General features: G+C 34.8%; 5 protein-coding genes across 10 annotated transcripts; 3 read left to right on the top strand and 2 right to left on the bottom strand.

The window, feature by feature from the left end:
• Positions 1-1,152: 1,152 nt before the first annotated feature.
• On the top strand, positions 1,153-2,557 carry LOC112291287 (uncharacterized). The gene has a single exon (XM_024538469.3). The coding sequence runs from the start codon at positions 1,348-1,350 to the stop codon at positions 2,080-2,082; it is 735 nt and encodes a 244-aa protein (XP_024394237.1). The 5' UTR covers positions 1,153-1,347; the 3' UTR covers positions 2,083-2,557.
• A 1,073-nt stretch (positions 2,558-3,630) lies between these two features.
• LOC112291286 (lectin-like protein At1g53060) lies at positions 3,631-5,620 on the bottom strand. Its single transcript, XM_024538468.3, has 2 exons — positions 4,550-5,620; positions 3,631-4,437 (listed from the first exon to the last, which is right to left on the bottom strand). The coding sequence occupies exons 1-2, from the start codon at positions 5,101-5,103 to the stop codon at positions 3,966-3,968; spliced, it is 1,026 nt and encodes a 341-aa protein (XP_024394236.1). The 5' UTR covers positions 5,104-5,620; the 3' UTR covers positions 3,631-3,965.
• Positions 5,621-6,951: 1,331 nt separating this feature from the next.
• Positions 6,952-12,385, bottom strand: LOC112291284 (uncharacterized). 4 transcript variants are annotated; one of them, XM_024538465.3, is made up of 10 exons: positions 11,588-12,291; positions 10,758-10,840; positions 10,133-10,283; positions 9,816-9,915; positions 9,425-9,583; positions 8,953-9,049; positions 8,494-8,585; positions 7,921-8,045; positions 7,501-7,696; positions 6,952-7,274 (listed from the first exon to the last, which is right to left on the bottom strand). In XM_024538465.3, exons 1-9 carry the CDS (start codon positions 11,768-11,770, stop codon positions 7,541-7,543), a joined length of 1,146 nt encoding a protein of 381 aa, XP_024394233.1. In that variant the 5' UTR covers positions 11,771-12,291; the 3' UTR covers positions 6,952-7,274; positions 7,501-7,540. The 4 variants fall into 4 exon arrangements, with proteins under 4 accessions (XP_024394233.1, XP_090111659.1, XP_024394232.1 ...); XM_090255533.1 differs by having other exon boundaries at positions 8,518-8,585; XM_024538464.3 differs by lacking the exon at positions 6,952-7,274 and having other exon boundaries at positions 7,415-7,696; positions 11,588-12,385.
• Positions 12,386-37,190: 24,805 nt separating this feature from the next.
• Positions 37,191-41,885, top strand: LOC112291716 (cationic amino acid transporter 9, chloroplastic). 2 transcript variants are annotated; one of them, XM_090255532.1, is made up of 10 exons: positions 37,383-37,683; positions 37,964-38,441; positions 38,830-39,062; positions 39,365-39,541; positions 39,656-39,832; positions 40,016-40,240; positions 40,402-40,578; positions 40,818-41,069; positions 41,186-41,275; positions 41,539-41,885. In XM_090255532.1, exons 2-10 carry the CDS (start codon positions 38,189-38,191, stop codon positions 41,692-41,694), a joined length of 1,740 nt encoding a protein of 579 aa, XP_090111658.1. In that variant the 5' UTR covers positions 37,383-37,683; positions 37,964-38,188; the 3' UTR covers positions 41,695-41,885. The 2 variants fall into 2 exon arrangements, with proteins under 2 accessions (XP_073394810.1, XP_090111658.1); XM_073538709.2 differs by having other exon boundaries at positions 37,191-38,441.
• A 2,896-nt stretch (positions 41,886-44,781) lies between these two features.
• Positions 44,782-60,163, top strand: LOC112291748 (uncharacterized). 2 transcript variants are annotated; one of them, XM_024539607.3, is made up of 28 exons: positions 44,782-45,288; positions 46,134-46,266; positions 46,407-46,468; positions 46,855-48,448; positions 48,802-49,085; positions 49,242-49,303; positions 49,826-51,423; positions 51,649-51,746; positions 52,069-52,254; positions 52,639-52,819; positions 53,037-53,210; positions 53,320-53,363; positions 53,748-53,804; positions 53,950-54,219; positions 54,424-54,637; positions 54,972-55,100; positions 55,211-55,300; positions 55,521-55,637; positions 55,923-56,003; positions 56,297-56,404; positions 56,757-56,926; positions 57,467-57,545; positions 57,859-57,933; positions 58,220-58,317; positions 58,624-58,731; positions 58,825-58,882; positions 59,134-59,340; positions 59,706-60,163. In XM_024539607.3, the coding sequence occupies exons 2-28, from the start codon at positions 46,162-46,164 to the stop codon at positions 59,916-59,918; spliced, it is 6,462 nt and encodes a 2,153-aa protein (XP_024395375.1). In that variant the 5' UTR covers positions 44,782-45,288; positions 46,134-46,161; the 3' UTR covers positions 59,919-60,163. The 2 variants fall into 2 exon arrangements, with proteins under 2 accessions (XP_024395375.1, XP_073394551.1); XM_073538450.2 differs by having other exon boundaries at positions 44,875-45,131.
• The last annotated feature ends 11,085 nt before the right edge of the window (positions 60,164-71,248 follow it).

Below are 71,248 nucleotides of genomic sequence, written 5' to 3'. Positions count from 1 at the left end.
CCGAATGCAGAATATTGCAAAACCGAAGTGCTTGCTGCAATCATACCGATGAATACGCAAGACAAGCTCGAAATATAAACGATTTTGGCATTGCCACAAGTTACCCCCAGCTGATCCTCTTCGCCAATGTCAATGTTTCTTGGTCTTGTAGCTTTTCTAACCTTGCTCCAATCTTCCTCGACACCGTGTTGCGCATACCAAACGCTGATACCTTCACATCTTCTATCAGCTAGGCTTTCTCGTTCGCCTGGTCGAGTGCCTCCTTCACTAGCTACTCCACTCGCAAGAGCGTGAAAACTTTGAACACCATTACAGGAGTCAGAAAACAACTGACGAGAAATTTTATGGAGTCATCATTAAATATCGCCACCGCTGAAACTGGCACATCAAGAATAAATAGTAATCTCAACTGATGTTGCTTCTCAATAAATCTAAGCAACTTAAGTTTCTAATTTATTCCTTCAATACATCTCGAATTACATTCTCGTTCGTCTACGACCCTATATGCACAAAAACAAAGTTTCATAGTACTCCAAAAACGCAGATGAATGAACATTAAAGTTGGCTTTTTGATAAACATTTCACAACCCAGCTTTGTTCTTCGAATCATATTCAGAAACACATTAGGCTGGATAGCGATCTATGAAGAAATGGCACCAACTGCAACCAGCAATTGATTGTTAAAACTTTTTGCAGTTCAAATTTACTACACAAACTACCACCCAGAAATTTATGATACGAACATCCAGATAATCGCAGAAGCAGAAGTAATCTATAATTGTAAGTTTAGTCAACAAGATATAATCTGATTAATTAATATAAGCATATCTTGTGTGTAAGAATGGTTATACACAATTCACACGATTTAACTAAAACATATATAATTTGAAATGTTTTCTTCAATTCTGCACATAATTTTTTTTGGGGGTTTAACAAATATATTCTTTAAATGGGGGTGGAGCTTTCTCACCCCTCGTCGTCTTGTGCATCCCCCTCCGTGGCTCTTGTGCCTCGTGTGTTGTGTTGTGTTGTTGCTTCGCTGCTGCTCTTCCTCTTTCTCTTCCTCCTCCTGCCCCGTTCCTTCTCGCTTCTCCTCTCCTCTCCCTCGCGTAACCCTAAACCTTTCCTTTCTCTCTGTTTCCCTTCCCTCGCAGCGTTCTATCACCGCCCTTCCTCTTCTCTTCTCTTCTCTTCTCTCTGTCTTCCCTCTGTTTCTCCCTCTCTCTCTCTCTCTTTTTGTTCATCCTGCGCTCTTCCTTCTTCTCTTGCCTCCTTAGGGCTTCTTCTCTTTCTTCTTCTTCCTCTGGTTCTTTTTATCCTCTCTTCTGCGCTTTCCTGGCAGCGGCTATGGTGACCGCGTCGGACGATGCTCTTCTGAAGGAGTTCTTTGCGGAAGTCAGTGATGTTGAACGCGACAATGAGGTACTGCGTGTCCTGGGTTGCTTTAAGCTGAACCCCTTTGAACATCTTAATCTGCCCTTTGACTCTGACATTGATGAAGTGAGAAGACAGTACCGCAAATTATCCTTGTTAATTCACCCTGATAAGTGCAAGCATCCTCGGGCTAATGAAGCCTTTGCCGCCCTCGCTAAAGCGCAACAATTACTGCTGGACCCCGCGGAACGAGATTACATTGTTTCTCAAATCAACTCAGCCAGAGATGAGTTGCGGTCTGAGAGGAGGAAGAAATTGAAACGTGACAATGCGTCTAAAATCAAGTCCATGGTAGATGAGGGGAAATTTGAGAATCAGTTTGAGCAGTCGGATGAGTTCCGGCAGGCTTGGAAGAAGCGTGTCAGAGAGATGTTGACAGAACAGGAGTGGAGACGGAGGAAGCTCACCATGCGCATTTCAGAAGAAGAGGGTAGGGTGAAGAAAGAGGAAGAGGAGACTCGGGAGATGTGGAAACACAAGCGGGAGCACGAGGAGAAGTGGGAAGAAACCAGAGAGAATAGGGTTTCTAGTTGGCGGAACTTTCAAAAAGGGGGTAAGAAAACCAAGAAGGGCGAGCTTCGTCCCCCAAAGCTGAAAACAGAGGATCCGAACAAGTCTTACGTACAACGGCCTGTGAAGAAAGGATGAGTACTATATCTCCAGGAAGTTTATACTTTAATTCTCACCCTTTCTTTCCAATTGGAAGCACAACTAAAACTTTGTGTCATCACACATTTCGAATTGAGGAACCTGTAGGCGAGAGAATGCTGAAGTAATGACGCACATGGGGAGGTGACTATGGTTCAAAAGATATGCAATCAGAAATTTGAGATTTGCGATTGTACCACTAGGAAATTAAGAGTCTTCGGGTAGTTACCCAGTCTAGGTCTGAAAATGGAGCCACCAGCCCTTTCTATGGAGATTATTGTAAAGATAGGTTATTGGGATGTTTCTATGCAGTGTATTGATAGAGAGGAAGAGGAGCCCTTAAGCATAATGATCAGCAGCTCGCAACAGGTTACTCGGAAATGTTCAATTCTGCTGGTAACATATGTAGTCCATTTCGGATGGATTTCGTGTTGGTTTATTCTTTACGCATTTGCTGCTGTTCACAAGTTTAAAAGTTGTAAAAAACTTACGCCGTGGTAGCCGGTCTCGAGGGATAATAACCTTAAAAACTTCTTTGTCTTTAATTACCAGAACTCATAGTTTTTGTGGCAGAATCGGTAAAAATGGCTGTCAAATTGTCTTGCAAATCCATGAGTCAGAGAGATCCCTGTAGGATGTGAAGTTGTGGCTCAACTCAGAACGTTGCAGTTAAGTAAGCAATGGGTTTGATTGCCTTTGTGAGTGTTGTGAATGTGCTCCGATAATGGATCCGCTTTTTCATCAGATCCAAGAGGTGCAAATAGTGTGTGAGCACCTGGGAAGAGACCAATTCATTACGAAGCGGGAGTTGTTTTGTGTTTTGCATGACTCCCCTTGTATCAGGTTCTGAATTCCAAAATTGGACTTGCCATCGTAAAAATCTCAACAATTTTGTTGAATAATAGGAATCCCTAGCGTAAGGCAAAGGCTCTATACTTAACCTTAAAATACTGGAACTTCGAAGTCACGGAACAATAATTATTCATTCACACTACCATTGTAAGATTATCACACGTTACATGTATTGCTAACCACATTTATTATCATGATGAAAGTGGTGGTGTCCTTCTGAACTCAATCGAATTATCGATTCCGAACAAAAAGATATGTACTGCATACCTCCTTACGAATACAATTAGTGATGTTTTACATTAGTAGATGTTTGCAATGAATTTTAACATGAGCCTAACTGGTACATATTAATCTAATATCTTAGTAGTATTGAAACGTACCAAAATGACTACATAACAGCCTAACAAATAAAAGTGAATAAAAGTACATTAAAAAATAAAATAAAATATAGAAATTGAAACAAGATGCATCAATCCTTTTGACAGTGTATCTAGAATTTAAACACGTAATCTTAAAATGATTATGGTTTTTTCTTTTTATTATATAAAACGATTGCGATAGGTACAATTTAGTCAGAAAGCCCTTCATCCTTGATAACTATAATTTTCATAGTTGACAAGCATCAAGGTCTAACAAACTTAAAATTAAATAGTGTGTGTACAAAGATTCAAAAGAAAACAAAATGGAACACTTAGATTTAGTTTCAAGGATGACACTACGGTTGTGAATTAGCTTTCAAATAGTCAATAGCATATTTTCATACACCCATTTGAGACATTTTCTTTTTTAAATGCACAAAAATGTATCAATGATGCTCCAAACTATATCATTAATAGAAAAAACCTCCACCTTACTGCAAAGCACATGCAACTTACTACGAAGTAATGAACCGTAGTGTGTGATTGTCCTGAGATCCTGCTGTAAAGTGACACAAAGTACTTCCTTCAAATCGCCGTTCTTCGGAGTTTCGTAATGGTTTGAAGGAGCCCTTCAACACTCTCATCACCACCACCTCGACAGCCTCCGCTGCGTCACCCGGCTGCCATGAGCAGCACATATAACATGGTAGCAGTCCAACTTGCAAATCCAAGCCCAGGTTGTCGGATCCTGGAGTTTGCAGATCCGTTTTCAGGCTGCGAAGAGTCTACGTGTGATGGCGTTGGGGCCAATCCTTCGTAGCCATTTAAGCCCCCGGCTTCACGAATGCTGCCGGCTGAGCTCTCGAACGTCCAGGACCACACTTTGTGTTGCGCGGTTCCACTCCTTGTGGCAGCCGAGAAACCAACATACATGTACTCATTCACAATTCCTGACAGGTCCAAGTCCACAGCTAACAAGGGAACATCAGGCTTCTGATATCCGCCGGTGGGGGAATAGGGCGCCAGAGTCACTTGCATCTTCCTCCCCTCCCCATCGTACTCAATCCATGTCTTGACATGCCCTTCGACCAAGCTCACTCCCTGGCTCCCCGATGCAGCTTCGCGCGCGACCACTGAATTCAATCTGAAAGTCGACACACTCACCGATTCTACTCAATTGACAAGCATGCCCAAGACAGTAGAAGACCCTACCCGATTTCTTATTCAGTGATGGTGCACATGGGTATCTCACTTACGTGTTGACATTCACACCAACGTGGTTGTTGCTGATATCCCAAAACTCAACATCTTGCTGCACGTCGAACTCGACAGCCACCATTTTGGCCTCTGTATTTGGAGCTGCAAAGCTGGTGCCAGCTGCTGGAGACAAAAGCCCCATCCATGCCCCTCCACTGCCCATGGTTACGTTGTCTGGGACGATCAAAAATGCTAAACCCTCACCTTCATTGTCCTTGTTAATCCCTGTTTCTATGGAAAAAATAAAAGTTGTCATGAAGGAGACCGAGGCTAGAGTGGAAGGCGTCTTGAATCGAATGGGATTCCTATACAATGCTCTACCACTGGCATTGATTGTGAGCTCTAATGCGAGGTCATTCTGTGCAACACTCGCATCTCCCAGGAGTGTGAGGTTACTTCGATCCTGAGAGAACTGGACAAACTGGAAGTTGAAGCTGCTACGTTGACCTAATGCACAGCAGCACAAAGTAAGAGTAGTGATGAGCTGCACCATGACTAGAGGTGCAGAGTTACAGTGGCTAACTAGCCATGGCTGACCAAGAGGAGGCTGCATAGTAGGAGTCAGAAAACAGTTTGAGGCTTAGTGGTTATGGCGGCAACGAACAGACCCAAGAATACGAAGGGACACGCAGCCAGAGAACTAAGAGAAGCTGGTATTGGTGCGATCTGAGAAGCTAAGAGTGTTTTTGCCTCACAAATAGGTCCCAAAGCTCTTGTAATGATCCGACAAACTAGAGAAGAAGAAGTAGAAGAAGAGTACGCGGACATGCCATAGTAAACGTCGTCCACTGATGCAGCTGGCTCTCGTTGTGTGCGACTCCCAACTACACTCCAAGCTCACTGCAAGTTCACTCCCCTAGTTTAGTATTCCCTCGTCTCTGCCACCACATCCGTCACGAGTAATGGTGCCCAAGGAGAACATTCGACACTAGGAAAGCTATGCAATTAATCGTTGCTGTAATGTGCGCAAGAATGAGCCTGTCGACCCTTGAGAAGCAAGGAGCCCTGGATGGCAGACCGAGGCAGGTTATATCTTGTCCCACCAGACGCAAGGCAAGAAATTTGTACTAGAATATGATCGATGGGAGTTTAAAAGTTGCTAATGTGGGATTTAGAGTAGACGATATGGTGTGACAATATATTTGAAGATGATTGTCAATGACAAGACCTTCGATAGAACACACACTTTTCACCAAAAGTGTTATGATGATGAACCTTATTCATAGGCTTGTTCACAGGATAATTTTCTTCAGTTTAACACCTTTGAAATATTTCACGGGCTTATCTTATGAACAATCTATTCCCTAGAACATCCTTCCCTCAGACCGATTTATTCATTTTATATGCCATTATGTTGTTTCTTCTTTCTCCGATGTCCCAGAACAAGCTGAAACCAATTTTAATTCCCACACGCGTCGGATTTAGACAAAGAGGTCACAAATACCCGTCAACATACCCTGTGATACATTGATGTCCGTATCTGCCCCCCTGAAAGCGATAATTCCAGAACATTACGTCATCACGCGGATGTAAGAGGCGGGTGTTAGCAAGATACCATGGGTCTTGCTCATAACATACCCGAAGGGGTGGACATAGTTACTCTACCAATTCGCTGTACAAATTCGAGACCGACTCATACTGTTTTGCTGGTGGCTCTACGACACCTCGTGTACAGCACCACCAGAACACTTCCCCAACTACACAAGTCTTTAACCTTTTGAAGACTACGTTTCCCTTCCCCGCGCTTCAAATTAATCGGCCCTTCCAGTTCATGGCCGATGGTATTCATCAAGGACCACTTTTCTAGCGACGGAATCACTTGGTGTAGTTCAGACACCCTCCTGTCACACACTATGTACATTAGGATACAGTACTGGTTCAATTTGACGGAGCCAAAGTGGTGGCAATGGTCTGACGATTAGTATGATCACTCCACAACCAGGCACGTTGTCGACACTGACAGTTGCAGTGTAATAATTGATGAACGATGAATCAATACCATCCAGTTAATAGCGTGTTACTGTCAACTCTTCACTTCATTTATGACATGGGACCATCTCTGAATGATAGTGATATTTTTAGCAGCAACGGGAAATTAAGGATTCGATACTGTCAGCATAATTTTACTTCGTAAAACCCAGGCGTCACATTCCAGCGCGACTTACTGGTGGTATCGTGATAGCCAAGCTCATTCCTACAACGAACCACTCGATCCCGAGGTGCTCTGCCTAAAACAAGGCGAGCATCTTGATCCCACATAGCGCCTACGCCTTTCTACAAGGCAAGCACGGTTGGACATGACAACCTTCAGGAGGAATCATCATGCGCTTGGTCAGTTGTCGAAACCTTGATTCATGAATCTCGAGAACATCTGGCGACGCATCCATTGCAAAAATACACGTGCGTAAGACGGGCGGGACAACAAATATATCCGTGAGATGAAACACATGGGGAACGAGGCCGTCAGCTACATTGACGATGCTAAATTGAGCTCCTCCAAGGTCATCAAACAAGGCATCTGCAAAATAACTTTCATTGATCGTCTAGAAGTACGACTTGGCATGAAGTTGCCCAGCTTTTCTCTTCTTCAAAGAGAAACTTCTACTCTATACGTGTCTAGGTATAGTGCGAGATCGATTTGATACGCATTTAAGTCAGAAATATTGGAAAATATTGGCAGATTGTACGCTTGACCTTGCCCATGGGTCCCTTCTCTCTCTTGTACTGAATATGACCAAAAAGGCACCAGGTTAGGTATTTGTACCTTTCTCAAAGTGAAACACGGATTCTTTATAGAAGTTATTACGAGACGCATTCATCATGAGATTATTCCAGTTCTACGCATAATCCCGAGAACATTGAAATGTACGAAGAGTAATGCTTATGCAAAGAATAATCTGTGAAGTTACAATACAACAGTATTATCACTGCAAGATGAGAACATGAGTACCATAGTAATGCTGTGATGCCTGGTTTTAGCTATTAGAAAGTCACGCAGGTTTAGAGCCCGTAGTCTTGGTACTCTTCCGACCCAATAAAGAGCGCAGTAAGCTCTTGCTCCGTGCTTGCGTACTCTTTGAATCATTTGCACCATTCTCAACTGCGTGCGTTGGAATCATAGTGGATGAGCGCGAAAAGCCAGCGCCCTAAGAAACAAAAACATGTCATTAGCATTCACACGTATTTGTTATGTTTTGAAGTCTAAAACCTAAACTCTAAGCTCCAAAATTTTGTTACGTCTTCGAGTCAATCGAATTTCAACTCAAACACACAACTCAAACCGACAACAACCTGATTTACAATACAAAAGGGCTAAGGCTTGATTACTCTTGCAATAACATAGACTTGCACGATAAGAAACAAGTCATACCCGCGTAGGAGCTGTTTTTGCAGGTGTGAAGGATCCGGATCTTTGGGTGCTGAGTTTAATCGACTCAGGATACTTAGAAGTGGATAAACCTGCTTCCGATGTCCTAGGCATTGAGTCACCGTTATCTACACACCCCACAAAAAAAAATGGAGTTCGGTAAGACATTAGAACCACCAATTACATACCACAATCTCAAAGACCACAAGATGGTAGTATCAATGAAAATCACAATATCCACCAGTTACCCCAATGCTCTTAAGTAGGTATCTCTAGTTACTTCAATCTCGAGGTATCAAACCCTATTCGTATCACCCTAAATGGATCAAATGGATTCGTCAACCCTAAATGGATCCATAAAGAAAATACTGCGCTGATTCTAGAACAAACGATAAGAGCTTGCTATGAAGCCTTAGAAACTTCTGCACTCCTTTTAAAAAAGCCAAAAGAAAATTTAACCAATAGCTAGACTTTGCTTGCTGCAGACGTTTAGATAATAAGCAACATCAAAGTGGACTTCATGCTCTTAGAAAAGAGCGATGAAGATGTGAGATGGTGAAAGTAAACAATACTTACACAGAGGGGGAGTGAGAAAAGAACCTTTCGACAAAGAAGCTTCCAACACCCTCCTACCAGAAGCTGTCGGTGGGGGAGTTCGCCGTCCAGTACTGTTAAAAAGCCAAATAACTCATGATATTGGTCTAGACCAGCATCCCACAATTAAAAAAACGTTTCAAATAAAAATGTTCCATAATGACAACACAAATGCAGATAAAACGGAATGATCAACTTAACTGACTAATCAAAACAAAAACTGTACCAAGAATTTCAAAAAACAATGATGCATAATGTCCATCCAAGTTCCGATGCCACTCATGTTGCCTCTACAGGAACTTTTTAAGGCATGATATCAAGTAGAATTTGCTAAGATCAAAAGGTGCATTGGATCTAAAAAAAACATGCCACCTACTCCGAGGCACATCAATGAGTATAGCAGAAGGGTACGATCTAGGTCGCGAGGACAACAATAATCACCTGATAGAACGCTTGCTACTGGTACTACCTTCACTTGTGGAAGTCGGTGCGGTTTCAGACGTAAAATGCCATGCCAAGGACTTAGATCCACTTGAACCTGCTCAAACAAGAACAGTTAGTTCACGAGTTCATGCATTTGCTATAATGCTCACAGAATTGCATACAAAGAGTTGCTGCAGCTTCTGCAATATGCTTTAATTTGGTTTTAAAACAGACGGATGAAGTTCACTATTTCATTGCATCAAGCAGGCTGCCCCATCATCTCATAGAACAATGAGCATACTGATTGACTCATATGCTCACCAACTGTCTCAACCCGGAAAAAGAGTACTACAATATTGTGAACCCGAGCTGCCCCTTATCTAAACAAACAACGGCAACAAGCAGAATCCGAACGATCATCATGCAGAAAGGATAAAAACTATTTAATTGATACAAACAAAAATAGGAGTTAATAAGGAGTTTCTGTTACTGGCAAAATCGGTCGGATAATCCTTCGCCAGCGGTTGTGGTTGCATTTGTGGAGTGGGAAGAGGATGTGATTCTGATTTCAATGGTGACATGTGGGAATGCACAGAATCAAAATTCTCCCGCACTAAAGAAAGGTTGAGCTCTCCTTCCGCACATGGATCTGTAAACATTCACATATATCAAGTAAGAACTTCATAATTTATACAATTTGATAGTTTGAAATTTGCTCCCCATACTGTCTTTCAAAAGGGGCAACCTATCGTCAGTTACGGAAGATGTACAGGCGGGTCAGTTCCTCGAGTATAATGTACATGTAGCTAAACCCCGTTTCCAGATCAGTTTCGCAGGTGTCTCACTTAAGGACAAAAAGAGAAGGGTGGAGGGAAATTTACCGGGTAAGACATAATGCTTGTGGTTAGCGTGCATTGTTTTTGCTAATGATTGCTGCTTCAGCCCTTCCCGATCTGAATGCTCTTGACATGAGCGCATTCGCTGCCATACGAAACAAATGAGAATAAGAGAAGAATTTCGATAGCAACCTGAGATCATATAACCTACTACCAATAGAGCAGCACACAAGACTCAGATTAGAAGACTTCGGCACCAAACATCCACGACATCCAAAAGGAGTAAATTGCTGCGAAGATGAAAGAAAATTAATGTAGACATTCGAGAGAAAAAACTGTGGCCCCAAAGTTGAAGATTGTACCTGAGCCACCGAAGCAGCTCGGAGTTCAGTTGCGGAAATTTCAGTTGTCTGCTGTCCAAGAAGGTCATTAAGCTTATACGCAACTGTTCCCAAATGGTCCACTGCATTGACCAATGCTTTCACCGAATAATCCTTCAGGTTGTCCAGCACCCTGGCACATGATATAAGACTTCGTGTGTGAGGGTACTAGACAGCTTCCGGCTCCAAGAAAAATGACTTTCACCCTTTCAAGTCTTTCCTCTCGTCCACGTATATGAAGCAGTAACAATAGCAGTGTAATGATTACACCAATGTAACAGAGACACCGAGAACCAAGGTAATCACAACAGCTCAAGAAGTCACAGCCAAACATTAAAAGAAAGATATCAATCAATACCAAATGTTATGGTATTACCGGACGGTTACTTGCATTAATCGTAATGCGGCTTCACATGCATTCCGTACATACCAATCTCGAAAGTTACAACGAAGAACTAAATGATGTACTACGTCAGAAATTCACCGAAGTCAAATGCTTGGAAATGTTGCAGCCGAAACATGATGGACTGTTGTCGGGAGGCAACACGAAATCAGCAATTCAGGGCAGTTGACAAAAGGGTGATTAAAGTCGTTTGGAGGAACTCACACTTGCTTCTGGTCACTGTAAAGATAAGAAGATTCACAATACTCAGCGGCTGAATAGAGTTGCGGACGAAGGTTCTTCAGCTCCTGCCCACAATGAAAAGAAACCCACTATCAATCCAAGTCTGCTTTCTAGATGTTCAAGATACAGGCACGAAGTGTAAAAGCAAACATAATTGGCGTACTGGAAGCGTTAGGAACACCCAACCTGACCTATTTATGAGGCTAACACAAGTACATGCCGTCAAGTGTCGCATTTAAAGATCGACATAACTGATAACACTCGCCACAAAGACCATATTCAATCAGGTTACAGCGAAGCAGTTTGTAAAATCGGAATATGCCAAAAACCAATAAGTAGTTTATACAGAGACTGTCGCATCCCTGTAATGTAAGATGGGATATATGAAAGAGAAAATGCGGTGAGGTTCAAGCAGCACGAAAGAAAAAGATGTCCTCACAAAGTAAATTCGTGTGTCAATTACTTAGTAGGTAATCCAATGGTTGAGAAAGGGCAAGAATATAAGCCTGATTCTTACTCTAAGCTGGCTGCTCAAAGTTCAAATCCTCAACCACAGATTTATCTCAGTTCAAACAGAGGTGAAATCTGCCCTTGTTGAGGCGGAGCACACATTCAAACTTCTTGACGAAATCTCTGTATGTAGAACAGCTAAATGTAACACCATAATACTGTGATCAAGGGGAGCTAAACAACAAGTAGGAAAACTTCCCCACGACAGCACTTCCGCGGCAGGGGGTTAATAAAAATTAAATTAAAAAATCCAGGAACAAGTCTTTAGCATGCTATGAGTGCAAGAATGGTCAGTAGCGTACTTTCAAAGCTTGGACAAAATGACGGCTGCGCTGCATTTCGAGCTCGTCAAAAGTCATGTGCACCGGATCCACATCTGCATCAGCCTCAAGTGATGGCGAGGTGCTGCGAGAGGGGGAAGCTCGGAGCGACGACTGAGGCGAGCGGCGGGGCGATACATTGGCCGCCACCGTGGCGGTACCCATAGTAGAGAACAGAAACCCTTTAGAGCTAAATCGAACAGGTTGAATCTTGGGGGGGGGGGGGGGTGCTCTCCAGGAAAACCCTGGAGAAAAGCCCTAGAAACCTTGGTCAGCGCAGGCTACCCATTCCATCGCAAATATAGTAGAACAGACGAGACCGGAGAGGAGGGGGGAGAAGAAGAAGAAGAAGAAGGACAAAACAAACAACAACAAGACCTTCTAATCTCTAGTAAGGGTAGGGGTTGTGATAGGGCTGCGAGGAGGGGGCTCGCGAAGGGGTGTAGCAGCAGGAAAGCATGAGGGCTCTCACTGAGCGCCTGTTGTTGTTGGTGTTGTCGTAGAAGTAGTAGAAGTAGTAGCAGTGCGTGGTGTCGGTGTGGAGCTTTCTGTGGCTGTGGCACGGTAGGGAGGCAAAAGAGAGGGGAAAGGGGGCAGGAGACGATAAGCGAAGCAATACAGACGATGCAATGGAATGCAAAGAGGAGACGAGACACGAGACACGAAATGAAGGGGGAAGCCACGCGAGAGAGGGGGACACTCTCGGTCGGGTCGGGGTGTTGTGGCCTATTCCATCGGAAACATCCCCACCTCCCTCCCTCCCGTTCCCTTCCTCCTCCTCCTCCTTTTTCCCGTTCCCCTCTTCCTCCCATGCGGTACGTTTTGATGAAGAGGAGCCCGACGGCAATAATGATGATGCAACAATGCCCATTTCTGTTATGTCTTTTCATCATGCTCTTCGCTGGCATAGATAAATATATAGATATATATAATGCAAGGCATTGTGGCAACCCTGTCCATCCTCTTGTCATGGATGTAAAAGAGAGAGAGACTGACTGACTGCTGTTTCCGCACATTGCCCATCGTCACATTCTCCTGCACCATCCAAAGCCTCTTGCTTCTTTTTCTTTATGCCACACCACCATGGTCACTGTTTTTACAATTCCTTCACTTCTACTCCTTCTCCTCCTCATTTCATAGCAGAAGCTAAGACTCAAGCAAGTTTTTACTGGAACAAAAGTATCCTTAGGATGGGTGTCCCCAATGAACAACATTCATCTCATTCACATATTTTGGCAAGTCCCCAACTCTCTAGTTGACTTATTTATTGTAATAGTCCATGCATAGCTGAGTTTAGGGTGCAACTCATTATCAAGAAAAATTGTGAATTCAATCTACAGAAGTATTTCTAAATCAAATTCTTGTTTGTATGTTTGTTGGAAAAGAAAAATACATGTATTTAATTAACATATAAACAAAGTTAAGACAACAACTAGTACATGTATTCAGATTCAATTCTAAAATCTTAAATATTCTAATAAATTAATTCAAAGTCTAAATATTCAATAAGTATCAAATAATTATTTTACATAGCATCTTATTGATGCAATCCAAATATAAAAAATTGACAACATATATCAATTAGAATCCTACTACCTTTCAAACATAATCCCAACATTTAGAAAATACAAAGCATAGGCACAACTTTAGTTTAGATGTTATCATATGTACATATTTATCAAATAGAATTCATTCATTAGATACTTAGTACAAGCTTACAAAGTACTTGTCAAGGACATGAACCTCAAAGAACCAAAAGGTTAATTCATTCTAATATTATTCAAAATGACTATAAAATCAGTAAAAGATGATATAGTATTAAACTAGAATAGCTATTGTTAAAGACAAGAAAACTAAAAAGTCTTGAAATAATACTAAGGAATAAAAAGTCTTTGACAAGAGTAAAGAAGGCTTTACTCTTGCTCCCATATATACTATCTAATTAAGAGCTAAGTAATGATGTTCTATAGGACCTGAACTTAGTTGTTGTATTGTTGTTCAGCTACCATTTGAAAATAATGCACATATATATTTAATATATAATTTATTATTTAATGTGGTGAAATCCATACTATTAAATTTTAGTTACTCATAAAATATGATTAGATTACTACTTTAAAGTAGTTAGTATAAAAAGACTAATATTGAGGTTGATTTTATATTGATAATAATTTTTATATATTTAGAACCATCTTTATTAGACATTGGTGATTCTTGAAATCTTATTTTTTTTTATTATTATTTGGTTTTTAGGACATATATTATATAAATTTTATAAAAAAAATGTTGGAGAGGGATTTTAGTAGCAAAAAAAGTAATTAGGGCATCCATATGATTGAATGGAGATAGATGATGAAAATTTCCATTGTTATTAGCCAAAAGGCATGTCCAATGGGCTTCAAGGAGGCTGCTTAAGGCCTTATTAGGAATTAGGGTTATTCTTTCAAGGCCATTTGAACTTAGGAGACTAAAATCATAAAGTTTAGGTTTTTGGCTATAGTTTTGGTGCAAATTTTGTGCAATTTTGAGCTTCTATGAAATAGATATAGGCGCTTAAAGTTAAAATATTGGTTTTGTATCTATTGTCACTCATTTAGGCATAAGACATGTGTACAAGAAGCAATAAAGGATATGAGACTAAGATTTAAAAGAGCACTTTTTTTGCTATACTTTTAACATATTACTAGATGAATTCTAAGCTAGAATAGAGGAGATATAGGAAGTTGAAGTCAACACTTGCAATCTAAAGACAATAAGTAATCCAATTTACTAGTCATTGTATTTTGAATTATATCTTGAGAAATTTGACTAGATTTTGGCTCAAAATTTCAAGAATGTATATTATCATACTACTTAACTTTCAACTCAAATTTTATAGTATTTAGGATTTGGATTTTTGAGATATAAAGAAAATATTACTCAGATGCTTATAAATTAGGGTTTAAAGCACTTGCTAGGATTTCTAAGATGCCAAATGATCTGTAGTAGATTTATGGTTTATTTTTTTTATAATAAAGTTTAAGCATAAAGTCTACATTATCTAAAAATTTGAAAAAAACTAAATAATTGGATCAAGAGATATGAATCTCTAAAGTTTAGGGAGGAAAAATCTTTTGTAAGAGAAAAATATTTTAAAAAAGTTTTGCTATAATTTGGATATTTAATACAAAGTAAAGGCATTTTCGAAAGGCAAGATTTTATTTATATATGAAAGATAGAGATATGGAACTATGAAAATAATATAATACAAAGATATATTTTTGAAAAGAAATTATAGATTCTTTTTGAATTTACTAGAAATCTAACTTATTGGCAAATAGTTAGTTATGATTTAGTATAAAAAAAGATATTAGAACATTTCTAAATGCTTTAGAAAGCCTTATGTAGAAAGCTTCTTAAATATAAAAAGGATCATTAGTATAATATCTTTTGATATTATTTTATATTATATTATATTATATTATTTTATAATAAGGATACATTAATTATTGAAACTTGGCTAATAAGTTAAAGCTAAACTGTCTATAGCCTAATACCTGATATATTTTTAGATAGAAAATCACACCATATGACAACATGTTGACTTTGTAAGACACATGTCAACTTGCAAGGCAAGTTTTTTATATATAATCCATATAGTTAGCTTGTTCCATAAGCTACTAATAAATATAGGATATAATTAATTTAATAAATAAGTTATTAACTTATCAATCAGCTACAAATACATGTAAAGTCAAAATCACATTTATGAAGTTTTTTTAGAAGATATTATGAAATTAAATTATATTTATTTTATTTATTTCTACTTAATCATATAAGTAATTATTGGAATAAATATGTATGTCCATGACATTATCTTTCCTTTTAGGAACAAATTCCACGAGAAGCAATCATCATCTTCATAGATCTTGTTATTCTTTATTTTAGTTTTAATACATGTTATTGATAAAAAGCTTCAACCTTCTTTGTTACATTTGAAAGATTTTTTGATGGCTTTCATGTGCATTCACTAATATCATATCCATGCCAATGAGTAAGATATTTCAATCTATTTTGGAATCACCTTGAATCTTAGATTGCTTCCACATTGAACTTTTAATTATTATCCATTTCTATAAGAAAAGGTGGCATTTGTCTTCTTCTTAAGATATTCATTATCTTATAAGGCTCAAGAAGAAAAGCATGGAATATAGAATAAATCTTCATAAACAACTTTGATAGATATAATCAATAAGTAACATGATTGACTTGTTCACAAAAAAGATAAGGTCCAAGCTTGTGTTAATCCAATTTGTCATAAAGACAAGTAGTCTTAATGTTGTAACAAAGTAACCATACCTTATAACTTATGAAGAATTATGGTTTTTTCTTACAATAGGCATTTGTATTGATCTTTTGTTATTCTTGAGCTTCCTTTAACTACATCTTTATTGTTGCATAAAATTTTAACAAATAATTTTTTAAAATATTTTTTCACATAATTATCAATTTTTAAAAAGTCAAAACTATCAAGTTAAGGCTTATAATCATAATTAAAAAACTATATTTATTATTTAAAAGAATATATTGATTTATTGTATACAAATTTTACTAATGGCAAAAGAGTTGCTCAATTATCTTGATGATAATTGATAATATACTTCAAATACTCCTCTGAAATTTCATTCACATGTTTCATTTGTCCATTAGTTTGACAATTGAAGGCTGAAAAAAAAATTATATGTACCTTTATTATCATAAAAAAGATTCTCAAAAATCTTGATATAAATTATATCCCTCTATCTGATATAATATCTTTGGCAATCTATGATAACAATAAATATTGTTAAAAAAAACTTAGTTGTTTCTTCACCTAAAATAAATTTTATATATGGAATAAAATGTGTCATTTTGGTGAAGCAATCTATAATCACAAATATAAAATCATATAAAATTGAATCAAAAAGATCTATAATAAAATCCATAGAAATAAAAGACCATGGTTGTTTTGGTATAGGCAATAATTGAAGAAGTCTATAGGATCAATGACAAAGAGTTTTTGATCTTAAACAAACATTATATGATTGTACAAAGTCTTTCACAACCTTTCATATTTGCAGCTACAAAAAATCTCTTGATATTAGCTCCAAAGTCTTATTGTATTCAAAATGTGCTCTCATTAGAAAATTATAATGTAGTTGAAGAACATGTAAACGCATTTCTTCTTCTGGAATATATGAACAACCTTTGAAATAGAATAGATTGTTCTTAAGTTTGAACTTAGAAGTATCATAAGACTTAAAAATAAAAATTCTTGATATCATGAACAAGAAGATTAGAAGATATACTTATTTGAATTTGCTTGATAAAGGTTGAATCAAAAATTAATGTTGATTTTATTACTTATAGATGAAAATGGTTTAGTTTCAAGAAAATCATTCTTTGTTGATGAAAAGATGAATTTTTTTTTATATATAAGATAAAAATATCTAAAATAAGTATTTTATAAACCTTGTTGTTTTTTGGATCAATAAGTGATCTTGAAATCAAATCTTAACAAAGACATGCTCCAACAAGCTTTGCTATAATTCAAAATACATGCTGTAACGAAATACTTAAGATTCTTATAATTTATATATTAGGTGATGAGACTAAAAGCGCCTTCTAGATAATGACGCTATTTTTGAAATGAATCCTTAATTTCAAAAAGTTCTTTATCATAAATCTCGTATTTAATATTGAGATCTAAAAATTTTATAGAATAAAAAGCTATTGGATAGAACTTGTCATTTGCTTCCATTTATGATAAAACAACACTTATAGCAAAGTTTGATGCATCTATTTTCATGTAGAATGCCTTGAAAAAATTGATGTAATATAAGATTGGTATAAAAATAAGTGATGTATTTAATGCTTCAAAAGATGTTTCAGCTTCTTTATTTTTTAAAAATTTGTCTTTATATATAAGGTATGTAAGAAGAGGCACAACTTGTGAAAAGCTCTTAACAAAGATTTGATAATAATTAGAAAATTATAAAAAAAATTAGACATTTCTTACTATTTTTGGCATCTTTTAATACATACTAGTCTGGACCTTCATTAGATTCATTATACAACATTTGTTTTAGATGATATATTTTATGAAGTCAACTTAAATAGTGTAAAATATACACTTGTTTATCTTAATATATAATCTTATATTTTTTAGTTTCGTAAAATATTAAAAATACAAAGTTTATGCTCTTTTTTATTCTTAGAATAGATTAAGATGTTGTTTGAATAACAAATAGAAAAATCATTAAGAAACTCACAAAAGACATTATTTATTAGATATTGAAAAGTAGTTGATTCATTTGTGGGTCTAAAGGCATGACATTATATTTGAAATATCTATATCTGTTTGAAATACAATCTTCCATTCATCTCCTTCATTAATATATACTAGAATGTGTACTCTTCATAGATCTATTTTTATATAGATTGATACTCAATTCAGTTGATAAAAAAGTCCTAAAATCAAAAGTAAAGAATTTTTATTTTTAATGGTGATCTTATTGAGTCCTTGATAGTCTATATACATCCACAAAGATCTATTTTTTTTCTTCACAAATAAGATAGGAGCTTTAGTTGGAGATTTAAAATGGCATATGAAGTTTTTAGGCAAATTCTCATTAATATATTCCTTGAGCGTAGCCAACTTGTTCTAGTATATGTTATAGATTGGTTTGAATGGTGGTTAAATTTATTCTTGAAGATCAATAGAAAAATTATAGGGATGATGCATAAGAAGAATATCTATATATTTATTTATTATTTTTTTAAATGTCTTAATAATCTTGGTATTGGCTTGAAATGCCACTTAAAATTTTTTTTGTAACAATAATAGATGTGGCATTTTCATGTTGTAACATGACTATGTGGTGAAAGATAATAATATGGATCTTATTATAGAAGAGCTAAGTTAAAAGATAAAGTAGAAAAATATTGATAAAAGATAGGAAGGTAATAAAAATTTTAGTAGTAATACTGTCATTTTTAAAAATTGACTTCTATTTAATTTTTAGGGCCATAAATAAAAGAAAAAAAGTAGATTGGAAAAATAAATGATATAGGCATCTATTAGAGGAAGTTTAGAATAAATTCTAGAAAAAATTACCTAAAAAAACTAGATATTGATATCCGGAGAGGGCCGGTTATGAATCTAAATTGAAATCAGATCCCAAGGCACCATACCAAGCTCCAATGATAATTCTTGGATTCTTTGGCAAATTAGAGAGTGGGATTAGAGAGCAAGCTTGGAAGGATTTCTATAGGCATTGATTTTGAGGGTTTTGAATAGATAATGACTTTGTACGAGCTTTCCAAAGTTGATGTTATTTTTAGTGATTGTGGATTTTAGAAAATAAAATAGGATTGATGTTTTAAGAAATTTCAAGAGTTTGGTAGTAGATCTACAAGTGATATTTTGAAAGTTTGTGAGTATATATGTGCTCAATATATGTTGTGAGTTTGAACTTGATTAAATTGTGGATTGAGGGTTATTAAGATTTAAGTGGATCAAGATCTCGAAAAGTAGAGTTTTAGGTCTAATGAGGGTTTTTAAGTTTTTTTGCAATCTATTAATTGGATTGGAGTGAAAGTTATGTGTATAGGTAGTAGACTTATTTTTCTACATATTTAAGAATATTTTAATCAACTAAATGATTTGATAAGAAGATATTGATACTAAAAATTTAACATTCAAATTTGAGAAGGAGGCCATCTAACATCTGAGCAAATTTTTGGATTGATCTTCTTTTTGATGAGTTCAATCTTCTTCAAAATATTTGTGCTTATTTTCAACTTAATTTTTAAGAGGTGTATAAAATTTAAATTAAAATCAATGATTCATTCATTAATTATTGAGATTTAAATCTGTTATAGAAATTACTTAGATGTATTTAGAATTAGGTTAAGGTTTGTTTAGAATTTGGTTAGAATTTTTTCAAAATTTGATGAGGATTTATTTAGAATTTGGTTACAATTTGTTTAGAATTTTATTAGGATTTTTTTAGGATTTGGTTGGAATTGTTTTAGGATTTGACTAGGATTTGACTAAGATTTGATTAAGTTTTGACTAAGATTTAAATAAGGTTTTTATTTTAATATTTTATTGATATTTCTATTTTAGAATATATTTTTTAATTTCTATATTATTTCTTTATGATTTCTTTAAAGGATCTCTAGGAATTCTTTGTGTTTCTTGTATAATTTATTTGAAATTTTAATTTTATTTTATTAATGTTTGATTATATTTACTAATCTTTAATTGTAATTTGTTTAAAAATCTATTAGAGTTTTTAGGACTTGTTATTGCAATTTTCTTTTTATCTTCCACAATCAGATGCTCGGTGCATTCTTAAGCCAAACTTCACATAATATGACAGCATATATAACAAAAGTTGACCTTTCTTTTGTAACATACATGAAAGCTTTTACATCTATTAATAATAGTTTGGATATATTAATCTTATGGATTTCTATTAATTAAACAAAATCTTCTGCTAAACTATGAAAAAAATCAAGATTACAAAAAATCCAATTTATTTGAAGGTTATACTTTGTTAGCCACAATAATTCTTAAATTATTTGATTAAAATAAGATCTAGTGATATTAAATTTTTATTAAACTATTATGACTACTAATTTCTACATCTTAAAGAATAATTTCTTATTTAACATTTTAAGAAGATAATAAATAACTATTTATTATTTTTACATGTACAAATTTGATTTTTTAACTAAGAATATTTCTTATTTTTTGATAAAATCTTTGTCTATAAAACAGATTGAGGTTTTTAAATCCAACAAGATTAATACTTTGTAATTTGTATAAACCAAAGAAGAATACTCCCAAAGAAAAGCACTTTGATGAATCCAACTTGAATAAATCTATTAAGGTATTGAAAAAGATGCAACCTTAAATAGAACTTTACTTGTTGTAAAAACCTTCAAAACTTTGATCTTATTCCATTAAATTTTTCAAGTATATTTATTCTTGTTTCCTTCATACTTGCAGTTGTTAGATTTGTCAAATTGAAATACAAACTTGATTTACTTGCTTTTCTAAATTAGACAACTTATTGGCCCAAATTTTGAATTTCATTGTTGACTTCTTCTATAAACAAAGAAATAGTACTTTCATAATTTACGTTAGAAATATGTAAGATTTCTACTCTTAGAATATTAATAAGCTTGTAAAGATCTATAATAGTTGCAAATCTATTTTTATTTCTACTAACATTAGCATCCATGATCTTTTCTTTCAAAGACAACTCAAACATGTTCAAAAAGTTAAATTAGATGAGGATAATCAGCAATCTTTAATATCAAATAAATTTTTTTGCAAAGAAGGATAATCTACTCTCTTTAAGATAAAAATTAGTGCTAAAAAATTAAATTTTTTGTTTAAAAATAAGTAGTCTGCAACCTTTAAAATACAACAATAAATGTGGAATAATTCACTCATTTTTAAAAAAGATAAGAACAATAAGTAAGCATTCTTATCAAAACTATAAAGATATGAATCTTAAAGAACTAAAAAATTAATTCACTCTTATATCACTCAAAAAGGCTAAAAATTATTTTAAAATAATATAATATTAAATTAAAATAGCTATTAGGAAAAAATAATAATTAAAAAGTCTTAAAATAATATTAAAGACTAGAAAGGCATTATCAAGTGTGAAGAAGACTTTACCCTTACCTCCATATACACTATCTAAATAGGAGCTACCTGACAATGTTCTAGAAGACCTATAACACTTGATGACTTTGTAAGACACATGTTAATTTGTCAGGCAAGTTTTTCATATATATGCCATATAGTTAGTTTGTTCCACAAGCTACTAATATGTGTGGTATGTGGTTAATTTTTTGACTAAGTGTTTAACCTATCAATCAACTACAAAAACATTGTTGTGTTGTAACACAACTATATAATAATAAAGTAATCAAAAATAAAAATTTAATTAATATCTAATCATCTTAATTTAATTATTATTTAAGATATTTAAATATGGCTTTTATAAAATTCTCTTAGTTTATTTTTATACCTTAATAGCTAGTAGATTATAGATTGGTTAATAATTTTATCTTTTAGATTATAAAAACTCTTTTGCTTCTTGAGAAAGACTATAAATTAATAAAAATAGGATAGAAGAGATAAAAATTAATATGGTTGATACTAGGTTTAAGTTGAGAATAGGGTCGAGCTAAAATACTCCTAAGGTAAGTTACATTGATATCCAAGATTTGACCATTTGTAGAAGAAGTCCAAAATCAGACCTCCAACCACTAAAATGGCTGCCTAGGAAAAAATATGGAAGCATTTGGAGATTAACAATTAGAATTGAAGAGCTAGCTTTGAGATTATTTTAAAAGCATAGGAATTATTTTTACAAGATTTAAAATGCTTTTATAATTATTATTCAAAATCAGGGTTTGTATTGGTGACTTTAGATTTATGCAATATAAGTAGGGCTAACATTCTCAACTAATTTGTATAACTGGTAATACATTTACAGCTCAAAATTTTTAAAAATGCTTTCTTGATTGAGTATGCTAAATGTGCATATAATTTCCTATAAATATGATAGTGCAAATAGAAGATATTTGATTTTTAATATAAGAAAGTAACAAAAATTGGAAATTTGAGATTGAATAGAATTTCTATGATATTTGAAGATCTACCAGTTGAAACAAGATGAAATTTGGCATGGTATTAGAAGACTAAAAAAATAAGCTACATACCAATTTTGGATAAAAGTTAATAATGAAAGAAAAAGAAATTGCTATTGGAATATTTGTATCAACTTTCAAATTGGCAGTCGAGTGACATTAGTACAATTTTTTGGACATTTTCTCACAATTTATAAGTAAAATTGGGCTAAATTTTTTTTGAGCATGTGAAAGACTTTTAATTTCATTTGTGAGCAAAATTTTACACCAAGTAGATAGTCAAATTAGAAGTTACAGGTTATTGAAGCTCAATAAGTAAGATTTGGGCTTGCAAAGAGAATCCAAAATTGACTAATTATGAAAGTACTAAGGCAATTGGAATTTACATATGAGTGAGGTTATTAAAAAGAATGTTTTTGACTACTTTGTGTTGATTTTAAGTACTTTTGAATTAAAATTCAAATTACATTCTTCTTATATGGATGAAACCTATTGAAGTTTCTTAAATATTAGTAAAACACAACTTCATCTTCCACATTTAGGTGCCAAATGCATCCCTAAACAAAACAACGCATATTACGATAACATGTAAAATCAAAACTCCATCTATAAAGCTTCTGAGAAGCTTTTCTATAAGATATTATGAAATTAATCTATATTTTATTACTTCTATGTAATCATATAGGTGATTATTAGAATATATATATATATATATATATATATATATATATCCATGATAATATCATATAAAATTATTTGTAACCTAATACAATTATTTGCATATTTTTTAATATTCATCACACTTGTATCTTATGTATATATATATATATATATATATATATATATATATATATATGTATATATATATATATTATTTATTATTTTAAATAAAAATTGTCTATATTAACATTTAATATGTGTTTATTTAATGGTATTTAAAAATAAATAAATAACTACACTTTATATAAAAAATATCATTTATTTAAAAATAAAAATATTAACACCATATAAATATTTATATATACTTTTTTTTTCTTTTTTCTTGTTTTACTTGAATAAAAAAATATTTAAAATTTAGCAAAAAAATTGATTTATACAACTTCTTAAATCAAAAACTTTGTAAAATAAAATTATCAAATTATTTTTTTATTTTTTATTTTGGTTAGAATAATATGTAATATTATTTATTTTTAGATATATATATATATATATATATATATATATATGAACTTATTAAAGCTACATCTTATTTTGATTTAAGCTACATTCTCCATTTCTACTAAATGATTCATTTTGTATCATATGCCATGTTCTTGACTTTGTTTCCATTCCACATTTTCTGTTTTCCATGCCTCATTTTTATATTATGTGTATTCTTGCTTAAAAATGCACCAAGCACCTAGCTATAAAAAATAAGGAGAAACACAACAAAAATCCTATAAAAATATAATAGAATCTTGAATAAATTTCAAATAACCCTTATTAATGTTAATCAATCTTTTTAACTTATAAAATAATATTGACACATTTAAAATAATTTCCGCAATAACTTTGGCTTCTACTAATGTATGGTTTTATATCTAGATAAAATAGATAGTGTGTAAAAACATTGTATGAATAAGTAAGAATTGAAGGCTTATGTTGTGATGATTATTGCTTGTGAATAATACACATTTGTTAAGAAGCTTAACAAGCTTTGTTGTCTTTTTGTTTTTCATTGCATCATAGTTGTTGCTATCATTCTCTTATCTTTTTTTTGGAAACTTTCTTTCATTCCATACCATTTCTTTTTTAATTGCTTTTGGAATTATATCCACTGCTAAGTCCAACTCCAAAAATTTAGGCATTATAGTATTAAATGCTCATGTTAAGTTCCTACTACTCAATTCATAATTCTCACTTTTAAACAAGATCAATGAATTTTTATTTTTTTATTTTTTTTATTTGTTATGATAGTTGATTTATTTATCTTAAATATAAACTAATTTTTTTGCTCCAACATGAATACTCTATCAATGCACACCATTTCATAAGTTTCATTCCATCAAAACTTTCAAAGTATTTATTAATTTATCTTATTCTATTTCAAAGTTTTATTATTTATGCTTTAGTTAAAATTGTGTTGTTTATTAAAATTAGAAATATTGTCTATCTATCATTATTTTTATTTTTTTTCAAATCCACTTGCTCCAATTATTTATTAAAATATCCATCGTATTTTTCAAACATAACATCAATCAATGATTTGACTCCTTTTACACCTTACTTTTATTTCTTTCAACTTGTAACAAGTTCTTTACATGCTTTATTTTAGCATAAAGTGTCTTAAGATATTAGTTCTTTGCTTAAGCTCAATTCAAATGAATGATTTATCAATCGCCTTTGTCAATCTCCATTTCATCCTACTAATTATTGGCATGTATTATTTATATATTAGCTAAATATTTTTAGATTGGATGGTGCCAATATGCCACCAATTTTGATGTTATCTATTAATGCACTTAAAAATGAAAATTTATGCTACTAAGCTCTATACATATTAAATTTCAAATTCTCTATGGTTTAGAAATCTTAAAAAATATTATTTAATAAGAATATGTATCATTTTTAGAAGTGCACATCCAACTTAAAAGAAAATTTTCTTACATGTGCACCATATAACTAACTTGTACTATAAACCAATAATATGTGCAAAATATGACTAACATGTTGGCCAAATGTTTAACCTACTAATCATCTACATACACAAGTACAGTGAAATCTATTTTTATAAAGCTTTTCAAAAGCTTCTTTTGAAGATATTTTTAAATTTATTTACTTCTATTTATTTCTATTTATTTCATATAATCTAGTTAAATATCTTTGTCTATAAAAAGTAGCCTATTTTTAAAATATATAAGAAATAAAAATATAATTTATAGCATCAATATTAATTTTATCTAAAAATATTAATATTTTTATTTAATTTGGATATTTTCACTTTTTTCTATATGATTATAAATATTTTTTTAAAATAAATAATATTAATTTATAATTAAATATTAATTTCAACTTTTGGTTCTATTTTATTTTAAATATTCTTAAACAAAATCAGTGTCTTATTACTTACACTTTGAATAAAAAGATGGATGGCAATGCAATCCTCAATATACCTAATTTGCTAAGAATATAACATCCTATTTAATATATATAATATGTCTTGTTTTTTATTAATTTTCTTTATTTTCGGAAATAAATTAAAAGTATCTATGAATCAAAAAAATGAATGAAAATAATTCATTTTGATTGTAAGCTCAATTGTAATTCAATAGATCTAAATTTTATGGTATAATCAAAATCTTACAATCCATTTAAGCAAAATCATGTCTTTTACTCAAATTGCTAACCAAACTCAATTATTGAGTTCTATTATAGATTTTCTAAGAATAATACTTGATTAGTATTTGTCTCATATAAAAATGACAATTTGTATATTTAAATTATTTTAACCACTTTTAAACAATAATCATAATTTATTTTAACCATAATTATATCAAAGAGGTAGCATGGTGGTATAGATGATAATGTAAATAAGTCATGATGATACAAAGAGATAAGATGGTCTAGAGGCTAATGTGGACAAGCTATAATGATTCAATATAGAATTGATGTAGAAGATGTAAGGTAGTTAAGTATTATAGTAGCATTATATAAAGTGAAACAAGAAAGTGCTTGCATCATTTAAAGTTTGTTAAAAGTGAATTCATTCTTATCAAACAATCCAATTTAATACTATTTATATTATTACATAGTAATGGAGTGAGATTAATATCATCAAGGTAGAGCTTTTTAAGCAATCTATAAAAATATGTAATATTGTAGGCTACTTTTGAGATAATGCAGTATTTTACTTCTATCAACAAGATTGTAATTGATGTTTAAAGCTTGTTTGGCCATCCTATAGGTATTGATCTTAGTTTATATAATATGTTTGATATTTATTTATGGAAGTCAATATCTCTTGCCCAATTTGTATTTGCATATATAAAGAATGTTCTTTTATTATTAAAAAAATAAGATATTCTATAGTCTAAAGTATGTTTAAGATATTGTAATATTTTTTTTACTACAATTAAGTGAATGAGTTGACAGCTATTTATATATCTTGTTACCTTGCGAGCTACAAATTAAATACTGCAATGACTAATTATAACATAGAGTAATCTTGCAACAAGATTTTGATATAGTTTATTATTGATTGTAGAAGTTTTAGTTTCTATTGTCAGCATTGATTTAAAGTCTATAAGTATTCAAGAGATTTTATAATGGATTGGTCCAAATGTGTCCAGTAGGATCTAAATATAATGTCATTGGTAAAAATAAATCCCTTCAGTAGTATATTTTTGTTCAATTCTCAAGTAAAATTTTGCTTCCTTCAAGTCTATTATTTCAAAGGTATTCATAAGTCTCCTTTTAAATTATGAATTATATATTAGAATCTTTTTTTATTTTTTTATATGTTTCAATCTTATAAATAGTTGTCAATGTATCCATACAAGATTCTAGAGACATGGCGTAGTCTATAAAACACTTTTTTTTGTTTGCAAACTTTTTTTTCACTCATTTATTCTTCAAAATATGGCAGCAACAGCACATATACTTCTTTTTTGAGCTTTCTATTAAAAAATGATAATGTAATGGCTAAGTATTGTAGTTTCTAATTTTTTCTTACTCTAATGCTTTAACAATTTTGACTATTATCCATGTAACCACATGAACAAAGGTTTTGAAGAAATCTATTTTCTTCTCTTATTTGAAGCCTTGAACTACAATTCTAGCTTTAAATTTTTTGATACTATGAGCTGATTTTAAATTCGTCTTAAAGATCCACTTGGCTAAGATTGGAATTTTTTCTTTGGATAAGTTTATTAAAATCTAAGAAGTCTTATTTTTCTATATGAATTTTACATCTTATTTGTTTGCATCCTGCCATCTAACATGATAAATTATTTCTTTGTAGTTCTTTAGTCATGGCTATATTTTAATTGTGAATATATAACTATTTTTTAATCTTTTATTAGGTTTCATATTTCAAATAGGATACTCACATTGTATCACGGCCATAATCATGTAAGCTAATAATTACATATAGAAATAGGTAGAACTAAGTAAAAGTAGATAAAAGTAAATTAATTCTATAATATTTAATATAGAAGCTTCCTAAATACTTCCTAAACGCTGCTTTGACTTCATAGGTGTCTTTAATTGACTTTTTGGATTAGAAATGTGGTCAACAAGTTGGCCATGTGCCACACATGTTGTTAGCTTGAAGATCAAGCTAACTATGTGGCCCACACGTAGAAAAACTTGCCTTGTAAGTCAAGGCATGTGCCCTACAAAGTCAACACCTATTGGAGGTCCTATAGAACGTCGCCACGTAGCTCTTAGTTAGATAGTATATATAGAGACAAGAGTGAAGGCTTCTTCATTCTTGTGAACTCCTTTCTTGCTTCTAGTCTAGGTTCAAGAATCTTTAGTTTCTTGTCTTGTGGCAATAGCCATTCCAGTTTCCTTTTAATATACCTACTTGTTTATATTTTGACTTATTATATCGAGAAAGCTTTTTTGTGTATCGAGTCTTTGTCCCTGACAGATTGACAAGAGTACACTTACAATATAAGAGCTTTGTTTTTCTTGAGTAAGAGTGGATTACCTCTTTCTCTTGACAAGACATAAGCGTATTAGAAGTTTGCGGATTATCCACTTCTAAACTGATATTGTTCTTAGTATCTTCTTTGTTATCAAGTCTTTCTTTTCTTTTGTCTTGAGCAGTATCAAACAAATTTTTCTTCTTAGTGTCATTATGGCAGAGCTTGTTCAAATGAAGAGTACAATGGCACAAATGCAAGAGCAAATGAGGGAGTTAATGCTTGCGGTGCATCAACTCAATTCACCAACACATGAAAGAACAAGAATAGCAGAAAGTGGGGATATAGAGATGATCGGAGCTGCTTCAACATCTACAACAAATCACGTTCCTTCTCCAATTGTACAACACCCTATAAGTACTAGAGAACCAAGAATTGCCTTACCCGAGAAATTTGATGGTACGAGATCAAAGTTTTGAGGGTTCATCAATCAAGTACAATTGGCAATTGAACTTCAACCGCGAAGCTATCCAACTCCAGGATCACAAGTCAGGTTTATTGGCACTCTACTTACTGGTTCTGCATTATCATGGTTTTCGTCTTTTCTTGAACAACGAAATCTAATATTGGACAATTTGGAAGCTTTTTTGGTGGAATTTCGATCTATGTATGGTGAACACGATGCAACTCGTGTTGCAACAAATAAGATCCAAACTCTGCGACAAGGAAATCGCTCAGTAACAATGTATGCTTCACAATTTCGACAACTTACAATTGACATCAAGTGGGATGATGCTGCACTCATCGGACAATTTCTTTATGGATTGCAATACGAAGTAAAGAAATTGATGCTCAACTTACCTGATCCTCAAACTTTGAGTCAAGCAATCGATTTTGCGATAAAATGTGATAATCGACTTTTTGAATTTCGATCTGAGAATCATTCACGGGAATCTCAACGTTATTACTCAATGGCAACATCAACATCTTTGCCAAACGTACATTCGGAAGTAGAAGACATGCAAATTGACGCGATACGTTTTAAACCCCTAACTGAGCAAGAAAAGATTCGTCGTTGTCAAGAAGGATTATGTTTATATTGCGGAGAACCTAAGCACACTGCTCAACATTGTCCAAAGAAACGACGCAACTATAAAATGAGGGGTACGACGGTCAAAGAAAACAACATGTCGGAAAACGGATTCGTCCAGCTACAATAGGGACCATGCAGCTGGAACCTTGTACAATTCCTAATGAAGGTCCTATCCTCTCCTGAGAACCCTCTCCTTGTTTTATAATAGACTTATATTTAGGACCTAAGAATTACAAAGCCTCTGCTTTATTAGATTCGGGAGCCTCAGCATGTTTTTTAGATGAACAATTTGTTAAAAGTCATAAAATACCTTTTGTACAGAAATCTAAACCAGTACATGTAGAAGTCATAGATGGTCATCTCTTATCTTCTGGAGATGTCACTCATGAAACTCATCCTATAAAAGTAACAATAGACGGTCATGATAGCTACATAGCTTTTAACATAATTAAATCCCCGTCCAATCCAGTTATTTTAGGTTTATCTTGGCTAGAAAAATGTAACCCTCGAATAGATTGGAATTCGCGTAAACTTGACTTTTCCCAAAGCGTTATTAATAGTTCTACCAACCAAGTAAAAAATTATAAGTCTAGTATAGTAAAACCCGTACTGATAGGTGCAAAAGCATTTATACACGCAGCAAAAGAAGGATCAACTTTTGCTATTTATGCTGCACCTATTTCTGAAAACGTAAAGACTTCAAGTGGCATTCCAAGTCAATATCAGGAGTATCAAGACGTTTTTGAGAAAAAGAATGCAGATATTCTTCCTGAGCATCGTCCATATGATTATTCAATCGACCTCAAGGAAAGAACTCAGCCACCATTTGGACCAATTTACAGTTTATCGCAAGATGAGATGGCTGAACTCAAGACATATATTGATGAGAATTTAGCGAAGAATTTCATACGCCATTCAAAATCTCCAGCAAGAGCTCCAATTCTATTCGTAAAGAAAAAAGATAGATCTTTACGAATGTGTGTTGATTATCGAGGACTCAACAAGATCACAATCAAGAACAGGTATCCATTACCTTTGATATCAAGACTCCTTGACCAGTTGAATCAAGCTAAGATCTATACAAAAATAGATCTAAGAGGAGCATATAATCTAGTACGGATCAAAGAACGAGATGAATGGAAGACTGCGTTTCGAACCAGGTATGGACATTTCGAATATAATGTCATGCCCTTTGGACTCACGAATGCACCAGCTACTTTTCAACATCTCATGAATGATATATTTCGTGAATTCTTAGACAATTTTGTCATCTGCTATCTAGACGATATCTTGATCTATTTTAAGAACATCGAAGAACATGAAATACATGTTCGTCAAGTATTACAAAAACTTAGAGATGCAGGATTGTACGCCAAGATGAAAAAGTGTGTATTTCATACTACTCAAGTTGACTTTTTAGGATACATCATTTCAAATAATGGTCTCATGATGGATTCTAAGAAAGTCCAAACAATCATAGATTGGAAGATTGTAAGGACAGTAAGAGATGTCCAATGTTTCTTAGGGTTTGCTAATTACTATCGGATCTTCATCAAAGATTTCTCACGAGTTGCAGCTCCACTTATATGCTTCACTAGTAAAGATAAATTCTAATGGAAACAAGAAGCGGAAGCAGCATTTGAAGCCTTAAAGACATCGTTTGTCTCTGCACCAGTCTTATATCGTGTTGACTTTTCCAAGGCATTTTTTATGGAAACAGATGCATCAAATTTTGCCTTGGGTGCAGTTTTATCACAAATGGGATCAGATGACAAACTTCATCCGATAGCTTTTCATTCAAGAAAATTCTCAACAACCGAGATCAATTATGAGATCCACGATAAAGAACTTCTTGCGATCGTGGATTCCTTTCAAGAATGGCATCATTATCTATAAGGCGCTTCTAGTCCAGTCACTGTGTATACATATCACAAGAACCTCGAGTATTTCATGTCAACATGCGTGTTGAATCATCGTCAAGCTCGTTGGAGTATGTCTTTGTCAAGATTCGAGTTCATTATCACTTATCGGCCAAGAAAACAACAAGGTTTGTCCGATGCATTGTCTAGACGTTCTTATTTTGCACCAAAAGAAGGAGATGTAGCTTTTGAGTAACAAAGAACGGTCCTCTTAAAACCAGAGCAATTTCATCTCCGAGCAATGAAATCAACATTGATTATTGATTCAACTTTTCTCAAGCAAATCCAGTCCAGTATGTCCTCAAACCTTCTTATTCATGATATCGAGAATAATTCTTCCAAGTCTCATGATCCTTCTAAGTTCGAGTTTAAGAATAATCTATTATATTTTGAAGGACGCCTATATATTTCAGAAGGGGAAGCACGTTTACGTGTTCTTCAAGCACGTCATGACTTTCTAGCAGCAGGGCACTTTGGATATAATAAGACTTTAGAACTCATATCAAGAGATTTTTGGTGGCCACAAATGTGGAAGTCAGTCAAAGACTTTGTACAATCATGTGATATTTGTTCAAGATCAAAAATTCCTCGTCATCGACCGTACGGACTTCTTCAGCCATTACCTATATCAGAACAACCATGGTCTTCTGTTTCTATGGATTTCATCACAGATCTTCCAAGCTCAAGATCTTATGATTTTATATTTGTGATAGTAAATCGATTCACCAAGATGGCACATTTTGTGCCATGTACAAAATCTATCACAGGTGAAGAAACAGCTAAGCTTTTCATTGATAATATCTATCGCTATCATGGATTACCTAAAGATATCATATCGGATAGGAGAACTCAATTTGTGTCAAGATTTTGGATGACCCTTTTCAAGATTTTAAAAGTGGACATAAAGCTATCTTCGGCTTTCCATCCTCGAATTGATGGACAAATAGAGCGCGTAAACCAAGTCTTGGAGGAATATTTAAGGTGTACTATCAACTATCAACAAGATAATTGGACAACCCTTCTGCCATTGGCAGAGTTTGCTTATAATAATACGGTACATTCTTCCACGCAACAAACACCTTTCTTTGCCAATTATGGCTATCATCCACGACTTGATACTTTTGATTTTTCAAAAGTTGATAATCCTGCAGCAGAAGATATGGGAAATTGGTTGTCAGAGTTACATGTAATAATGAAGACGCAATTGAAGGAAGCTCAAGAACGACAAAAGATAAACGCAGATCTATATCGTAAGGAGCAACCACAACTCAACGTGGGTGATAAGGTATGGCTACTTCGTCGCAATATCAAGACTATTCGACCTTGTAACAAGTTGGACTATCGTAGGCTTGGCCCCTTTTCTGTTTCTGAACAGATCAACCTAGTTGCATATCGGTTACATCTATCGAAGTCAATGAAGATCCATTCAATATTCCACGTGTCTCTTTTTGAACCATATAAGATAGTCGATATACAAGGAAGAAGACAAATGCCACTGCCTCCTATAGAAGTAGATAATAATGAAGAATTTGAGGTGGAAGAGATATTAGACTCAAGGCGGCGCCGAAATAAGCTGAAATATCTTGTTCATTGGCGCGGATATGATATTAGTGAATGCACCTGGGAGCCATCCAGGAATCTAGCAAATGCATCAGCTAAAGTCAAAGTTTTTCATCAACGACATCCATCAAAACCAGGATGAAAATCTCTCGTATAAAAGAGACAAGTTTGAGGCAAGATAATATTCAATTTCCAATCCTTGTTTGTAACTTCTTTGCATTTGTGACGCTAATTAGATGGAGAGCCAACAACCAGCGGATTCAACTCAAGAACCTTCGTTTGCTGACCTGCCTGACGAGACATTACGATTGTCACAACCTTCAAGACGACGCAATCGAGATGAACATCTTCAAGAACGACATGTTCTTCCACGAATAGATGGTGAGATACAATGCATTTGGTATCACGGTTTGGGAAGGGACTCCCGATGTTTGGTGATTTTGCTAGAGGTAGGAACAACTCTTGATGGTGTTTCAAGTATTCTATTCAAAGGAAGTTACGAAGGCCTCAACAATTATCAAATAACTAGGTAGTCTTTCCGCCCTGGTATGGGACACTACCGATGGTTGAGAGGCCCTATCAATCATCTTCGAAGAGAATAGAAATCAGAATATGTGGCGAATACAATTCGACGCATCATAGATTTCCTCAACATATGATGACCGCTCCTCGTGGAACTCGTCTCTAGAAGGGGGGGTAATGTCACGGCCATAATCATGTAAGCTAATAATTACATGTAGAAATAGGTAGAAGTAAGTAAAAGTAGATAAAAGTAAGTTAATTCTATAATATTTAATATAGAAGCTTCCTAAATACTTCCTAAACGCTGCTTTGACTTCATAGGTGTCTTTAATTGACTTTTTGGATTAGAAATGTGGTCAACAAGTTGGCCATGTGCCACACATGTTGTTAGCTTGAAGATCAAGCTAACTATGTGGCCCACACGTAGAAAAACTTGCCTTGTAAGTCAAGGCATGTGTCCTACAAAGTCAACACCTATTGGAGGTCCTCTAGAACATCGCCACGTAGCTCTTAGTTAGATTGTATATATAGAGATAAGAGTGAAGGCTTCTTCATTCTTGTCAACTCCTTTCTTGCTTCTAGTCCAGGTTCAAGAATCTTTAGTTTCTTGTCTTGTGGCAATAGCCATTCCAGTTTCCTTTTAATATACCTACTTGTTTATATTTTGACTTATTATATCGAGATAGCCTTTTTGTGTATCGAGTCTTTGTCCCTGACACATTGATGATTATGTTTAGTGTTTGTTTGTTGATAAGCTTTCTTAGATGAATTAGAATCATAACTTGACGTGGTCTTAAATAAGCCATCTGCTAGAGCTTGCAATGTACCTATATTAGGGCATGTATATTCTTCTTTTTTAAAATCAAAACTCATAGTTAAATTACTTGAATCATTCATTTTTTGATTTATTATATTAATTATACCTTTAATTGAAAACTCAATTTCTAAAAATAATTCTACTTTTTCTATTAGAGATGTATTTTTATGTACATGTTCAAAACCTATTAAGATCTTGTCTAACGCTATATCTCAATTAATACAAATTTTGCATTGTATGGAGTTAAATAATATATAAGCTTTGGTTTGAACATCATATTCTCAAAATATATACTTAATTATTTTACTTTTTAAGTTAATTCTATTTTCTTTTAAAATATGAAAATAAAAAATCAATGCCAATACTTTTAGATGGCCTACATATAATTTGGTTTTATTACAAAGTTGTTCTAAGATAATTCCTTTCTTTACTCACTATTGGAGTAAAGAAAGGAATTATCTTAGAACAACTTTGTAATAAAACTAAATTATATATGTTAATATTTATTTAGTTTGTACAATAGACTACTTTGGTCTATGGGTAGATTAGAAGTCAACATGCGATAGACATTGGATGTGATCTCTCTACTATGGTTTGGTTTGGTTTTTTTTTTTTTTTTTTTTTTTTTTTTGCTAACTCCATTCTGCAAAATATGTGCCATAATGAATTACCTCTTGATTCCTTGTATTGTTAAGTAGTCATTGAATTCCAATGTTAGATATTTTTCTCCCTTTATCCATCTTTAGATATAATGTTGATTTCATGTTTCTTTCTTTACATGGTTTTTAAATTTCCTAAATTTCTTGTATATTTTACTCTTGCTTTGCATGAAGTATATCGAACTCTTTTGGGAGTAATCATCAATGAATATTACAAAGTATATGGAGCCTTTCAAAGATGGTATTTTCATATGTCCAATTAAATCAAAGAATATAAGTTGTAATATCTTTTTTGATTAATAAAGTAAACTTTTTAGAAATCTTTCTCAATATTGTTGTTTGACAAGGTAGTCTTTGTGTATCTCTTTTAGTGTGTAAAGTAATGGTAGTTTTTTTTCTTGGCAAGCTGTTAAGAAATGATATAATACACTATAATATAAGTGTTTAAACCTTTTATGCTATAATTTAGAATTTTTTTTGTCACTTAATTTACTTCAATAATAAATGGTTTTAATATTTTATTATAAAATTAATAGAATCTATTTTATTTATTTCCTTGTTATGTTTTGTTAGTATTCTTTTTGAAATTAACTACCTTGTTATGTTTTGTTAGTATTCTTTTTGAAATTAAATTTTAATCCAAGGTTAGGACCTATAAAACATTGTGAAGATTTATTGGACTAGATATTAAAGTTATATATAAGCTGAACCGGCAGCTTCAACCATGAGAAAGTTGCCATCTATAATTTTCAATGATCTACTTGGAATTTGTGCATCTATTAATTGAAGGTTCAAGATTTCTTCAATAAAAAAGTTGTTGGTTCTTGAGTCGACGTATCAGTTCATTTCAACAAGATTGATTTCACTTGTGTTTTGTCTAAAACTTTTGCAAGTATTCCTTCTATACAATTTATGTTAGAATTGTTGTATTAGTTTTGTGGACAGTTTTGAATAATGTAATTAGGTCCTTTACGTACATAGCAGAAAAATAAACTTGTATTCTTCTTTTGTTCAAATCCAACAGTAGGAATTTTCAATCTTCTTGTTGTAAAGTATGAAGCTCTTTTAGGTGTATTCTAGAAATGTTAATTGCTCATATGGGGTCTTGATTCTTCAAAGTGATGTAGAGAAAAATGATGTGGTTTTCTTTGAGTTAAGTTTCTTCCTCTTTGACCTCCTTCTTCTTGTATGAAGTGATTGTATCTACAAATATATGGCTTTGTTTATTGGAATTGTATTACTAGAGCTTCCTCTTATACCAACTTTTGTTCTTTTATAGCCATATAATGAGTTTTGATTAGAAGCTTATACATAATATCTTCAAACGTTGGTTGTATCATGTAGGTGATGCCTTGAATCACCATTTTGTAGCTTCATAGTAGTCTATTGACGAGTGCATTTATAAAAGTCTTGTTTGCAATTTCTTCATCAAATGCCTTCACATAGTTCTTCATATCCATCGCCTCTATTAGGTAAGTGTTAATGTCATTTTCTTCCTTCATTGTTATTCCATTGAATTTATTAGTCAATAAAATGATTTGTTGTTGATTTCATGCATGAAACATTCCTCTAAGCATATCCTATAAATCTACAAGGTCGATGTATTGAAAAATTGTGCTTATTGAACTATCTGCAATTGACATGGTGAGACCTAACAAAGTTCTTTGCTTTGCTTTTGCAAGCCGAGTTTCTAGGTAAGACTTTCCTAGTATGGTAATAAGAAACAATGATACTACCTTCTTTATTTCTACAATATTCCACAAATTCTCTCACTTCAAAATGACAATCATCTTTAATTTCCAAACAAAATAGTTTTAGACTCCAATTAGTTTGCTTGACTCTCCTACTTCATAGTTTGTGAACTTCTAAACTTCAAGTTTGTTATCTCTTCTACCACTTTCTCTCTCTATTTTCTAAATTAGTAATAGGGCTTATCAGACCTAAACACTACCCTAAATTTGCTATAATACCATGTTGCATGAATAACAATTAATTGATATTTGTCTCATACACAAAGGACTATATGTACATTTGAGTTATCCTAGCCACTTTTATGTGGTAATCATAATTTACCTTAATTCTAAGTATATTGAAGAGGTGACATGGCAGTATGGATGATGATGTAGACAAGTCATGATGATATAAGGAGATGAGATAGCATTGGGGCTGATGTGGACGAGCTATGGTGACTCAACGTGGAATTGACGTGGAGGGTACAAGGTGGCTCAGCAGCTTAGTGGCATCTTACGAAGTATAACAAGAAATTGCTTGCATCATTTGACGATGGCGCGATGTGAGTTCATCCTTCTCGAGCGATGCGGGTTGGGGTTCGCCAGCAGTAGATACAGATTGAAAAGCTGCCCTACAAAAAGAAATTGACTGTGTCAGTTTTTTGTCTGCATGAAATAGTTGTTATGAAGTTGTAGATTGTGTATTGGCGTTGATTGTGCTGTGTGAGGGGGACTCATGCGAAATATTGAAAAAGCATCTTTCAATTACATCTTAACTTTGAAATATGAAAAAATTGGCAGGGGAGGATTCGACGGTCATGTTCGAAGCAATGGTCACTTTGAAGTAGTATCTACTTTCAACGGCTTACACTCTGATGATAGCTTCCACAAGATACACTGGAAATCATCCTGTGCAATATGCTAGCGTGGTTGTCTAGAAGAGGCATTTTGTGGAGAACGTAGAATGTGCTAGCGGTGCAAGGAATATGTGCATATATTCAGAAGCTGCTGATTGGATTCTTAATACCACCCTTATTCTTTTCCAGATTTTTGAAAGCAGTACCAATTGTGCAACGTGACGTGTCAAGCACATCTGTGTATGGTTTGTCGAGGTTCAGTGGTAAATCTTGACACATCCCTGGTTACGCAAGCAGTTTAGGATCAAGTTAGCAGCGGAGCAAGTTTTTGATGCTGTGGCGGTGAGGGGAGGGGGGTTGTATTCGCCTTGATTCCGTCTATTCCCACTTTTTAACGCCGTCCTTTTTATCTAATCTCTCCCCCTCCCCTTTATGATCAAGGGAGCAGCGGAGCAAGTTTTTGATGCTCTGGCGGCGAGGGGAGGGGGTTAATATTCGCTTTGATTCCGTCTTTTCCCACTTTTTAACGCCCCCCTTTTGAAGTATCTCTCACCCCCCCCACAAATACTTGAAATACAGACCACCACCATTTTACGGTATTGACATGAGATTTTTAGTGACTAGGTTTGCAAAAGAGTTTGTTCGGTCTTACGTTATCTTGGTAGTTCAATTTTGTTCTTTTACGACATTGAGGAGGCCAAACTAACTGTATAATGTAATTTTGGACAGTCCACAACAGCAAGGTGGGTTGAATCTGGTCGTCATTCAGAGTACCCAGAGCGAGTAGGCTTTAGGCAGTTTTGGCGATTTTAGCAAATTTTTGGCTTTATGTTCCTACGAAGTTTCTCGCTGAGACGAGTGTGCGAATCATGTCAGGGTTTGATCTCAACGAATGAGGTGGTGGTGTGTGAGTAATCATGTGCTTTAGGAAACTACCCTCGGTGCCTTCTCGTGTGATCTTCCAATTTATAACTGAAGGTTGCGCAAAGCAGGCGTGTACTGAAGCGACGAAAGTTTGTTAGTCGGGTAATAGAACACTGAGGTTGCGTCTATCTCAGTGTTATTCAAGCTCATATCACTTTCCTTGATTATTTTGCTGGGATGGCCGCATCGCAGCGGCTTGGGGTCAGATCTTGGTGGTCACAATTCTCTTCCTCAGCGACGCGCATTAAAAGCGCGCCCCCTCTGTTTGGGAATGGCACTACTCATTCCAAGCGATTAGGAGGAATCTCCTCTGATGGAGGCCTTAGTCGCAAATTGGGGTTAGCGGATCTCATTCTTCTTGGAATCGGAGCATCTATTGGGGCGGGGATTTTCGTTGTAACGGGCACCGTAGCACACGATGCAGGCCCAGGTGAGTAATAATTTTTTGGCATAAGAAAGCTGCTTTTGTAGTTCTACCAGTAGTTTATTTATGAGCTGATCCCTTCACCTTGTTGGCCTTCCAATGTATGTGATAGTCAAATTCATTTAAGAAGCATTTTTCATGCTTTGGAAATTCGATCCTGAAAGCACAGCATCTCAACAATGAGTTTTGTATATCTGGGGCTTTAGCTTGGGGAGCTGGTACGTTCTGAAAATGAATTCTTGTGAGCGTATATAAAAAGTCCTTCCCAGCCATTTAAATGTTCTGTTTCAATAATCATGCTATAAATCCTTTGATTGTCATAAATCTGATGAAGCCAAACCTTACCTTTTTCGAACAAATTTTGATCGAACCAGCGTGTATCTGTTGTGTGCAGCTGTCGTGGTAAGTTTTGCACTGGCAGCAACTGCGTGCGTCCCTAACGCCCTCAGCTATGCGGAACTTTCCAGTCGGTTTCCAGCCCTCGTAGGGGGTGCTTATATGTATTCCTATTCCACATTTAATGAGCTTACGGCGTTTTTAGTTTTCTGTCATCTTATGTTGGACTATCACATTGGGGCGGCAAGCATCACCCGTAGCCTTGCAAGTTATCTGGTAACCTCACTTCAGGTAATCTTACTTTTGACTTTCTTACATCTCTAAACCTTCTCAAGCATCATATTGTGTTGTTCCTTAAATTAAGTAGTACCGTATCATTATACATTGTCCACTGGTAAATAATGGAAATAATTTATTCCTCTTTATCTTTCACTTGAGGTTAAATTTTTGCAGAAAACATCGCTAATTATTCTTATCTTGGATGTAATCTTGTTATTTGGCAAACATCACTTCCAGCTCTTGCTGCATGTTGGTGCTTGTTATAGTAGATGACGTAGAAAATCAACTCCTGTCATTTTCAATCCATTATGCAGATTTTTCCGATTGTGAAAGCTCTGCCACCATGGGTAGGACCAGGAGGTCTCGAGCTGTTTGGTGGTGCGCTGTCCATAAACGTAATAGCGCCTTTGTTACTGGTTGGGCTGACTATCATTCTATGTCAAGGTGTCAAAGAATCAAGTGTGGTGAACGATGTCATGACTATAGCGAAGGTGCCCAGGTTCTTTCTTAATACTGGTTGAAATATTTTCCTCTTCTGGATTAAGTTTCTGTAGAGAGCTCAAGTAGCTTCGCTTTCTAAATTTTAGTTGGATGACATAAAGCAGGTTTCTATAGTGCTGATGGTTATTGCGGTGGGAAGTTTCGAAGTTGATACATCAAATTGGACACCTTTTACACCGAATGGGTTGACGCCTGTAATCACTGGGGCGACGGTAGTCTTTTTTGCCTATGTGGGGTTTGATGCCGTTGCGAATTCTGCGGAGGAGTGTAAAAACCCACAGGTATAATCAGGCCACGATTGCTGATGTTGATTACTTCTTTGCATAATATTTGGTGATGGAACCAGTGTCTGTTCAATGCTGAATCATGTTATGTTTCAAGTCATAATATGTTCTAAACCCTTGAGCCACCTGTGGCATCATGTAGAGAACTTCTATTTCTGAACTCTGTACCTATGTCTGCAGCGGGATTTGCCTATAGGCATACTCGTGAGCTTATTCGTATGTGCAGGTTTGTATGTGGCAGTCTGCTTTGTGGTCACTGGTATGGTGCCCTATATCAACCTTGGGGGTGATGCCCCGCTTGCTAATGCTTTTATGGACAAGGGATTAAACTTTGTCAGCATCCTCATCAGTGTGGGTGCTGTTTGTGGCTTGACCACTACGGTTCTTGTCGGCCTATATGTGCAGGTGCTAAATTCAATTGAGTATGTATTCTTATTGTCGTCCTTTCCTTAATGTCCATGTGTTGTACTTTGATGCTCGTTTATGAAAGCAGATCGACGTTATGAATTCTTATGCCTGGTTCAGAGTAATTTTTGATTGAGCGAAAATGCATTTGTTGTGTGCAGTCCCGATTGTACTTGGGTCTGGGACGAGATGGTTTGCTGCCTGCCTTTTTTGCGAAGATTGATGCTCATCATCAGACGCCTGTGACAGCTCAAGTATGGGTTGGTAGCGTGGCAGCTATTTTGGCAGGGTTTTTTAATGTCAGCCATCTCTCGCATATTCTATCGGTTGGTTGCCTGGTAAGGATAACTTGTAGACCTATTGCTCTCATCATATTTCAAGTTCTAGCCAAATATTGTAGGTCCTAGACGTATTGACCAACGCGTTGCGTTTAATATTTGCATCATAGAGGCCATGTAGCGTGGAGATTTTCTAGGATGGGAGGTGGTTCCTTAGCGCTAATTTAAGATCGAAAATTCTGATTCACCCCATATGCTCGTTGTCTGATGCTCATGTGCCTTCGTGGAGTTGGAAACAGGCCTCTTACTCCATTGTATGTGCGTGCGTGGTCATGCTACGCATAAACACTGAGAATCAATGGCAGGATGGGGAGGACCAGCTGCCACAGAAGGGCCTTACCCGGTGGAACGAAGCTGTACTCTGTATGTTGGGTATAAGTTTGTGTGGGTTTTTGGTGGGGTTGTGTTATAGGACGGGCGGCCCAGTAACCTATGAGATAGTTTTGTTGGTGATAATGGGATTACTATTAATACCACTGCTCACTCGCCAGGTTTGCATATCTCATTATCTTTGTTGTTTTGTAACTATTCAGATGATTTCAATCTCCTATTCTGAGGAAGTTTGCTAAGTATTTAATATGAAAATCAATCGATTTAAACCTCGCAGGAGTACAGGCGGCCATCTGGGTTTGCATGCCCTTGGGTTCCTCTTCTACCTGTGCTGAGCATCGGGTTTAATATGTTTCTTTTTGCTCAGGTGATTTCTAGTTCAATTCATTCCATCTTTTCACTTCAATTTTGCACTTGAGGTGGTCTGTGCTGTACTTTGTGTTGGCAGAAAGGAGCACTGTGTAGTGGCGGTCGTGCTGTGACACTTGTGAATGCCGTATTTTACAGGAATCTGTTACGTTTGGTTGGTAAATATATATTTTTCTACAACAATCAGACATGGTTTAGTGCATCTTTTTACTAAAGGGGTATAAGCTAAACCATTAAAATCCTTGAATGTGTATTTGACAGCTGCACTGGGAAGCTTGGGTAAGGTTTGGCGTTGTCACAGCAATAGCAGTACTGGTGTATGCATTCTATGGCCAGTATAATGCTACCACCAACGCATCAAGTGGCGAGCACTCGCCTTTGTATCACCAAGCTTCTGTTGAGGACTTGGATACTTAATTCGAGGATCTAGCGTAATATTGAAGTACTTCAGTCTCTCAAAAATTGTTTTACAGTTTAGGCATAATATTTGGTTAGGTTATTGTTTTGTAAGGACACAATCTTTGTTTCAAGTGACTTAGTGATGAAAAATACTTCACGCATATTTAAATTATTTCAATAAAATATTAGCAAAAAGATTTGACAATGTACGAATTTGACTAAAAAAATCATTTTTGAAGATGTCCAGAAAAAATCGTGGTTTGTTTCTTCCAATAACTATTAATTGTTTTATAGGTTTGTTCTAACTTTTATAATTAAACTATATATTTATAATTAATATATGTGCCTTTAAGATTATATGTTCTAGATGTTGTTTTATGTTTTCATTTTTATCTTTTAATACAAATTTTTAGACTCAATATTTATTTTTGTATATACATAGATGGAGAGAAAAAATATTATATTTGTATTTACTCAATCAATAACTACATACATTTGATAATTTTTTAATATAATTTGTGGATGAATATTTCTGTGATTCTATTTTGTGTTTCTTAGAATAATTCATAGACTTAAACTCTAGAATGTTGCATTTTTATTCATAATTATTTTCGTTAATCTTTAAAATTTACTCAAAAGTAAACTTTTATTTTGTATGTAGTCCTTTTTGAAATTTTAAATAATGTGATTGAAAATGTATCGATTTTTTTTTGTACTAATTGCAAGTAATATTATCACATTATTACATTGTAGTCCAATCAATTAAAATATTTTTATTGTACTTAGCTTTAAGAGAGTTGCAACAAAAATATAGAATACAAACACATGACAAACTTCTAAAATTGTTGCAAGTTATGAAAGAAACAATTTCAATTGCAAGAATTGGTTTATTGAAATTTAATAGAAAATAATTAGAAGATGTATTTTTATCTTAGTAGAATTAAGAATGAAAGAAAAATGATTTAAAACATTCATAATTCTCTACTAATGTTTTAAAAAAATCATTCTTGTTATTATAATATCATAATATGATTTTTTAAAAATATAATATAATTTAGATTTTGTCTAAATTATTTTCTAATACATTGATTAAAACATAATGTAAAGAATCTTTTTACAAAACATTAATAAATTTACAAAAAGTCAAGTTACAAAGCCTTTTTTTAAATATTTTTTTAAAACAATGTGTGGTGAGATATTGATTTTTTAAATCAAGAAATATAGTCTTTGTAATAGTGTACATTACAAATTTTATAAAAAAATTGTATTCTTTTTAAAGACTTATTATAAATATAATTTTTCTTGTAACTTCTACTTCTTTTATTCTACCAATAACTCTTTGGTTGATCTTATAAATTCTAATCTAATATTTTATTATTGATATATTTTTCTTGACTTCAATTGAAATTATTATTTTATAACTAGCATATAAAACTACGTTAATGATATAGAAAATGTACTACTAATAAAATATATACTCCTAGAACTTATAATAAGAACATCAGTTAATTATAACTATATGTATATAAAGTTATGATATGTGTTATGTTATCTTCAATTTTATTCAATAAATATGTTTAATGTATTTTCATTATTTTATTTTAAGAATCCCATATCTTCTACATGAAGTTGCTTTAATGAAATAGATAAATTAATATTCATATTAAAAATAGACGTGTCTATTAAAACATCATTGAATACATATATTTTAAAAGAACATTAAGAATTTAGTTTAATAACATAATATTTTTAGATTAATTTAATATAAATATAAGTTCTTTTTATACGTTTTAAAAAATTAAATGATAAAACTTTGTAGACTAAAACATTTCATGTCTTATTACAAAAAGAAAAATTACAAGTTACCAAGTAGAGCAATATAAATTATTTTGTAATTTAAGCCAAATTCTTATATATATATATATATATATATATGATTATTGGGATAAGTTACATTTCCTATACACCATCTTGTTAAACAAAATTTATTTTTTCTATAATTATATTGTTCTAATTAAACTATATTACTCTGGTTTAACAATCTTCAAAAAAAATAAAAATAACATACATGATCAATATTGATTCGTTTTAGTTTTATATATTAAGTTGATTTTATTATAGAATTACTTACTTAAATAGAAATATTTGTTTCCTTTTTTTTCTCAAAAATTATTCTATAGAACATAGTTGGTTTCCATAATTTTGATTAATTATTAGAGGTTATTTGTTTTCACAGGATAATTTATTGTAGGGACATATTACTTGTAAAATTATTTAAATAGAGGTAGTTGCATATTTATTTTGCAAATAATTTGATATGATTGATGTAGTAAGTTGACATTGTCATTTTGAGTTCATTCTTGATTTTGGTATGAGACTCAACTTCTGCATTTTGATGATGCGTGTGGTTGGGAGGCGGAGGGGGAGATCAGGACGACAATACAAAAGGGGTGCACCAGGAGGAAGGAAAGGAAGGGGTGGGCGGATGGATGGGAAGAAGGAAGGATGGATGGGAAGAAGGAAGGATGGATGGCTATAGACGTGGAGAAGCATTGTATGTATGTAGTAGTACCAGTGGGGGTGTATGTATGTATGTAATAGTACCACTTGGAAATCATTGTAAGTATCACTTCTGAGGGGGGTTGAAACCAGGAAGAAGAAAAAGAAGTAGAAGAAGACGAACGGTGAGAACAGAGACGGACGAACGGTGAGAACAGAGACGGACGAACGGAGAGGGAGAGACAGAGAGAGAGAGAGAGAGAGAGAGAGAGAGAGGGGAGCAGAGGGATCCAGAGGGAGGGAGGGATCCAGAGGGAGGGAGGGATCCAGAGAGAGAGAGAGATCTCTTTGGAGCAACTAACTCACTCACTCTACTACTGGAACTGGGTAAAAAGTGGGAGAGTGATTGCTACTACTACTACGGTGCCTTATTTGTCGTGTTCCTTCCTGGTCATCCATCCATCCATCCATCCATCCATCCATCAGCTGGGTGTGCGTTGTTCTCCCTGCCCTCCCCTTCCCCCACTGTCGCTGCGTGTAGCCCCCCCCCCCCCCCCCCAACCCCCTTGAGCGCTGCTCCTGCTTGTTGTTGTTGTTGTTGTTCTCGTGTTGTCTGTCTGTCTGTCATCACTTCATCCCTCCGCTTGCGCCATATTTGTTGTCGCCTATCTACCTTCCCCCCTCTCTCACCACCACCACCACCGCGCTGACCCCCCCCCCCCCGCCTTTGGTCTCCTTTCCCCCACTCTATCGCGCTTTGCTCTCTTTTCTCTGCTCTGCGCGTTTTGCGTCGTCCACTTCTTCTGTTGCTACTGATTCCACATCCTCGTTCTCCAACATTGCCGTGGCATTTCTTCACATCTACTCTTCCCAACTCCCTTCCCTTGCCTCGACGTAGGGTTATCTGTCGAATGGATTTCCAAGTGGACTTTCAACTCACTTGCTCCAAACCCTAGGTCCGTATGGGTATTGCCACTCTGCATTTGCAACTCTGCACACTGCACCTTGACTATCCGGGATGACACATTTGCTTCGGAGGAGATGGTCCAGATTTTCTGTTGCTGCTCTACCATCCCTCAATCGCTCACTTTTTGCGGCACAAACGATCCATCGGTGATCTTCTCCTTTGCTCAGCATTTTTTTTTTTTTTTTTTTTTTTTTTGTTTTTTTGTTTTTTTTGTTTTTGTTTTTGTGCGTGTTTTTGCCTCTGCAGTTGAAGATATCGTCAAGGGTTACGCTGTTCGCGCTCGATGTCGTCTCCTTAATATGCTTCATTTACAGAAAATGTTGTCATCTGTTAGGAGGATATGAACGAGTCCTTCAGGCAATTTTTCTGTAATTAGGGTTTCTTCCTTTAGATTATTTATGTTTTTGGTGATGTTTCATCAGCATCGAACTTGACTCATAAACGAGAATCTATCCAAGTCAACTTCCCCATGTGAGGCAGATGGGTCTTGTCCCGCTGGTGATTTCGAATAGCTCAAAAGCACTGCTTGTAGCTTCAGCTTTTAATTGAATTGTCACAAAAGTTTCATCTAGTTTGGTGCTTTATCTATCCCAAGGACTTTAGACGTAGACACAAGAGTATGAGTTTAGATATGAGGGGGAATATTGTGGAATCACAATCCATATATCCTTTTTAGCGGCGTATTTCTTCTAATGTTGGGAATTCAGGTCAATAGATACTTCATGACTATCCGTTTAATATCCCGCCCCATCGTGGTCTCGATTTGCAATATCGCACTTTTTGATTTGTGTGTTTCACATGTAATAGGGAATCTTGTGATAAAGCACTGTTCCTTTGTTATGACATGTATTGTGGAATGCATGTTCAGAAGATTATGTAGAAATTTCCATGAGATTTTTTCATTTAGTTATTTTGGAGGGTGGGGGTGTCGATTTTATGGTGGTCTCTGTAGGGGCTTCGAAATTTACTGTTCTGTATTCCACTTCTGCAGATAAAGCACAGGTAAAGTGCAGACAATCATGGCCTCGGATCCAAGTGTGGAGCAGGAGGCCGCTAAGTTTCTCGACAAGGTCGGGGATGAAGACAAGAAGGACCCCAAAAAATTGGCATCTAAGCTCTATGCGGTTCATCACAATCCCCTCTCTCGCTTCAGCCTAACCTGTGGAAAGTAAATAAACGTAGAAATAGAAGGAATCCATTGCCTGACAATAAAGTTAATGCGTGTGCTATGATCTGATTTCAATTCCTCTGGTTGTATCTGCAGATATGCCAGCACATGAAATCTTCTGGGAAGGAATCGACGCTACCCTTCAGAATCGTTTCGAGGTTGGAATCTGTTCGTTAAATGTACATTATGTAGCTAGAATTCGTGGCTTACTTAGTTTCGAATAACTAAAAGAAATGGAGAGGGCACAACAGTAGACTTGAGAATCTGAAGTTGGTCTTTACTTCATATAAAAAACCAGCCATGTGTTGTGCTCTCTGAAGGTTTCATTGAGAGTATCATGTCTGTATCGTAAACTTATTCATTTATATGCAAGAATTCATTGCTTTTATACCATCTATTGGCGGGCAGTTTTTTGTTCAAGGGTTTTTTTTCGGTATCTTCAAGTGTGATCTGTAAGGACATTGGATTTTTTTAGGATCTGTCTTTTGAATGTTTTTGTGATGACCCAAACCTTACCTTCGATGTGTTATCTTTGCCTTTATAGGGCGTTTGATATAGTGGTGAAGCAATACAATTTTGCTGCATCAACTACTGTTCAAGGTCCTGTTACAACTGCAAGTGCTGGTAATGGTACCCAGTGTGGTGGCACGTCTGAAGACAAAAAGGAAGTACCATCTGTATCCGCACCTCAGCTCGTGCAAGACAATCAATCTGGTCACAGTGCTGAAGAGAAGAAGCAATGTGTGCAAGTCAATGATGGTACAACCGTATCTGCAGTTTCTCAAGAAGACTCGCCAAGAGTTTCGGTGCAAGCTGTAGGATCAGTCACGGCCCCGACTTCAGTTTCTGGTGTAGTTCCTCCTGCATCATCATTGCTTACGAGTACTGCCCCGAAGTTACATTCTGACATTAGCAACCAAGAAGAGTCTGTGCTTTCTGGCGAGAAAAGTCAAGTCGAGCAATCCTCGGCTCTTTCAGAGAAAACCAGTCATTCTCAACAGATCCTGCCAACGAATCATTTGCCGAACCTGTCATCAGGAGAATCAGAAGCTGTTGCCCTTCCAACATCTGCTGCTCCACCAGTATCTTCTGCTTCGCTAATATCTTCTGTCGCACCATCCTCTGCTGTGGTGCCAGTAATTGTTACCAATGCAGATACTAGTGCCACTTCAACTTCACCCATTGTAGATAATTCTGTAGGCAAAGGAAAGAAACGAAAGCAACCTGCTACCAAACCGGAGGTAGAGATGACCCCTAGACAAACACGCAGAAAAACCTGCAATACTGATAGCGTTGGTCCCAAGTCAGTCGATCCTCCCAAAACCAGAGGACAAGCGAAGGCTGCACAGCAAACCATCGCTGATTTTGGTTCGAAATCACCTTGTCCTGCAGTTGTAACCCGCACTCGTGCCCGCCTGCTAGAGAAGGCAGTTAGTAATACGGCCACAAAGAAAGGTGAGAAGACGGATGACTTGGACGACCCTTCATCAACAACTCCATCTCAAAGTGCAGGTACTTCCAGCACTGGCGCCCAGATTTCAGATGTAGCAGTTAGTTCGGAAAAGCCAGATAGAGCAGCTGCTACCATAGCAGATGAAGGTGTAAATCATGTTGCGACTGCCTCCGGAGGTAGCGCTGGAGCATTGGGTACAAGTCCAACAGTCACTGTTGAAGGAAAATTACAAGAACAAATTTCTAAAGATGGGTCAAAATCGCCTGGAAATGAACCTCACATGGTGAAGCAGGTTGGCGATGGTCTTGTTGAGGCCCTGAAGGTATCTTCAACCTCGTTTACAGATGACTCGCTCACGTCTTCAGCAGTCGACATGCAGGGTAGTGTTCAGTGTACCATAATCTCAGAGTCAGCTGGCGGTACTGGCAGGGATAATTTCAGTGGTGGCGATTCCCAATTCACCCAGCCTGTATTAGTGTCTTTCAAGAACTCACTTGTACATGAAAATCATCCTGGTTCTGGCAATGGGGCCAGCCAAAATAATGAGGCTTTTACCATCGAGCAGCTAAATTCCTCAGGGCAGTTAGCAGCTTTGTCCTCGAGCCTCCCAAGTGTTGCCACTTCAGTGGCCGTAGTTGATAAGTCATCAGCCGGAGTGAAGGGTGGAGGTCAAACACCTCAGCAGGTAGTGATGGTCATGTGATGCATCAAGTAAAGGATATTCATAATTCGAATGGCCGTTATTTGATCTTTTAGTTCTTTTATGGTGCTATTATTTTCGGAAGTGAAAGAATAGTGTAAGTTTCAATTTCGTATGTGGACTTCCTGTCTTTTGTAATGGTATTATGATAACAGCGGGAGCATTGTTGTTATGATGCAGGCTACATCCTTGAGATATTTTAGTTATAAATGTATCGCATTTGATTAACTTTATTTTCCATGCATTTTGCTACCTTAGTAATGATATTTGTAGTAACCGGGTTAATTTTTTAATGTCTACATGTTCTGACACTGTGTGAGTTTTCTAACGCATTACAGAGAAAAGGGAAGACCACAAAGAACAGCCATGCTACTGGTAGCAGTGAGGTAGTAGCGGAGGCAGCTAGCTCCGGTAAAAAGAATTTGAAATGCCCCAAAAAGAAATCAGCAGAGTTCAGTTCTCTGTTGAAGGATTCTGACCAATCTATGCCTCCTGGCAACAGTAGTAGCTCATTGGGTGACGTTCAGCCTGGCCTTGCTGCGGAAGCTGCCTCGGCGCCTGTATTTTCTGACTATCAGTTGAAGCAGCTAAGAGCACAATGCCTCGTGTTTTTGGCTATGAGGTTTGTTCAGTCAAATTAGGATTTTCATTTTGTGACACTTGTTTATATTTTTAATGAGAGTTTGGGTGAGTTAGGTTTTTTATTTTATTTTTCTGTGCTTCATAAAAGAACCATGGTTTGTCTAAGCCTTATTCTTACCTGTTGTGTTTGCTCCAGGGCATCCAAGGAGCCAAAGAAAACGCAGATGCAACTGGCCTTGCACAACCCGAAGAAGAAAGGTACTAGCAGTCTTAATTCGATGTTGCGAAATGTCGTCATTCATGTGTCTAGTGGAGAGGCTGAGACTACCGAATCAATCTGGATTTTCTGATGTTTTTATGATCTAAAATCAAAGTATTAAGCTGCCATGTCTCAAAGTATCAATCTTCCCAACTGTAACCATACGTTTCGTCATCATAAACAAGGTTTAAGTCATGTTCTGAGACAAGCTTTGACCTCGCTGCCCTTTCTTTGTAATACACATTTTGGGGGCCAGTGAGACGTTACTGTACTAGCACCTGTAGTTGTTGCTGCAGTATGATATGCACGGGTGAGGGTTTTCAGCTCTCATGCCAGCTAAGTCGATGTTTTGAGTTTAGGTTTAGGATTGCAGCGTTAGCGCTGTTCTCTTGGCCTAAGCCCGGATTTCGTGTGATGTTGGCTTCGTCTGAAATAGATGCTGTGTACTCATGCAAATTTATCTTGCGCCTGATTTTTTACTGTGAATTTAGTATTTTAACTTTGCAGTTGGTTTTATGAAGCTCCTAGAGGTGGAAGACGAACGAAAGGTGACGAGCTTGGATTAGAGGAGAAGTCGGGCAATGTCCCTGAGCTACCATCAGGCCTGACATCGTTCAATCCAGAGAAAGTTGAGGTGCCAGCGACTAGTTCAATAGATTCCATGCTTGCTGTTGGGCCTCCCTCGTTGAAGCCTAATGAAGGCAGTGTGCACACAGATTCTATGGTACTTTCATATCCCCCTCCTACAGAGGGAGTGTGTATGAAAAATCAGGAGCAGCTTCAGGTTCAGAAGCCTGTCGATGCCAGCATTTTGGAAGGAGCGGATGAACCTGCTGAGCGCATCTTGAATTCCACTACAAGGCGTGAGGAGTTGAATCCCGCAATTTCAGAAGTCAAGGTGCTTACGAACGGGGCCGCAGTTTTGGAATTTGGAGGGTGCAGCACCGCTGAGGTATCTCCAGGGCATGTTGATAGTAGTTCGCTGACAACGCCGGCTGAGAATCAGGATCTGGATGGGCAAAATGTACGCGCAGAGACCTCTACTGACAAGCACGTTACCCAACAGGTTGTTGAGTCCTGCACAGGTACTACTGTATCACCTGAGGAAAATAATGCTTCCTCTAGAGAGCTACAATCACTAACCAGGGATTTTCAGTCAGTTGCTGACTCTGTGCGTCCCTCTGAAAGTGATGGCAATAATGCAGCACTAATGACAGATATCTCACCAGACAACCTACCGAACACTGTTCGTGCCGATGGAGCTGCAGCAAATGCGGGTGGCGAAAGGGCCGAGGTTTTAGCGCAAGCTACTGAGACACATACTGAAGTAAGTGAACTTCGCAATATTCAGCTTCAGAAAAGGACTGATGACAACATTGGCGCAGGGCTACCGAGAAGTTTAGCGTCACAAGTGTCTCAGGAGGGACAGAATTCCATGATTTCAATTCCTCCTTCAATAGGGATGAAGAGGTTCTCTGATTTGCATCCGGTTGTCCAAGCTCAAGATCCAAAATCACAACCGGGTATTGTAGCCAATCATGCTCAACTTTCAGAACTTGCAAGAAAGTTAGAAGCATCCAAAAACCCAAATCTGTATAAAAATCAACTCTTCCGTGTGGCACACGGAGATGGAATTCCTGGGCAACCTTATCTACAGGCCGCTAATGCCTATAATCTTTCCATGAGGGCAAATGCTACTCCCCCTGAAGACCCTAGTTTCATGACCCCACCTCAACCTAAGAGGAGAAGTGGTCTTTACCCTACTGGCACATCGAATACCTCATCACCACACCAACTTCCTCAGGTTCATCAACGCAATGGCGCTTTACATGCCAACCAAATGAAACAGGGCTTTAAACTTCCTGAAAGGACTCCAATGTCAAGCAGTAGTGAATTCCACGGTAACTGGAGAACGCCTATTGAGGATGGGCCTGCGATGAACAGAATGGAGGTGGATATCCCCCAACTGAATGCCCCTCCAACTGGTCCTCCGAAGTACACCATAATGGACAAATTGACATTGTATGAACGGAAGCGTAAAGCCATTGCAGATCAGAATTGGTCATTTAAGCAGAAGAAAACTGAAGAACACATAGCCATACGTTATCATGAAGTCAAGGTGATAATGCATTTTGCTCCTGTCCTCGAATGATGCTGCTAGCGTGTTTTGAAATATAAACATTCTCGCATTTTTCTGTTTTTTGTAGCATTTACAGTGCTTCTTTCTATCAATCACAATCTTGATGAGATGATGTATTGTAACAATAATGCGATTCTCTTTTTACATGTCCTTAATGCTCGTATACTTAACTATGATCCTATGTTGCCCATGGCATCTGTACAGGAGACCGTGCGCTCCACCGAGGATATATCTATTAAGACTAGGAGCGTAATCGAACTAAAGAAGTTGCAATTACTACAACTGCAGCGGCAGCTACGCAGGTGCAAGAAAGTTCATGAAACAGATTCTAAAGAAGTAATGGAAAGAGTCAGATTCTCATTTAGAAGTGTCTTAGAGTCTTGGTTTACTTATGAGACTCTGCATGTTTGTGGTTGAGTAAGGAATTTGCTTTTGATTGTTCACAATTTGGCTATTGGGGATGTCGAGGAAGTTCGAGTGCCCGTTCACATGATCCATATACTTGACAATATTAAAATATACTAACGACGTGGAGTTTAGACTCAGTTACGTTTTCCTGTGGATATTGTAGTGTGGTGCAGATGACTGGTTCTCATGCATTGCCATGCTGTGTATTTTTTGCAGAGACTTTTTGCATGACTTTTTCAAGCCTGTTATGGCGGATATGGCAACACTGCGGACTATGAAAAGGAACCGTGCAGGAAGACGACTGAAGCAGTTGGAAAAGCTTGAGTTGAAGCAGAAGGAAGAGAGACAGAGGCGCAACAGAGAGAAGCAAAGAGAGTTCTGTCGTGAAGTTGAATCTCATAGGTATTTTCGTTGTTTCAGATGTTTGTCCTTTTGTTGTTATCATTGTTGTCAGATGTTTTCGTATTTTCGTTTATTTAAGCCTCAACCGATCTCTTTGTAATACGCGGCCATTGAGACTGAATTGAAAACAAATGCAAAATCTCATGCCGGGTTCACATTTATCACGTTTCTTAACTTTTTGGAAATACTCGTGTTTGCTACATGCGAATTGTTTGACATGGAAAACGTCGCAAGTGTCATGTTTTAGGAAACCTGGTCGCAGGTTTAGGGTTCAGGGTTTAGGGTTTAGGAAACCTGGTCGCAGCTTTTCACAGCCTTATTAAATACATTAATGATTTGAACTGAACTGGAGAAACTTATTGATCCATAATTTGTACATCACAGGGAGAAAATGGACGAGTTATCGAAGAGGAAAGCACACCGCTTGTTGGGATTCAATCGTTATGTCAAGGAGTTCCATAAGAAGAAAGAACGCATCTATCGTGAGAAAGCTGACAAGCTTCAACGTGACAGAATTAATGCCTTAAAAAACAACGATGTTGCTGGCTACCTTCGTATGGTTCAGGTTAGATTTTTCCTAACTAAGACTTCATAATTGGGTGTATTGCCTCACATATGATTCTGGAGTTTCTTTGAAGCCGACTATGGATTTCAGGAGCACTGCTGTTATTACTTGAATGATGAATCACGAATTCGCCAAGGTTTGGTTTGTTTTTTTGTAGATGCTCTTTAGACGGTTTAGAAGAGTTTTTTCCTGTATTGACCTTTAGTTCTTGGCACAGGAGACGAAGTCGGATAGAGTTGAAAAACTCTTACGAGAGACCGAAGGCTATCTGCAGAAGTTGGGGGTCAAACTTCAGAAACAGAAGGAGCTGGCAAGGCTAGAAAACGATCATTCAGAAAATAATTCCGTTTTTGAAGTAGCGAAACAACCTGATGCCAAGGATAATACTCAGGTATCAAGTAAATCTTTGTCCAGTATATTCGTGATAAAAATCAAGTGGATTTCGTGGCTGTTGATATTGCTTCTCAGATTTGACGAATTTTTTGGTTTGCACTGTGCAGCATTATCTTGAAAGCAATGAGAACTATTATTCCCTGGCGCACAGGTGGGTTATGACAAATGATTTTATTGCCAGTTACTTATTCTGCTTGTTGTATGTTGTCTGCCTTGGGTGAGCTCCATTAAGCTCTGCGTCATTGTTACGTTTGTGCTGTCAGTAAGTATATCTTTCATCATTCTAGATTTTGTCTCTGCTCAATTCCGTACATGCTTCGATGGTAGTAAGGCTTGTGACGTGTCATAACCTAGTGTATGTTGCACTTCTGAAAGTAGAACGTTCTTTTTAAGTGATGCACGGGAATCTGCATGATTATTTGAACATGGCTCGATTAGTTCTTCTGATTTTGGTCTTCATAGCTGTTTTTGTATACGATAATCTTGTAAATAAGAGTTAACGTATCTGTCTATTTTTTAAATGGTTGGCATACAGTGTAAAGGAGATTGTGGATGAACAGCCACTGACGTTGGAGGGTGGCAAGTTACGCGAGTGAGTCCGAAGCGTCATACTAGTTTTCAAGTCTCGTCTTAATCACTTGAGATCATGGCCTTCTGTCTCTCTCCTTTTTTTTATTTTTTTGTTTTTTTCGCCACCAGTGTTGCCCGCTATCCTTGACGTTAATTCTGTGCCGCAGGTATCAGCTAAGCGGTCTTCGATGGTTGGTGTCTTTGTACAACAATCATCTTAATGGTATTCTTGCAGATGAAATGGGTCTTGGTAAGACTGTTCAAGTTATTGCTCTTATATGTTACCTGATGGAGGCAAAGAATGACCACGGGCCTTTCTTGATTGTGGTACCGTCATCAGTGTTACCCAACTGGTTGGCAGAGTTATCTCGTTGGGCTCCCCGTGTTTCTGTGATAGCGTATTGTGGTGCTCCTGATGAACGCCGTCGCCTGTATAAGTAAGCCAGCCTTGACTCTAGCTATTCATGTATTCGTATAGGACGCATATTCTCAAGATATTCAAGAGTTGAGAATTTAGCGTCCTCATGTATATTAATCAATGTTTTATACGTCTGCATTAAAACCTCAAACTTCAGTTTTGCCCTTCAAGGTTAAATGTATGCATGTCCTTACGTTGCACTAATGTATGCTGTTTTTTCCAGAGAGGAAATCCAACCACAACAGTTCAACGTGCTCGTCACGACATACGAGTTTCTAATGAGCAAGCACGACAGACCGAAGCTGGCTAAAATTCCTTGGCATTATATTATTATAGATGAAGGCCATAGAATAAAAAATGCTTCTTGTAAACTCAATGCTGAGCTGAAACAATATCAGAGTACTCACAGATTACTTCTTACAGGAACACCTATTCAAGTAAGAGTCAGATTCTCTCAGTTCTTGCTAGTTTTGAACTAGAATTGTTGGCTTTATTTAGAGGTGAATTTATGCGTGATTACCGTCGCCGGATGCCTACGTGTATACTATTTATATTTCTCAATAGTTACTTGCTTGCTCTGTGTGTCTAGATATTCAAAAGTAGCTGCAACTAAATTTGTTTCTTATTCAAGCCTTTTTATTATCTATCTCATGCTTTTCCATAGTTTTGGAAGCAAAAGCTGGGTTATGACTGTAAATGTCACATACTAGCACATTGCTGTACCATTATTTATGTTCTTTTTGTTAAACATTATTTTGCTCATTGTTGCAGAACAATTTGGAAGAGCTATGGGCACTATTGAATTTTCTTTTGCCCAGCATATTCAATTCATCAGATGACTTCGCCCAATGGTTTAACAAGCCTTTTGAGAATGTAGCAGATCCAACTGCTGAAGAGCAGGTTGTATTTGTCAACCTTTTGTGACACGTGTGATCCCAATGTATCAAAAAATTAACTTGTTTCTGGATATCAATTTTAGGATTCTGAAATTTTCCCGTGTTCCACGGCAGGCTTTGCTGACCGAAGAGGAAAACCTCCTTATCATCAACCGTCTTCATCAAGTTCTACGTCCGTTTATGCTGCGTAGGCTTAAGCACAAGGTGGGTCTCTGCTTTCTTGTGTGTTCCTTTTGTTTCGTTTTGAAGATGTTTGACTGTGCTTTTCATTTTTTTAATATTAAGTGTACTTAATTTGTTATGGATGAGTGATTATGCGAGCTCGGATTGTTCTTGTCTGACAGATGTGGAAGATGGACAGATGTGCTCTCTTGCTAAGCAAAAAAAATGCATAGTTCTTACATCTGTGGTCCGATGTGTGAAGGTTGAAAATGAGCTTCCAGAGAAGATCGAAAGATTAGTGCGGTGCGAAGCTTCTGCATATCAGAAGTTGCTTATGAAACACGTCAAGGACAAAATGAAGTCACTAAATCATGCAAAGGTATGACGTTGGGGTTGCGGTACTATCATCTTGAGATTTCGCGTAGAATCTACTCAAATTTCTTCTGTTACCATGGGTCTAGTAAGGTGCAGTTCAACATTACATAGCAGCATCGTCTTAGTACCACTCACTGTGTAGTCACTCACTGATTGGTGACTCTGCATACTGATCCAGTTTTTTGTGAGCAGTGATTAGGCATTCTTTTTGTAGTAATATACCAATTGCATTTTTGGTCGTGTGCTTCGTAGAAAAATCGTCAGCTAGTTGTTTTCTTTCGCATCGCAGGGTCGTTCAATACAAAATACCGTCATGGAACTACGAAACATTTGCAATCATCCTTATCTAAGCCAGCTCCATTCAGAGGAGGTGAGTATCATGCTTGACAATATTCTATCTGAAGTAAATTGATAACCATCTAATTACATCTTGGTACTTGTGATGAGAAAGGATTAGATTTCATTGGGGAAGGTTGGGTTACTTAATAATATCATGCCTGCAATTATACTGTCTATTTAATAAGTCAAAGTAGAAGATTTTCTAATTATCTATGACGCCTTTTCTAAATGTGTGATCATCATGTTGTCATTTAATTATGTTGGAATTTTTAAATTCTTAGTCGTGTAGTCACATTGATTCAACATCTACTTCTGTTTATGCAGACAGAAAAAGTTTTGCCACCTCATTACTTGCCCATTGTAGTTCGCTTTTGTGGAAAGCTTGAAATGCTTGACCGGATTCTACCCAAGTTGAAGGCTGCAAATCACAAAGTGAGTTTAATGACTTCTCGTAAAGGTCATTCAGTAAGCCTGATTTCAGTCGAGAGATACCATTGTGTCTATATTTTCCGGGGATGACAATAGGGGTAAACACATTCAATTGCAAATTTCAATTTTCACATTAGTAGCTCCTGTGCCTCTTAGTTGTGGTCATGATGTCAGAAGTGCACAATTGACGCTTATTTGGTAGAGTGTATTGCGGTTGGTTCTTTTTGAGGACTTTCTATCGGGCATGTTAGGTATGTAAAATATTTGAAGTCTGGTTGGATGATTGCAATATTGATTCACCAGGACATGACATTTGTGCATGCAAACCGTGGGACTAACTCAAAAAATTGATTAGGTGTTGTTCTTTTCAACGATGACAAGGCTTTTAGATGTAATGGAGGACTACCTTGAGTGGAAAGGATACAAGTATCTCCGGCTAGATGGTTCAACGGGTGGAAGCGAGCGAGGTGCACTTATTCAGGACTTCAATGCTCCACAATCAGAAGCGTTTATTTTCTTACTCAGGTAGGAACGAGCAATTCGATGTTCTGTTCTTTGCAAGTTCATTAAAAATCTCAGTTGTCTGCATGGCAACAACTATCAAAAAGGTTTTACTTGTTCAAAGAGAGTGTGGAAGTTGAATGTGAAAGAGGTGGGAAAAGGCCTCTACTGTTCTTGAAGATGTATTGAAGTCTTACTGGTTGTGTAGCCACACTGTATGACGAGCAAAGTTCTGGAGAAAAGATAATATTCATGTGTCAATTTTGAATTTTGGATAAATATCTTGAAAGTCATCAAGCATTTTTTAACGTTTTGCAAAATATTCCTTTTCTGCAAATGCTGCTGATGAGCATTAGAGAGGGATCTGTGGGAGATTTTACACTCGATATGATGTTTTCATGTTTTATGTTAATTGCTTACATCCTTCTTTCGTTGATAGATCATATTCACGTGGATAACTTGCCCCGTCATGTCAAATGTTTCATTTTTCTCTAAATTCCCTAGATTTTTTCACCTACCAGAATTTAATTTGATTTTGACAACTCTTGTGTTACTTTTTTACAGCATTCGTGCAGGAGGCATTGGAATCAATCTGCAAGCAGCTGATACTGTTATTATTTTTGATACGGACTGGAATCCTCAGGTTTGCTCCTCTGCCTACCCCGTGCGTGTCCATCTTCAGTTTTTTGGGCGACGGTTATATTTTTAGAGCATTCACCTTGGGAATATTTTTTTACTCTTTTTGCTCCCGATTTTGTTCAAGATTATCAATTTCTTAAGGTTTTCAAGCTGTCATGTTTACTATTTGTGTCCGTATTTGTCAAATTTCTGTTGTCTAAGTAGGTCCTGGCTGCCTGGTCGCCAACACTTGAGTTACTTCGTGTTAGAGATGTTTCCTGGTTCCAGGATATTTTCAGCTTAACGAACTGCTCGAGTATGGGTTCATCGGGTCGCAGGTGGATCTTCAAGCGCAAGCTAGGGCCCACCGAATCGGTCAAAAACGAGATGTGCTTGTGTTGCGTTTTGAAACGGTACACTTTTGCCTCTCAATTTCACTGCATCCCACCTTCTTCACAAATTGAATTATCAGGATATCTTTACTTGCTTTGTTGAATGTCTAAGGTTTTTCTGCTCCCTAAAGCTTTCCACCTAGTAGTTCTCACTCCCGCTATTGCACTTAGGTTTTTCACTTTTCTCTTCTAGGTGGCTCAGCGCTCCATCATCATTATCCTCTCGATAGACCTGAATTTGTCAGATTTGTTTTGACTTCTTCGTCAGTTTGACTCATTCTTTACTCAATCATAAACAAACATGCAGGTGAAAAGTATTGAGGAGCATGTAAGGGCTTCAGCTGAATACAAACTTGGTGTGGCTAATCAGAGTATTACAGCTGGCTTTTTCGATGACAACACCAGGTTCGTTTCTGAAGTTACTAACTTACTAAGCCTGAGAGCGAGTGTATCTATATATTCGAGTTTCGGAAGCATACTTTACATCCTTCCATGAGATTTTATATTGTGAAGGATGTCTACTGATTTTCTCGAAAGGTGTAAATGTTATTAATTTTATTATTTTGGCTGTCTAGACAACAGATTCAATCTCTGACGATTTGGTATTATTGTCTTTCCTCCAGGTTACAGCATGGATTGCAGCTGTGACCTTATGTCGTTTCTTTTTTAAGATCTTGAATAATGACTTATATTTGGAGTTTCTGCGTGCAGTGCCGAAGATAGGAGGGAGTATCTCGAATCTCTTTTGAGAGAACCAAAGAAAGAAGAGGTAGCTCTTGTGCTGGATGATGAGGCTTTGAATGATCTGTTGGCTCGAAGGTATGTGTATTTCTCTGTTAACTCTCACAAATGTGTAGAAATTATCCCATTTATTTATCAATTATTTATCCTATTTGGTATGTCTTTTTGCAGTGACGCGGAGATAGATATATTTGAAGCCGTTGACAAGCAGCGGGCCCAGGAGGAGCAGGTAACACTTAAATCAGCAGATTTTTGGCATCTATCTCTATCCTAAACAACCATGAGTTATTAGTGTGCGAATGTGAATTCTGTATTTGTTTCATCAGATAGCGTTTCTGGATCAGGATGTTCTTACGACTAAAAGCATGCCAGTATATGTACGCATTTAGGGTTTGCATTTTTTTTTTTTTTTGAATTTTACCAAACAGACGAACACATTATGAGTTCTTTTTTCACGTATTGATTGTATCCTTTATCCAGGCTCGTTGGAAACAGTGTGTGAAAGTCAAGCTTGGATGTGAACCACCACCTCTACCACCGCGGTTGATAGGAGAATCGGAGCTGGGCCCCATTGTCAAGGTCTTGACAAACAAATTGACCAAAAAGCCAGGTAGTTCTAAAGGAGGAAGCTCTAAAGGTGGGGCGGCTGAAATTCAAGACTACGGGAGAGGAAAACGTGCACGAGAGGTGAAGGATGCAACCTTTGTTTCTTGCTGATTGTCAAGTGTTTGTAACCATTTTTTGATACGCTTGGTTTTGACACAGAACGACGTATGTACTAGCATTGATTGGGTCTGTTTTGTCTTAATACGTCACTTGTGGAAAAGCTAGCATTGAGTTCTTCCATACTGAGATCATAGTTAAGGCAAAGTTTGGACTCCGAATATCTGCTTCAATCATTGACTATGAATTCTTAGGAACTTCACAGGAGAGCAACTAACATTATGAGTCTTCGTTTAAGCATTTCATGCAATATCAAGATATTTAATTTCTATAAATTTGTTTCCAACAATGTATATTAATGTGGCTTTCTTTTGGCTTTTCTGGTGCAGATACGGTCCTATGGAGAACAATTTTCAGAGCGAGAGTTTGAGAAGCTCTGTCAAGTGGACAATAGTAGTAGTGATGACGATGATGATGAGGATGTGCATCCGAAGCCCCCACCTCCTCCCAAGAAAACTGAGGAAGGGCGAGGTCGTGGAAGACCCCGTAAAGTCAAAGCAGAAAGTAGTATAAAAAATGATATGTCGAAATCCGCTCTGTAGTCTAGTCGAGTTGATTGTATATTAAAGTTGTAGAGACCTAGTTCTTTGTGACTTCTGTGTTACTGCAGTGTTATATATTACATTTTAATGATAGTACTAGTTAGTGCGTCCTTTATCCTAGGATTTGTAACGATCCACGAATCCACGGTTACTTGCCTTGGCATCCAAATGATGTGGTTTGCCTCTTGGATCTGTAACAAGTTCATCAATTGCTATTTTAAAAGTTCCGATGCAATTTATGTAGACATACTACAGTGAATAGTTTTCCTGACCGTGACTTTCTGCCTCCAACCGCTGGATTTGAAAGGAAGTGAAGCGGTTTTAATTTTGAGTATGGAGTGATCAAGTTTGAACATGCTCCTGTGTATGCAAGTGAAAATCTCTTTGTTATAAGAGATTAGGAAGATATCTATTGGCTAGATTTATTTTCTACTTATTAAATAATTTCTAGTACCAAGTTACTTTTGGTACACTGTCCATATTAATTAAGTAAAAATAAATGTTAACTCATGCGATATGGAAAACATATTGAATAGCTAACTATTATGACAATGGAACTTCATTTTATTTAAAAAAATCTACTTAAATTCTTCGGAACTTTGCCAATTAGATTTTTTTTTTTTTTTTTTTTTTTTTTTTACTATCTATTTTATCTTTAATTTTGGTTTTTTAATTTTAAATTGTATATATTTTATATCAATATTAATGGTTTCACAAGTTCAATTTAATTGATTACTTATTTTTATTGTTAAGAGATTATTAAATTTATTAAAAAAATTTATATTTAATTTTCATATTCTTAATTAGTAACACTATATATATATATATATATATACATATTCTTGGGATTAAACCCATAATTACTCATGATTATGCTGCCAATTAGTGTTGTCATTCCATTCTGGGAATTCTTTACTATTAGTGCTCCTTAGTGCGATTGAAAAAAGAAAACAATCAATGCCTCCTATTGCACTAGCCAATGGGATTTTTTGATGCTACATACAAATATAGGTTGCTCAATTTTTCTATATAGATAGATAATAAATTATTAAAAAAATTAATATACATATATATATATATATATATATATATTAATAAAAGAATAGGTAATTATTTGAACCAAGTTTAAGGTTTAAGATTTTTTAGGATTTATGATTTAGGGTTTAGGATTATATGTGTGTTCCCAAAAAACTGGTATATATTTTTTTGAGATTTTGAGTTGACCTATCCCTCTATATTTGAGAGTTGTGATTCCAATGATGCAATAAAATTTATTTATGTCTCTTTTATTTGGTAGATATAGATAATTTGACTTTTGAAGATAGAATTGACTTTTTTTATTTTTGAAGAATTTCAATATTTTGAGGTGACTTATCCCTCTATTTTAGAATGTTGTGAATCTAATAGTGTATTTAGTTTTTCTCAAAAATATTTGGTTTGGATTATGTGGAGGCTTTAATAATGGATTTTAGGATTGATAAATTTTTATATTTTTGAAATTTTGGAATTTGAAGGTGATCTAATCCTCCATTTACAAGGACTGTAATTCCAATGGTATAATAAAATTTACTTATGCTTATTCCATTTGAAAAATATTAAAGATTTGACTTTGCATATTTTATGTTGACATTGGGATCTTAAGATTTAAGAACTCATTATTTTCAAAGTTTTAGTCCTACCTTCTCCCTCTCCCCTCCTCCCCCCCTTCCTGCCCTCTCCTTTTCAAAACGTGGAGAATCCATTAGTGGTCTTAGATTTTCGTAGAAATGCTTACTTTTTGAAATATATACCAATTGACTTTGTTGCTGGTTTAGAGCTGACTTTTGTAGCGGATTAACTTTAGTAATTTTGATTTTGGCACATTGCAGGGCCATGCATTACTATTCCAAAATGGTATGACACTCGTTGTTTGGACTTTGAATGAATGATTTATATATGGATGAAAGTTGTATTATCATGACTTCATCCATTGATTTCTTATGCATATAGTGTGTGATAATAAAGTGACTTATTTCAACTTGACCTACCTCCTTATTTGTAATATTTAGGATTTCAATGGTATAAATATTTTCTTATATAGCTTCATAATTTGAAAGATATAGCTTTTTTGATTTGTACTTTAGGATTTTGACATTTGTCATATTAGAGTTTTTGAAATTTATTAAAAGCCTATTGGATCCGTTTTGGAGTAGTTTATTATAAATATATGCTAATTTTTTTCTAAAAATATTCATATTTGTGAATATTAAGTGTTGGATTGTTTTAATTTTTGTATTGATTTTGCATATGGATAGGATTTTTTAAGTTTTGATTTGACCTATCTCCTATTTTAAGAACCTAAAATCTAATGGTGGACTTAGAATCCTATATATATTTTTTAATTTTGACATTTAAGGAGTTTGACTTGATACAATTTTTTGTTGATATTTTTTGTACTTTGTATTTTTTGAAGTTTTGATTTGACTTACTTTCCTATTTTTTATGCTTGTGATTCTAATAGTATGTTTCAAATCTTCAACAAGTTTACAGTTTAGGAGATATGAAGTTTTTAAAATACCAAAATATGCTTTTAATTATTATATAATTTTATATATATATATATATATATATATATATATAAAATTTAAAATTATATTATCTATATTCTAAATCTATGTAATGGATTGTATATGATTATGCTAATTTTTACTATATTTTTGAATGAAGTTGGGAGTTCTACTAACATGATTTTTATACACTCCATCTTTCTTCTAATATGTACTACTATTAATCTTTTTCAACATCACTCTATCCACATATCTATCTACTATTCTATTATGAAAAAATTAATGGATTTTATGAAGAAATTTAAAGATAAATAAATAAATACTTGGATTAAGGTTTATGGTTTAAGGTTATGGTTTAGAGTTTAAGATTACATACTCATTTCTAAAAAATTGGCATATTTTTTTTGAGATTTTGAGTTGATCTATCTCTCCATTTTTGGGAGTTGTCATTCTAACAATGCAATAGAATTTACTTATATCTTTTTGATTTGGTAGATATAGACATTTTGACTTTTGAAGATATAATTGATTTTTTTATATTTGAGGAATTTCAATATTTTAAAGTGAGTTCATCCTTATTTTAAATTGTTGTGAATATAGTGATATATTTATTTTTTTATAAAATATGTATAATTTGGATAATATAGATGCTTTAATTATGGACTTTAAGGTTGGTAAATTCTTATATTTTTGAAATTTTGGAATTTAAAAGTAATCTACTTCTTCATTTTTGAGGATTGTGATTTCAATGGTGCAATAAAATTTACTTTTGCTTATTTCATTTGAAAGATTTCAAGTGTTTGATTGTCACAAAAATTTGTATTTATTTTAATAGTTACTTATATGATTAGATAGAAGTAGGTAAAAATAAGTTAATTTCATAATATATTCTAAAGAAGCTTCTTCAAAGCTTCATAGACTCTATTGTGATATAATATGACTAATGAATGAAAAGGAGAAAAAAAAAATATTATAGAAGATCTTATTTTAAAATATTATAGAATAATTTTTTAGAATAAAGATAATAGTCAAAAGATAGTAAAACTTAAGGATACTATTGCTGCCTATTTACAAAATAGGCTTCTACTTACTTTGTAGGACCATAAATAAGGCAAAACAAAGTAGATTGGGAAATAAAATGATATAGCCATGTGTAAAAAGAAGTTAAGAGTAGATTTTAGCAAAGTTTACCTCATGAAGCCAAGAATTGATACTTCGAAAGGACCAGCTGTCAACTTAGGTCGAAATCAGATCCTAAGGCACAAAACCATGCACTTAACGTGACTCTAAGGTTCTTTGGAGATTAAAGAACAAGATTTGAGAGAAAACTTGATAGAGTTTCTATAAGAATTGATTTTGATTGATTTGGATTTTTCAAGACTTTGTAAGAGCTTTACAAAGTCAAGGTTGTTTCGAGTGACTTGGATTTTTGTGAAATAAAATAGGATTGATGTTTTGGGCAATTTTGGGAGTTTTATAGCAGATCTATAGATGCAATTTTGTAGGTTGGTGGATATAGTTGTCTTTGATGTGTATTAAAAATTTAAGATCAATCTAACAATTATATGAAAGTGTGTGAAAGTTTTTGTAGATTGAGGTCTCAAAAATTGGAGTTTGAAAGTCATAAAGTATTTTTAAGATTTTTAGTAATTTGTCTATTGGATTAAAGTGTTTTTTTTTTTTTTTTTTTTTTTTTTTTTGTATGGAGACTGAACTTGATTCCTAACAATTTAAGTGAATTTTGGAAAAAATTCAAGGTTTTAGAAAGGATTTATTGGTATTAGAAGTTCAACATTTAGATTGGAGTAGGAAGCTGGCCAATACTCAAGAAAATTTTAGGATTTTTTTTTTTTTTTTTTTTTTTTTTTTCTATTTGGTAAGTGCAATTATCTTCAAATTTTTTGTACTTATTTTTAACTATGAGGTTCAAAGGTTTTTAAATTTTTAAGCAAGATCAACAGTTCAATCAATTGATGTTGAGGTTCTAATTTGTCTTAGGATTGGTTTGAATTTGTCTAGGATTTAGGATTTGTCTACGATTTGGCTTAGGATCTAGGATTTATTTATGGCTTAGGATTTAGGATTTGTTTAGGTTTGTTTAAGACTTAGGTTTTGTCTAAGATTTGGTTTAGGATTTAAGATTTTTCAAAGGTTTGATTTAAGATTTAGGATTTGTCTAGGATTTGGTTTAGGATTTAGAGTTTGTTTAGGGTTTAGGATTTAAGATTTATTTAGGATTTATTTTTAGAATTTTTCTAGAATTTGGTTTTAGAGTTTAGAATTTGTATAGAGATTAGGATTTGTCTAAGATTTGATTTAAGATTTAAGATTTAGAATGTAGTAAAGGTTTGATTTAGGATTTAGTTAAGATCTATTATAATTTTAATTAGGATTAAAATAGGATTTTATTAGAATTTATTTAAGATTTATTTAAAATTTCTCTAATACTTCTTTAGGATTTCTTCATGTTTCTTTTGTAATTCCTTTAAAATTTCTTTTGGATTTGATTAAAGCTTGATTAACATTATTAAGGTTTAATTGGAGTTTGTTGAAGATTTTATTAGATTTTTTAGGATCTTTATAGAATAGGTATTAGTTCGTCTTCTAATTTTTTACTAAATCTTTCAAAGTTCTAATTTCTACTCTTAATTCTTTCGTTTCAATTCTGTATTGGTCACCCAATGTCTACTTTTTTTGTTTCAGTAATTCTATTTTTTCTCATTCTATTTTCATCTAACACTTTGCCTTCTCCCATTCCAAAATTGATGTACTATGAATTTGGAATAGGACTTGCCTTTGGCCTTTCACAATACATTGAATGCATTTTTTTTTTTTTTTTTTTTTTTTTTTTTTTTTCTTTTTACCAAGTTTCTTGTTTTTTCCCAAATTTATGCTCTAATAACAACTTGGATTCTACATTTTTCTCGGTCATGTGATCTTGTTCCGTCAATTTTTGGCTTTATTCCAATAACTCTTTTCTGCTTGCCTCCAATTACTATCTTAAATTTCCTTCCTCATCCAATTTACTCATCGAGAGTTGCAATTTAAAAATTTGAGCCAATAAAACTTATTTGAGGTTTATTCCTTCTAATATTCTATCCTATGGAAATGCCAAGTAGTTTATGTCCATTGAAACTGGAACTTCAACTGCCACCTCAATTGTCAAATAAATTAGAATATGCCCTGATGTAATCTCTAGTATAACCTCCTGTTCCAACGACTTACTTGATTCTTCAATTTCATGCACCATGACCTCTAGAATAACTATTAGTGCTATTAAACTTTGAACACATTGTTGAGTCATTAGAGAGGATATGGTTTTTTCTTTTATTGGCAGTATTTGACTCAACATATATGCAATCATAGAATGCACATAATTGAAGCAGAGCAACAATGCAAATTTCTCGTCTTTTGCTTAACTCCCATCTTTGCATGGATTCTAGTTGCTACAAAAGGTACCTAATTAAACACCATTCCTTCAAGCATTCCTATCATAGCAAACAATAATTGTTTGGATATGTATGTGGTATGTCGATTCAAGCCTAACCGATTTTGAACAAAACACATCCACTCCATAAGCTCTAGTGTAAGTACCTTTGCTATTTGCCAACTTTGATTCCTCTCAAATGACGACATTCCACCTTTGAAATAGCTTCCTAGTTTGAAATCCCTGGACACTTTAGTACCCACTGCAAGCTCACCAATTAGAAGATGTAGTACCTGTTGCAAGGTACACTCATTGATCATAATAATTCTTCCCTTGACAATACTTGAACCATCCTTTAAGTAATAATTTTCTATATACTCCACCAATTCTACATCAATTAGTGCCAAGTTATTAGACCTTCACAAAAATACATATAACTGCGCATTTCTAAAATCTCTTTACTTTTTTGCATTCCAACAGAATTCCAACTTCATTGGTTTCATATTAGTAAGAATCACTAAGAACTATGTTATAGCAAGAGTTCACTTTGGATAGATAGAGGGTCCCTTCGTGCAATCAAGTTGGATCCAATATGCACAAATTCTTCTTAAATTCTCTTTTGAGTATTTACAAAACTATGTTTATAATAAACCAACAAACTTGAAGTTTGAAAATTCATATCTCAAGATCCAGCCATTCAAATAAGCTCAAACTTTGGAAGTATAGAACTTACATCTTTGATCCTTATCACAAAAAAATTCAGTTATAGATCGGTTAGTAATGGTTTGATATCACCAAAACCAAAGCATATACTTTTGAAAGTCAAAACCTTAGATACATGAGAACAAATTTTGCCATTTCTTTCAAGTTGGAATTTCAAATGATATGAGATTTTAGACATAGGCTCTTTATATCATAAGTGACATGTACACGAAAAATGAGCTTCAAATTCGTCTTGAAGCTCAAATTCTAGCTTGAAGTCCAAACCCTCTATATATCTAATTTCTTCAAAATCCTAGTTTTAATTTGCTAATTTTATTTAGCCATATCTCATTCATTCTAGACTTAATTCTATCAATTCTTGACTTTAAATGATTAACTTAAAGTCTAGTTTTTAATTCAACTCTTTAATTTCTTGCTAGTATCTTAAAGCTCCTAATATGCACGGAATAGTGATAGTACATATCAGATTAGTAGCCTAAGTTTAAAGAAGCATATCTCTCTCATATGAGCTTCAATTCATGCATTTTTTCCACCTAAACTTATGCCAAGAAGCTCTTCTCTCTGAATACTTCCTCCTACTTGCCAAAAATATTCCCCTTCCTTGCTTTCGAGTTTGCCAAAGAAGTCGCAGCTAAGGTCTTCAAAGTCCAAGTCAAAAACTAATAGTTTAAAGTTAAATAAATACGAAATGTAGTCCTCTAAATCAGCACTATTAATGGCAGCCAACTTATGCTATCAAAATTTCTATTTATCCTTTAAAAAAAACTAAATACAACCTCAAATTCAAAATTCTTCTTACATCTATAAATATAACTTTGAATCTACTAAAACCAAAGATTAGAAAGAAAGTAAAAAGAATAAAAGAAGTTTTTAAGGCTAAACCAAACATAAAGTTAAGGTTAAAGATAAAATAAAATTTAGAAAAAATTTTAGAAAAAAAAATGAAGAAAAAAGAAAAAAGAATACAAAATTATATAAAAATTAGATTGTTAAGAAAAAAAAAGAACTTAATAAAAGTTTAAAGAAAAGTAAGTCAAGCAAGATTTCTATACATGAATGTTTTTACATCATGACATCTATCCTTCCAAACTTACACATCCTCCAGTATGTGCCACCATTCTACCTTCATCATGTTTGTCTTCTTCATCAATCTCTTTATCTTTTTGGCTTCATTGTTCGTCACATACGTATGTTTCAAAATCTTCAGGTAGGCAATTCACATTTCTTCTTTAAAAAGCTTTTACTCATTTTCTTACTATTGGAATCTGAATAGATATCCCATCTAATTCTTGAAGTGAGTAAGTTCCATTCTCATGTACAATTACAACAACATATGCATCAAACCATCTCTGAGCAAACTTTCTTTGTGTGCTATCTTGGTAGTCCAAAGTATTGTCATAAACCACTACCCAATCACTCTCTAAGATTGGTTTCAAATGTAATCGATGAGTTTGATCAAACATTTTTTTATTTTTCAACCTTATTGCTTTCAACCTCTCTAGTGCCAACCGGTGGTCTTCTGATAGTCTTTTAATTTGTTGGATCCATAGTTCTAGAAGCCTTTTCACGAGATATGCCATCTTTTCAAGATAGAAATAACTATGTAGGCATGGATTCTTTTGCTGGCATAATGGGCTTTTGACCTAACATTAGTTTAAATGGTATGTATCCTATTACCGTACTGTAGATGGTTCTATCGGTCCATAAAGGAGATAGTAATAGCCTTGGTCATTCTCTTGAATTGCCTTTACAAGCTTTAACTAATGCATGTATGATTGGTCATGGCTTCTTTTACTCTTTCCATTTGCCTCTAGATTATATGCAGTGGTTAGTTTTAGCTTCACTCCATATCTTTCAAAAAAGCTTCTAGCTTTAGCAGTATCTAATTTTACTTTGTCAACCTTCATTCTTCCAATACATTTATATCGATTAAAAATATTTTTAAAAATAAATCGACATATTTCACGTATATGTTTAGTTCTTAAAGCTCTGCCTTCAACATAATTTTATAGCTCTTCCTGTGCCAGAACCAAATATTTCATATTCCATAATCCAACTAGTATAGCTACCAAATCAATTATCCATTGGAAGTGAATAGAAAGAGGGTAGGTTGGATGAATTTCATTACAATATTTGATTTTGGATTAGAATTGGCATTCAAGGCACGATCCCACAAAATTTTCTACATCTTTATAAAGATCCTTCTACCAATATTGCTCCTTGATCTTTGCATATATAGCTCAAATTCCTTGGTGCTCAGCCAAATGTGAATCATGGAATTCTTTTAAAACTTGAGCTTTCGTACAAGCATCTCCAACTACTCATAATGGTATTCTATCCTTTATTTTTGGTTTTTCTAAAGAAGCCCATCCCGTAGAAAATATCCATATGAATGTTACTTGATTTCTTTAAAAAACTTATTTGACCTATCTTCCAATTTTCTAAGGGTGCTCAAATAGAGGCCAATGTCTTTCAATTTTCCCTCATATAATTCAGCCTTAAAAAGTAGAGATTCTTCCATTTTCTCACTATTTGATGAAAATACGTAATCCAAATCTTTAATACAACTATCTTCATTGTCTTCTTGAGCAATCATTTCTTATATATCTACATACCTAGTTCTTGATAGCATATCTGCTATTGTATTTTCTTTGTCTTTAATATGAATCAAAATTGGATTTAGAGATCTAATATAGGCTATCTATCTTAGCATGGCAATATCAGGAGTTGAGCAATTAAATATCATACCAAGCAAAAGTAAACAATTAGTCTCTAGTAGTTCAATTGCTCCAATCAAGTAATTTCTTTCTGCTTTCAATATTGTGACTATATCCCACAACTCTCTTTTCACTTATAGATATGCCCTCTAGTGCTCTGTCAAGATTCTTGTGCCAAATTGAATAGTAAATCGATTCCCGCTAGCATCATCCTGTCCAACAACCCAACCTATGGCAATAGGGCTAATATCCACCGTTACTATGATGAGTCTACCACTCTCATAATTCACTTATCTCAGAGCTAGTGGAGATCTTAAAATTTCTTTTAAATCATCTATAGCCTTATTTTGTCCCATGCTCCATATAAACTTTTTTTTTTTTTTTTTCAAAAGTTTATATAAAGATTTGGATTTTTCAAAATCACAAAAGTTGTCGTTGATTTATATATGAGGAAACAAAAAAATTAAATAAAATTAAATGCATAATAAATACATAGAGGCACCTAGATATAATACTAATATATTAAATAGCATATGTACGTATATGTCCTTTTTTTTGTTTTAAAATATTATATGTATACTATTTTTTATATATTTCTAGGGTTTAGGATTTAGAGGGTTTAGGGTTTAGGGTTTAGGGTTACAAGAGTGTCTTAGAGGTTTTTGATCCTACATATCTCTCAATGTATCACAGTTTTTTTCAGTTTGAAATTTTGCCAAACCTTCTATTGTCTCAAAGACGTCTATAAACGTTTTTGTTTCTCAAAAATATGAGTTTCATTTTTCAGGTTTTAGGGTTAAGGGACCCTAATTCGAAATCTGAGTTTTATATTTGTTATCATGTGAGAACTAGGGTTTAGGGTTTAGGGTTTAGGGTTACAAGGATCTCCCCGGTTTTTGGGCATCATTATTTTTGGATTTTGACTTGACCTACCCCCCCCATTTATGGTGTCTAGGATGTCAATGGTATAATTCTTTTCCTATACAAGTTTATAGTTTGGAAGATTTAGCTACTTTGACTTGGAGTTTAGGGTTTTAACTTTTGTCATACAAGGCTTTTTGAAATTTTTGAAAAGTCCATTGGATTTGTTTGAGGGTTGCCAATTATAAATATGTGCTTGAAGTTTTGAAAAGGTGCATATATTTGTAGGTATTAAGTGTTTGACTATTTTGACTTTTGAGTTGACTTTGCATATGAATAGGAATTTTGAAGTTTTCATTTGAGCTACCCCCCTATTTTAAGGGTCTAGGAATCTAGTGATGGTCTTGAAATCCTATACATGTTTTTCAATTTTGAGATATAAGGCGTTTGACTTGATACAATTTTCTGTTGACTTTTTGTGTACTTTGTTTTTTTGAATTTTTGATTTGACCTACCCCCCTATTTGTCATGCTTCTGATTCCAATGGTATGTTTAAAATTTTCAGCAAATTAATAGTTTAGGAGATATGAGATTTTCAAAATAGCAAAATTTGCCTTTCATTAATATATGAAAAAAATATTATAAAAATATGAAATAAATACATAGAGACTTTTGGAAATTATAAATAATATATTGGATAATTTATATAGGTAAATGTATTTTTTTTTTTTGGAAAATATCATATTTATACTATATGTACATATGATTTAACTTTACATTATATGTGTTCTAAGCCTATGTAATGGATTGAACATGATTCCGCCAATTTGCACCATATTCTTGAATGAAGTGGCGAGCTCCTCCAACACGATCTTCATACACTCCATCCTTTTTTCAATATGCACCACTATTGGTCTTCTTTAACATCAAGCCATCTACACGTCTATCTACGATCCTACTATGAACAAACCAATGTTCATTGTGAAGAAATTCAAAGATGAGAAGACGAATACTTGGATCATCTTGCTCGCAACCATCGTAGAGAAATTGCCCCAC

The sequence above is a fragment of the Physcomitrium patens genome, chromosome 14 (genome assembly GCF_059467195.1).
Source record: "Physcomitrium patens ecotype Gransden chromosome 14, ASM5946719v1, whole genome shotgun sequence".
NCBI classification, from domain to species: Eukaryota; Viridiplantae; Streptophyta; class Bryopsida; order Funariales; family Funariaceae; genus Physcomitrium; species Physcomitrium patens.
Note: the sequence above shows the minus strand (reverse complement) of the source record. Positions and strands in the feature narration are given on the sequence as shown.

Bases quoted from the DNA above. Each gene is read 5' to 3' on its own strand.
- LOC112291287 (XM_024538469.3), top strand. From the start codon at position 1,348: ATGGTGACCGCGTCGGACGATGCTCTTCTGAAGGAGTTCTTTGCGGAA.
- LOC112291286 (XM_024538468.3), bottom strand. From the start codon at position 5,103: ATGCAGCCTCCTCTTGGTCAGCCATGGCTAGTTAGCCACTGTAACTCT. The intron at 4,438-4,549 runs GTAAGTGAGATA...GTCGACTTTCAG, and splicing joins GTTGGTGTGAATGTCAACAC to ATTGAATTCAGTGGTCGCGC.
- LOC112291284 (XM_024538464.3), bottom strand. From the start codon at position 11,770: ATGGGTACCGCCACGGTGGCGGCCAATGTATCGCCCCGCCGCTCGCCT. The intron at 10,841-11,587 runs GTACGCTACTGA...CATTGTGGGCAG, and splicing joins ATTTTGTCCAAGCTTTGAAA to GAGCTGAAGAACCTTCGTCC. The intron at 8,586-8,952 runs GTGATTATTGTT...GCTTTTTAACAG, and splicing joins AGTAGCAAGCGTTCTATCAG to TACTGGACGGCGAACTCCCC.
- LOC112291716 (XM_073538709.2), top strand. From the start codon at position 38,189: ATGGCCGCATCGCAGCGGCTTGGGGTCAGATCTTGGTGGTCACAATTC. The intron at 39,063-39,364 runs GTAATCTTACTT...TCCATTATGCAG, and splicing joins ATCTGGTAACCTCACTTCAG to ATTTTTCCGATTGTGAAAGC. The intron at 41,276-41,538 runs GTGATTTCTAGT...TGTATTTGACAG, and splicing joins ATATGTTTCTTTTTGCTCAG to CTGCACTGGGAAGCTTGGGT.
- LOC112291748 (XM_024539607.3), top strand. From the start codon at position 46,162: ATGGCCTCGGATCCAAGTGTGGAGCAGGAGGCCGCTAAGTTTCTCGAC. The intron at 49,304-49,825 runs GTACTAGCAGTC...GGTTTTATGAAG, and splicing joins GCACAACCCGAAGAAGAAAG to CTCCTAGAGGTGGAAGACGA. The intron at 58,883-59,133 runs GTAACACTTAAA...TCCTTTATCCAG, and splicing joins AGCGGGCCCAGGAGGAGCAG to GCTCGTTGGAAACAGTGTGT.